Source organism: Mytilus trossulus, chromosome 11 (genome assembly GCF_036588685.1).
Source record: "Mytilus trossulus isolate FHL-02 chromosome 11, PNRI_Mtr1.1.1.hap1, whole genome shotgun sequence".
Lineage (NCBI taxonomy): Eukaryota > Metazoa > Mollusca > Bivalvia > Mytilida > Mytilidae > Mytilus > Mytilus trossulus.
The window spans coordinates 6972041-7032988 of record NC_086383.1 but is presented as its reverse complement, the minus strand read 5'-3'; the positions used below and the strand labels follow the sequence as shown (position 1 = coordinate 7032988).

The 60948-nt window shown below is 32.1% G+C and overlaps 3 protein-coding genes across 3 annotated transcripts; all 3 read left to right on the top strand.

The window, feature by feature from the left end:
* The first annotated feature begins 672 nt into the window (after positions 1-672).
* Positions 673-3709, top strand: LOC134691688 (uncharacterized). Its single transcript, XM_063552250.1, has 2 exons — positions 673-769; positions 2025-3709. The coding sequence occupies exon 2, from the start codon at positions 2114-2116 to the stop codon at positions 3587-3589; it is 1476 nt and encodes a 491-aa protein (XP_063408320.1). The 5' UTR covers positions 673-769; positions 2025-2113; the 3' UTR covers positions 3590-3709.
* A 10249-nt stretch (positions 3710-13958) lies between these two features.
* LOC134689674 (delta-like protein B) lies at positions 13959-17324 on the top strand. The gene is made up of 5 exons (XM_063549639.1): positions 13959-14088; positions 14634-14807; positions 15324-15431; positions 16367-16480; positions 17293-17324. The coding sequence occupies exons 1-5, from the start codon at positions 13959-13961 to the stop codon at positions 17322-17324; spliced, it is 558 nt and encodes a 185-aa protein (XP_063405709.1).
* A 20479-nt stretch (positions 17325-37803) lies between these two features.
* On the top strand, positions 37804-39670 carry LOC134689673 (uncharacterized). Its single transcript, XM_063549638.1, has 2 exons — positions 37804-38536; positions 39045-39670. Exons 1-2 carry the CDS (start codon positions 37804-37806, stop codon positions 39668-39670), a joined length of 1359 nt encoding a protein of 452 aa, XP_063405708.1.
* The last annotated feature ends 21278 nt before the right edge of the window (positions 39671-60948 follow it).

Below are 60948 nucleotides of genomic sequence, written 5' to 3'. Positions count from 1 at the left end.
CTATCTGTTGATTTGTATGTTTACACAGATTTTGCTGATGAATCCAAGTTATGGTCATGCACGTTAACCATAATTATTTATTACATATGCATAAAGTATAGTCCGTACGTATATCTCGGACTCCAGGGTCGAGTTCAATATCGTAGCAGCTACGTAGTGCTACGTAAATTTTGACTATTGAACGTGTAGCTATAGACTAGATATTGATAGCAGCTACGTAGCGGCTACGTAGCTGCTACGATATTGAACCCAACCCAGGAAAGTTTTTTTTCTATATTATAGCCTTATTAATTCTCCCTCAAAATGGTAAAATTTTCCACATTCCTTTATAAGATGGTTATAAAAAGATATTTTTCTTTATCTAACTATTATAAAGAGCTGCTCTCTCACCAATAATAATTTTATCATTTGAAAACAATGGTATTATAGATACTATTGTGAATAAAAAATAATGGAAATCAGACGATAGAATTGAGAATGGAAATGGCGGTCACATACCAAAAGAAATCTCTCACGATCCATTCGAAATATTTGATCTCTGTTACTTAGAATCTTTAATTCATGATTCATGATAAATTTTCTCGATATACCGACTGATTGACAGCCGTGATATTGGTCAGTCGCGGGCCAAATCGATTCAAAATACCTGTACATACCCGGAGATCTATTTATAGACCAGTAAGTTATATTTACTTGTTTGGACATTGTTTTTCAGTTGCTATAGGTTGATTACAACAATTTGTGGTGTTGATAACTTAAAAAATACAAGGTAAATACAAATAATATTCATTCATCATGCCCGTGTATAAAAAAAACTGATTTTAGCTTAATTGTTATTGTAAGATAAATGTGCATTGATCGGTTGACAAAATCTATAGCTGAATAATTATCAATTTAAACAAACATACATATATAAATATATACAAATGGCGAATTCTGTGATTTGATTTGTTATAATGCGTTGTATATCACAGACATGGATTTGTTCTTAAATATATTTTACAATGGTGTTTACGGGTAGATTTTTTATAAAGAAATGCTGCGTGAATGTCAATGAGACTGCAATAAAGACCAAGGAACAAAGATATATATAACCTGATACTACTATAACAGTTATAGTAGTCTCAGATATAACGACGAAACACCACAAGTGACTGTATTGCTGCCTTCAACAATGAGCAACAACCATATAGGGATATAATAAGACAAAATATGAAACAATTTACAAATAAATAATGGATGGAAGTGATTATAAAGAAATTTAAGTTCTAAGAAATTCCCAGCAAATTGAAATGACTGTGAAAGAATAACAATAAGAAGGAAGTGTAAAATCAAATATGATGAATTTTAACATATTTATTATGTCAGGGAAGAAGGCAATAGAAAATAAATAATGTCCATTGTCATGAAATATTGTCTCCTAAGTGGACAGCATTTTACAGCAACAGTTGTGAAATATGGTCAATCTGCAGAACAAATTTTCGTAGTGAATTATATTAAATTGTGTCACGGCCTCCAAGGAAAATAAAACTGAACAGCATCTGTTACTTAATTGAGTTTAAATTATACATGTGTATAACTATATTAAGATATATAGAAATGAAGATAACTTTAGAATGGTTTGAGTGCCAATGAGACAATTTTTATGTCAAGGTAACAATTAATTCAAGTTCGTAATCAAAGTTAAAATGCGTCCAGTAATAACAAGGCAGTGGATATCATTTAATACTTAAATCATATAAAAAAAATACCACGGCGGACACATTGTCCTGTGATAAAAATGTCCACCTAGACAATATTATGGTAGTAAATAATTATAATTTCATTCGTTTCAACGGGCAGTGCATTAGAGTGAAATGAATTTCTCCTGGGTGTTTCATCACACGTAGCATAGAGGGTGTAATGTTTTCAAAATTATTTTCGCGGTATTTTATTGCCCATGTAATCATTCAGCACGACATTGTCAATCTGAGCAGTCGAATTTTTGCATATGTATCTATTTAATTTATCATGATCAATTGCAGGATAGACCCTTGGACAAGAGAAGCGGAAATCAACCTCATATATAGTACACACACTAAAGGAGGTTTATATCAGTCGATTTAATTGGAAAATGTCGTCGAAAAAAACAAAGATCGTTAAACCAGTTGGTTCAGACCTAGATCTCTGTACACAACATCGGGAGAAATATGTCAAATACTGCTCACAACACGAAAGTCCATGTTGTACTAAATGTACCACAGAGAAACACGTGTCTTGTAAAGAAGTCATATCATTGGATGATGCTATTCATGATTTTAAAGGGTCCGTCGCATTCGAAAAGATTGAGAAGGGTATTGCTGCTGCAGCTAAAAATATCAAACAAATCCGGAAAGAAAATGAAACAAGTGTCTCTGTTATTTCTGAGGAGAAAATGAGAATTGAAAGAGAAATTCAGCAAGCTAGAAATAAAATAAATAAACATTTGGATAAAATACAGGACACAATGTCTAAAGAATTACTCGAAGTTACGAATAAAGCAAAGAAAAAGAGCAGTGATTTAAAGGGTGTCATAATTGAAATGGAAAGAAGCATTGTAGAACAACAATCTAAAATTGATAAAGTTAAAAAGGATGCTATAGATCTTCAAAGTTTCTTATCTATGAAGGCAACGGAAGCGGAACTTAATAAAATGGTTAAAACAGTAAATTCTATCATTAATGATGGTGAAGATGGCTTAATAAGTTTCAATTTCAATCTCGATCCCGCCATGGAGAGTTTGGCGCTAAACGCTAACAGTTTCGGTCACGTGACAGTGGAGGTTAAACCTTTTCTCAGTAAAAGCATAGAGGAAATCAGTTTGGATTTACTAAAAACAATAAACACACAAGTCAAACAAACAGAAGGATGTTGTTTACTAGACAACGGAACGTCAGTATTTTCAGACTTTTTGAAGGATCGCGTAACGGTCATTAGTGAGAACGGAGAAGTTGATGTTCAAATCCCGATTAAATCCTCACTTCACGGTCTCGCAGTTATCGATAGTCAAACAATAGCTGTCTCCCCAGGAGGCTCAGCACCACATGTAATAAACATCGTCGACATTAAAGACAAATCGATCAAGAAGACTTTACCAGTTAATTCCGAAGTTGATGGTATGGTATACAGAGAGGATAATTTATTCTTCTGCGCAAGGGGAGACGGCATACAGATGACAAATCTTACAAACGGTGTCACGGCTACAATTTTACAGTGTAACCTAGGCCAGTTTGCTAACATTGCCAACTTTAAAGACAAACTGTATGTCACAGACAGAGATGAGCATACAGTGACATGTTGTGATATAGAAGGGACTGTTCTTTGGACATTCCAGGACACCAACGTCCTTCAGAGGCCATGGGGTATAACAGTTGACAAAGACGGGAACATTTATGTCGTTGATTGGAAAGATAAATTGATGATTTTATCTGCTGATGGTAAAAGGTACAAACAATTACTTTCTGCCAAAGATGGTCTGAAAAGTCCGACAACTGTATTTTATCATAAAAGTACAAATCAGCTGCTAGTAGCAAACGAGAAGAATACTGCTCTGTTGCTCAAATTAGTATAATTCAAGTATTACAAGCTACATGCCCAATCTTGCATAGATTATTCATGAAAAAAAAACCAATGTGTTGTGAGTTAAATGAAATCTATAAGATGGAATTCTGAATTAAAATATGAGAAGATGGATGTTTTATATTATGCTTTAAGTATTTTTAAGAAAAGTGTGTTACCGTATTTTTTTTCTTTACTCGAGTTCCTATATTTCAATAAACAATATACAAATTAATTCTCAATTCTGTCTGTCTCAAAATTTGCAGTCTAAAGCAAATATCTAGACCGATTGTGTACAACTATTTTACAAGCCTAGACGGCTGGCTGTATACAGTTAATCTACTTTTAAATATTGTGGTAAAACAATTTTGTTTTGTCTTTTTGGAACCGAACTTTGCGTATACAAAGTTAGAAACACAGTTATGCATGCATTTGACTTATTGAAATTCTGTAAAATTAGCGACACAGTAACTGCAAATGGACGAGACAAACATTTAATATAATGTATACTATATTATATCACAATACTTACAGATATAATATGATGCATTAAAATTACCATTTTGGAAAGCATATGAACCATCCTAGTCTGGGGTCTACTTTGATTGGAATTTTTTTTATTTGTCCAGAAGAACAGACTAAATTTGCACGACGGTTTGTTTACCGTTTTCGGTAATAACACCCTCTTGAAAAAATCAAAGATCAACCCTTTAGGAAAACTGGAAAAACCGTATAAGAATATGTTTTCATGAGGGTCTGGGTGTTTTTTTCTTCAATTCTGTATTCCGTTTTCACTATTGTTTATACAATGAAATTTTGCCTGTTATATACTTCCTATTTTTATGTTTTTGCAACCGATTTATCTATATTCTGATTATTGTTTTGCCTTTATTCTGCACATTTCACGCATTATTAACAATTCCATAAATCCCATCCACATCCTCATCCATTCATGGTACAGATAACGTCTGCAATTAAAGTTTAAAAGCCATGATTTCTAAAAAATCCGATTGTCTTTTTAAGTTTGCTTTCAATAGCTGGAATTAATCTTTGGAAACGCATTTTCTTGCATCTTATTGTCTACTGAAAATACCATATTCATAGAGATAAAATACAATAAAAAGTGAGAGTATTACGTGTAAAATATACTTGAAAACTGAACATAAATGACCTCAACATCTACCAACACCTGAATCGAATAAGAATAAATATAAACAAAGACATACACAAGTATTTACGATGCAATCAAAATCTATACAGTTCGGTTATCAACAGGATAACTACTCACTTAAGCAAAGAAAAAAACCCACAAAATTTCGAAATCGTGGTCAAAATGTGTTCGCGTATACAGGAAGCTAGCATTGGTAGTTACAGCTGCAATTGCCGCTAAAGAGTTGACAATCTCGATTGATTTTGTTCAATAGTCTATACATGTGAGTGAAAGTATTGATCGATTTTTGCTTGATTTCTTATACATGTTATATGAATCAAGCCTCCAAATACATTACCCGAAACCTTTGAAGTTGATTTATAGGTGGAAAATTAGATAGTTTTTCAATTTAGAGTACACAAGTTCTGTAGGGGACAATTATAACAGTAAACCAGGTCGTTACACAAGCACAGTACTGACATTTCGATGTGTGTTTTAAGATCATGCGCAAGAAGCATTTGCTGCTATTGTAGTAAACAGAACGGAGGAAGATTATTTTGTCAACAACAAAAATGAATTATTAAGTTCACAAAAGACATATTAGTAAAACCAAGTAATGATGCACTTAGACGCATTGTACAACAAACTAATACATATTATGATTATTCACTCAGATATTAAGATCAAAGTTGCTTTATCTCTAGATTTTTAAAACTATTAAAATGTATAGATAACAATTCACCATTGTAAACGTACACGGACATGACTTCCTTGTTACTTCAGTGTCAAAGTTTTTTTTTATTTGGATGTATTTTCTTCTTTTTGGAAGACTACACTGTTTTAGCTGGTAAGATCAAAATGTTAAAAACTTTTACAGCTGATTGCATTGAGTGTGCAAGTAAAGGTAATGTCTTTGGTAATCTTGCTTACTAGCTGAACCGTGAAGTCATATTTGGTTAGGTAAACTATCCTCCATCAAGAGTAGACTAGACCGACAGTTAACAAATCTATCTTGTGTAGTACAAGGCTTCTTCGAAAGGAGGGTAGTATACCGTACATAATAATGTCTACACGGTTCAGATAGCAAGTAAGCTTACTATAGATATTAACGGCAACAGAAGTATACCGCTGTTCGAAATTCATAAATCGATTGCAAAAAAACCAAATCTGGTTTAACAAGTTTATTGGAGCTAAATCTTCCCTTAAGGGGGTTCGCGGGTCTAAATCATTTATATAGGATTTCTCTATATTTTTCTATAAATGAACTTTATATTATAGTTAATAGAAAAATAAAATAAAAAAGTGGGGTCACCGTTCATTTGCACTCATAATCAGCCTTCGAAAGAAGCATACATTTATGTAAAAGTGGTTTTTTTCTGTTGAAGTAATAGGAGAAATAAAGTTAATATCGAAATAAAAAAAGAATTTAATTACAGAAATCGCTCAAATTTTACAATAATTTAGTTTAAGTACAGCTTATATGGAAATGATATTAAAAAATATAGGTCACCGATGAGTTGAAAAAGATATTTCATATTTAAAGCCAAAAAATGGCATTTTCCACCAAAGGGAGATAATTTGGAACTTTTTCAATGATGAATACATTTTAAAAGTCATCTGGGGCCAACACAAATTTATTGTTTTGAATGATTTTTGTTCCATATGATAAAGTAACAACTACAAAAGGTAACAAATAAAACTTGTAATAAAAAACAAATGTTTATTTTTTTTCTGAAAATTTTATACCCTCGAGCCTCCTTAAACTGACACAGTGGTGTATCACTTGAAGTTAAGGTATTTTGCATTTCAGTTTCAAAATAATAAGAATTTCAAAACATTAGTATAGATTGATAGGGTATAAATGATGGAATCAATAGAGAAGAAAAAATATATATTGGTCAATGTGCCTGTTTTCAAGAGAGTACCCATCGAAATTTTTGGCTAGAAAATATTCTCTCTTGCCTTTCATAGCTTTATCAAATTGACAGGTTTAAGTTCTCAAAAACTATTAAAAAAATTATTGAAATGTTTTAAGACTTTTACGGATGGCTTTTCATTATACAAGTGAAGATTAATAAAAAGAAAAATGGGGACCAAAGGGCAAATTTGTTTAAGGCATTCAAAAGGACAAGACCAGAGGATTCCGAAAATTTGACAAAAAATCCAAAACATGACATCCTTAAAATAAACTACTAAAATCCGTTAAAAATGTCTTAACTTATCAGAGGGATAAATAAAACAAGACATCTAACAAAACCAAAGAGTGGACGTTACAGATAAGTTTTACATATACATCCCCATGACATAAAGACACTAGTATAATCTGAGATAACTCGCAGCTACATGTAGTTTAATGCAAATAACAACTAAAAATAATATGCATCTACGATAACAGTAAAACAATTCAAACGAGAAAACTAACGGCTTAATTATTCTACCAAAACATGAACTAAAAACAAATATGTAATACATTAACCACTTAATTACTGGCTTTTGACTTGGGACAAGCACGTTAGAATTTGGCGGTGTAATTAGCGGGATTCCAACCCTCCCCTATCCCGGAACAGTGTTATAACAGTACAACATTAGAAAGATCTATACAAAATCAGTTGAGAAAGGCTTAACTCATCAGATGGATACAAATAGAAATAAATAAAACATTTAACAAAACACAGAGTGGATGTGACCAGGTATATCAATATCAACAACAAAAAGACACTAAGTACAGATCTAAGAGTATAACTGATAGCTAGTTCAAAACCGCTTATAACTAATAAAAAATCATGCATCTTAAAGACGAAATGACCAATCATTACACATCCAACATTCAATGGATTTAGAGTAAAGACGTCATAAAATGTCGGGGAAAAACATTACCTAGTGCGATGCCGAGATACTGATATCTTTCAATCAGTTTAATTGAAGTCTGGAGCTGGCATGTCAGTTAACTGCTAGTAGTCTGTTGTTATTTATGTATTATTGTCATTTTTGTCGAGCCTGCAACTTTTGTTGCAGAAAGCTCGACATAGGGATAGTGATCCGGCGGCGGCGGCGGCGGTGTTAGCTCACTTCTTAAAAGCTTTATATTTTAGAAGGTAGAAGACCTGGATGCTTCATACTTTGTATATAGATGCCTCATGTTACGAACTTTCCGTCAGTCAACTGTCCAATGTCCTTGACCTCATTTTCATGGTTCAGTGACTACTTGAAAAAAAAGTTCAATTTTTTTGTAATGTTAAATTCTCTCTTATTATAAGTAATTGGATAACTATATTTGGTATGTGCGTACCTTGCAAGGTACTCATGCCTGTCAGACCATTTTCACCTGACCCCCACCTCATTTCATGGATCAGTGAACAAGGTTAAGCTTTCGTGGTCAAGTCCATATCTCAGATACTAAAAGCAATAGGTCTGGTATATTCGGTGTATGGAAGGACCGTAAGGTGTACATCTCCAACTGGCAGGTGACATCTGACCTTGACCTCATTTTCATGGTTCAGTGGTTATAGTTAAGTTTTTGTGTTTTGGTCTGTTTTTCTTATACTATATGCAATAGGTCTACTATAATTGGTGTATGGAATGATTGTAAGGTGTACATGTCTAGCTGACAGGTGTCATCTGACCTTGACCTCATTTTCATGGTTCAGTGGTCAAAGTTAAGTTTTTTAGTTTTGATCTATTTTTCTAATACTTTATGCATTAGGTCAACTATATTTGGTGTATGGAAATATTTTATGATTTATATGTCGGTTACGCAGGTTTGATTTGACCTTGACCTCATTTTCACGGTCCATTGCTTAGTTTTAAGTGTTTGTGTTTTGGTCTGTTTTTCTTTATTAATAAAGCAATAAGTCAACTATATTTGTTGTATTGAAGAATTGTTAGCTGTACATGTCTGCCTGGCATGGTTCATCTGACCTTGACCTCATTTTCATGGTTCATTGATCAATGTTTCATTTTCTTGGTTAATGTTGAGTTTATGTGACAGTTGTAATAAAGCTTTATATTTAGGTCTATCAAAATAGTATCAAGGATTAGTAAAGAAGGCGAGACATTTCAGTGTGTGCGCTCTTGTGTTTATTTTCTTTGGTTACATCTTCTGACATCAAACTCGGACTTCTCTTTAATTGAATTTTAGATGTACGTATTGTTATTCATTTACTTTTCTACTTTGGCTAGATGTATAGGGGGAGGGTTGAGGTCTCATAAACATGTTTTACCCCGCCGCATTTTTGCGACTGTCCCAAGTCAGGAGCCTCTGGCTTTTGTTAGTCTTGTATTATTTTAATTTTAGTTTCTTGTGTACAATTTGGAAATTAGTATGGCGTTCATTATGACTGAAGTAGTATATATTTGTTTAGGGGCCAGCTGAAGGACGCCTCCGGGTGCTGGAATTTCTCGCTACATTGAAGACCTGTTGGTGACCTTCTGCTGTTGTTTTTTCTATGGTCGAGTTGTTGTCTCTTTGACACATTCCCCATTTCTATTCTCACATATTATTGACAGATTGTAAATCCATGAATGTGTATATGTATATAGCAATGAACTGATTTCTGATAACAAAATCAATATTAGTACAATGAAAACAATATTCAATGATCTAATAATAGTGTTGAATAGTAACCTTTTAGAATAAGTTTATTCAAAGGATCGATAAGTTTACCAGGATTGTTTTTAAATTTTTGGGCATGGCAAACAACATTTCTTTGAAAATAAAGATGTGCTATCCTGTATTCGTCATGTACAACCAAACTTCAAAACCAAATATTTATAGCTAGAAAAATTAAGTTAAGGTTTTAAGTAATTTGTGGTAACGAAATCCCTGGCTTAATAATTTACCAATTATACATAGATTACGTTTTTAAAATTAAAAAAAATCACAACAGACACGGACAAAGCGATCGAGTTGTGAAATATAAACGCCATAAGATGGTGCCAAAGGTACATCACCATCCATAAAAGGTAAAATCAACGATTGAGAACGAAAAAGAGGCTCTTTTGTGGTAAATCTTAGTATGGAATAAAACCGAAATATCTTAATATAGGAAAGGACAGTTATTATTGTTTGATGTACTTAAAGTTGGTTCCTTTGGGTAATGGTTGATAGTATAGTTAGAACATTCTTAATTATATAACGATAAAAAATATCAGAAAGATAACGCAATAAAATTTTGTTGAATTTATCAATTAAATGCAATTTAGAAGGAGTTTAGTCATAAACTGTAATGTATAACAGTACAGAACCAAGTTCTAATGAAGGAATACAGGTATATCTTATGTATTACATGTATATATGACTGAAATAAAAAAATATATTGCAATTAAATTTTGGTAAGGTACACACTGCTGTCAACATGGAGTCATCAGTTGTTTCATTTCGGTTTCTGGGTTGTTGATACTTGTAAATAAATGTGTAGGACTCTTACGCGATGAAGAAACTAAAACGCGATTGACTGTGCCAAAGTGTAATTGCTTGGTATAAAGTGAAGCGATACGTGATATTACATGGAACACGGTAGAGTACAATTACTCAATCCGCATGAGTTCCGCATGAGACATACTTACCCATTAATCGGAGCATATTACGGTGTCAATTATTATCATAGTCACCCTACAATTTTGGAGTTGGTATGAAGCGGTGATTGCACCCTCGATACACTAACTAATTACACTACACTCCTCCCAAAGCAGTTATAGATGATCATGTTTATATATAAACAAATATTTGTAGACGTTACCTGCTATAATGAATATGATAAAGGTATGACATATAATGGAACAGTCAATGTATCAGTCTACGGAAAATCCTGCAAAAACTGGAAGTTATATCATTCTAATTATACATACTATTACCCTGACCATAACTACTGCAGAAATCCAAGGCCAGATTCTTTTAGATTACCTTGGTGTTACACTGGCGACAACTCTAAATTTGAAATGTGTAACATTTTAATTTGTGGTAAGTGTTTCATGTTTATCATAATATGACTATTTACATATTTCGAAACATTTAACTTGCGAATATCCAGTTATTGATCGCGATCGCATTTACCGATGTTTACACCTTAGTCAAGGAACCCTCTCGATATATACAATTTTGTAGTGCATATTATGTTCCTCATATAGATTGTTTTTTAGATAGGTATTTTGTATAGTAAATAGTTATCAAAGGTACCAGGATTATAATTTACTACGCTAGACGCGCGTTTCGTCTACATAAAACTCATCAGTGACGCTCATATCAAAATATTTATAAAGCCAAACAAGTACAAAGTTGAAGAGCATTGAAAATCCAAAAATTACAAAACGTTGTGCCAAATACAGCTAAGGTAATATATGCCTGAGATAACTGCTGTTGTTGTAAAAATAAACAAACACTTGTATTTCATTTGATACTGTGCTCTCAGTTACACCCTGTAACTCAATCAGCGATTTTTTAGTAGATATCTATTGTTTTTTCTACTATAACGACCAATCGAGGACAATCAATTTAATACAGCTGTTGCCTGAGAGGCAGCATATCGAAGATTTAGCACAAATTAGTTTATTTTTTTATACCTTCTGCAGAAATGAAAAAAAGAAAGGTCCTTCACAATCGTTTAAGTCTTTTAGGAACACAAAATTAATTTAACCTTTTTATATCTTGTGAATGCCAGGCCTCAAAACTTTTAAAATGCACTGCTTATCATGAAATAATTGCATATACGTAGAATCAAATAAGGGTCTGTGTGCTTGTTTCAGAGATATAAGCCATGGGTTAGTGGGAAACTTATTTTAATGGCACTACATGGATTAAAAAAAAATGCCGAACATCGTACAAAAACTCACAGAAAAGAGAACGAAGATCTTTCAACTAGTTAGCAAAAATATGATATCTGATTGAAAGACAATACACTTTTTTTTTGAGATAACTGTTATCCAAGTGTCCATAGTTTGTATCATTGACCCAATAGCTTTGAGTCCTTTCGGACAGAGTATCAACATATTCTTTTGCACCTTTTAAGCATATCTGATCTAATGAAATACAGTGTGCTTTCTCATCACTTGGCGTCCATTGTCCGTCGTCTGTTGTCGTCGTCCGTCGTCTGTCGTCATCGTCCGTCGTCCGCCGTCAATTACTATATTTTCTCCTCGAAAAACTAATGGGCCAAATTTAACCAAACTTGGTTACAATCATCATCGGAGTATCTTTCCTGAAATTTTCAGACGACTCAGATATGCCGTTGCTTGGTTTCTTCCACTAAATTTGTAATTTTTAGAAAATTTTGCAGTTTGGGTGATTTTCTTGAATATTTTTATATATAGAGATAAAGTGTAAACAGCAATAATGTTCAGCAAAGTAGGATCTACAAATAAGTCAATAAACTGGTCAATTGACCTTATAAGGAGTTATTGTTCTTTAAATCGAATTTAACAAAAGTCTTCTCCTGTAACAACTGAGACAAATTTAACTAAAAATGCCAACAATCATCATTAGGATATTTAGTTAAAACATGTGTATGATGGTCCTGCCAACAAACATTGATTTATGACTAGAAATGGAACATAGGGGATAAATGCAGTTTGTGGATTATATTTTTGAAATTAAAACTAAGAGTATAAAATGCATAACTGTTGCATTATTTCATGAATGAATTATATATAAAAAATGATATTAGGTGAACGACACATCCTCCTTGGACCCTTTAGTTCTTATTGCCTTGCATAACTACGACTTAACCGGTAAGCTATTTAATAGTATGTTTCCAGTTTATAGAATTAAGCTGACGATGATTAGCCCTTCAGCAACATGTTTCGAAGTTGGATCCTTTATAAATGAGGAAGTATCTAAGGTGCAATCAGACGAATATCAATTGTTCCTTTTCCACTTATGTACCTTCCGAATATTATCATTTACATCATCGAATCCCCATATAAAATGTAATGACCCCATATATACCGTATTACGTCACTGGCACACTATGTTAAGAGTTTATCTTACCGACTATTTTAACGTGCGAAATTTTGACTAATGACCTATCAAAACTATCAAGTCTTCAATACTGGTAGTATTAAGAAACTATTTCCATTGATCCTACAATTACAACTTTTTAGGGTTAAATGTGTTTTATGAATTTATTTCAATCTTAATCTTCAATTTCTTGAAAACCTTTAAGATTTTTTTCTCAGTACCGTTTTGTTTTTATAAAGGAACGTTACACCACCACTAATAAAATTAATGGTAACAATTTTCTTGCACCAGGTGCGCATTTTGACAATACATGTCTCTTCAGTGATGCTCGTGGCCAAAATATTTGAAATCCAAAGCTTATATAAAAGATGAAGAGCTATAATCCAAAAGGTCCAAAAAGTATAGCCAAATCCGTGAAAGGAATCAGAGCTTTGCATGAGGGAGATATATTCCTTAACTTATAATGTTTTCTAATATTTTATAACAGCAAATTTAAATTACACAAAAAATCCGTATTTTCATGCCAGCACTAACCGTGTATGAAATTAGCCCCGCCTTCCTTTCAAACCTAATATGCAATAAAAAGGGACGTACCACCACTACTGATCGTGTATGAAATAAGTCCCGTCTCCCTACTAACCTAATCTGAAACATACACAGTCTCCAAGCTGACCAATCATATTCCTAAAATGTATAGGAGGTAAAACAAGACTACTTACCGGGTTTGTAATACCATGACCAATACCACGGGTACAACATGTTGAGCAGGGTCAACGTTCCCTTCCGGAGCACCAAAATTTTCCTTCAGTTTTGATGGGGTTCGTGTTGCTTAGTGATGAGTTTTCTATGTTGTGTCTTGTGTACTATAATAATTATTTGTCTGTTTGTCTATATCAATTTTAGCCATAGCACTGTCAGTTTATTTTCGATCTATACATTTGAAGGTTTTCTTGAGGGTTATTCGCTCCTCTTTGATACATGTAGTGGTACCAATGAACAAATTGGAACTTAGATGAAAAGTGTTTTCCAAATAGATGTTTTATAGATATAAGGGATTGACTTATGTTTGAAGTGGGAAGGTATTTAATTATATATTTATATAAGTGATCTTCATAATTTTGAAAAGTGTTCGTCACAGTTTTCTAAAGGGACAGTACAAATCGTTACATTGTAAATTGAACAACATTGATAGATTGCAGAGATTCAAGAAATGACCTTAATTATAACGGAACTATCAGCACATCCATATATGGAGAGACTTGTCTAAGTTGGAGTAGAGCTATGTCGTATCAGACCGAAACTTCAAACTACTGTAGAACTCCCGAAAATGATAATGACAACGCTGGTGGTCCGTGGTGTTATGTAAACGAGACGAGAGGATGGAACAGATGTAATATACCTGTATGTGGAGGTAGGTCAAACATTAAAATATTTAAGTCTTGTATAAGGCAACATAGTGCCTTTTAAACCAACCCCCTGTCATTTTGATTTTTAGGTCATTTGATCCGAACAAATATGATTCGGTGAGCTTGGAATAACGATGTTTGGTGTGTTGGATGGTGGAGTTCACACTATTTAAAAAAGAAAACATGGGAATTTCCAACCTAGAATTAAAAGAAAGGAGGAGGCGCAGATTCTGTTTCGAAATTGAAATATGTTCATATTCAAGTTGAACAATTGATTCACATTATATTTCTTATACATATCCCTCACAAATATTACTAACTCTAATTCACGTATTGTCTTTCATTTTGAACTTCTATATGATAGTAAAGAAAGAGAGAGTCTGAGACAGGTTAAATCCTCCGCTTTTGTACATAAGAAAATTCATGTGCCAAGTCAAGAATAGGACAATAATTGTTAGCGATTCGTTTTATATAGTTGAGCTATTAATATTTCAATTTGATGACGGAGTTTTGCATTTTTGTTAGTTTTAATTGACAAATTTCTTAAAAGGTGCAGTATGTCCTGCTTTGCTTGGTAATTTGGAAACATTAGACAGAAAACACAGATACCAATACGGAGAATCTGTAATACTTTCCTGTAAATTAGGATACAAATTAATTGGAAACAGATATTTAACATGTCTGCCGTCCGGTCAGTGGAATGATACAATCCCCAGATGTGACGGTTGGTATACATAATCAAGATCCATGTACGTTTGATCGAAATCATAATTCATTACCAGAAATACTCTTATTGATTAACACATTTCTCACGTTGTTAGGTTTTCAATCTTTTTTTCAAACAACTATGAAAAAATTTAAATAACAAAAATACAGATCTCCGATGAAATACAAAACAGAAAGTCGCTAATCAAATGGAAAAATGAGACGTTCGACACATCAAACGAATAGATAACAATTGCCATGGTCCCGACTTAGTACATGCATTTTCTTATGTAGAAAATGGTGGATTGAACAGGGTTTTATAGCTAGCTTGATTCCTCACTTGTATGACATTCGCATAAAATTCCGTTATATTGACAACGATGCGTGAACAAAACAAACAAAGAAATCAGAATAGCTTTGTTATTATGTTATTTGATGTATTTAATACATGTACGTTTGATGTACGTTTAATAATATTATGAAATGATTCAAAGTTTTACATTTGATGGTATGTGTTCCAATGATTTTTTTTTAGTTTTATGTTCCAATAATCCCTGTAAAAATGGAGGAACGTGTACTGACGGAGTAAAGGGACACACATGTACCTGTCGAGACAATAACTTTGGTATCAATTGCCAGTATGGTATGTGTTGTTACTTACATCGACATTAATAGTATCTAATTAAAACGTGCGACTGCTTAAAAAAAACCCAGTTCTAGCGATCTTAATCCCATTTACAAATCAGATACGTCATGTTCTCTGATATCGAACTTGACCACAATAGACTAAGTTGGGGCTAAATATACCAGAGGGACAGTCAAACTCATAGACTAATTGTGACAACTTGATTTTTTGTTTATTGAAGGACCTTTGGTCTATTTTTAGAAATATATTGTAAATTGTAAAAATATTCCAATAAGCTCTCGCCGCGGTATAGCCTCTTTTGTGCTCATGAGGCGTATATCAAACACCAACCACTCAATCAATCAAAGTTCTGTTTCGAAAATTAGTCATAACTGATGACTTATGTCCACAGGGGTAATATGGGACACAAATGTCAAAATTTGTATTCTTAAGTCCGTACGACGTCTGTAAAAAGGACACACATTTGCAGTAAAGGTGAACTCAGCAATAATATGCATATGCCGTGAGAGTATGACTGGAACAGCTTAAACAATTGATGACAAATCGATCAGCTGACATACACCATATGCATTTCCCCCATCCACCCAAACAAAAACCCAACAAGTTATTACAGTTGAAAATACAAAAAAGCTAGCTTATACACAACTGTTTTCAAATCACTTAAACGAGCCAACTGCCAACAAAAGCAGTACATTAGTTTTCTTTTATAAAGAATGCACTACTCAACATGGGATACTTTTAGTAATGTTTTCATGGTTGATTGTTGAAATCGACCCCCATATACGAAAAAGGTAAATGCAATTGAAATTATATTCAAATCAATCAAGTACTGACTGTGGATGATCTCAGGTGCTCCGACGATTTATGGTTTTATCAATTTATTCGTAGCTTTACATTTGATGCCGTAAGTGTTTTAATTCAATTTTTTGTAGATATAGTGAAATGTTCCAATAATCCCTGTAAACATGGAGGAACGTGTACTGATGGAGTAAAGGGACACACATGTACCTGTCGAGACAATAACTTTGGTATCAATTGCCAGTATGGTATGTGTTGTTACTTACATCGATATTTATGTTGTGTTGTTTTACAGTATTGAATTTAAAACGATAATCCCTTAGGTTGTTATGTACCCCTTTTACAAATCAGATACGTCATGTGCTATGACATCGAAGTTAAGGATGTTTGCGTGTCATGTTTCAAATTTTTGTCAGATTTTCGAAATCCTCTGACTTTTATCGATTTGAATGCCTTAAAAATGTGCCCATGGACCCCACTCTTTATTTTTATAAATCTTTTACATGTATAATAATAAACTTTTTGTAAAAGTCTTATAAAATCTTATTTATTTTTGAAAAATTTAACAATATCATACTTTCACATGATTGTGGTCATGACCATGATAAAAAAAGTGTTAACATGTGACACACATGTCTAAATTTGTATACTTAAGTCAGTACGGCGACGTCTGTGACAAAATGACAAACATTTGCAGAAAAGGCGAACTTTGGATTTAAAAGGATTTTTAATTCCAGATATCAGCCAATGTCACAATGTAACCTGTTTAAATGGTGGCATATGTAAAGAAGAACCAAATGGAAACCCTTTTTGTATCTGTCTTCGCGGATATTCAGGGAAATTTTGTGCACAAGGTTTGTAAGGCGAATAGTAACCTGTTGACATGTTTATTTGTATGATTGCATTGATGTTAGATACATCTTGTCCATACAAAAAAGCTATTAAGGTTGACCTTAATGTGTTATAAATTTGATGAAATAATCTTACAGTTTATAAGTTATAGTGATTTGTTACAGCTCTCCATGTTATTTGAAATTGAAAATTAACTTTTTTTTAATAGATAAACAAAAATTAAAACCAACAGTTCAATAACAAGCATTTTCTTACGTAGAAAAAAACGTCGGATTAAATCTTGTTTTATTAGTAGCTAATCTTTTATTATAAAATTATCAAATTCTATTACTGCGGATTCATTTTATTCGTGGTAAACCAATTGTCATGGGTTTCTTGGGTCACAGCGAACCACGAATTTTAAACAATGCAACGAAGAATAATCCCGAGAAATGTGTATTGAGTCGGATGTTTATTTCCGGTTCTGTTATGAAGCCCTAGTATAGTGTTGACTAGTGATAAACATTGTAACATCACTCGTGTTTTTTTCATTGTATTTTCACTAAATCTATATTAAATATATTCGAGTATCAATTATAATTTTTTTTTCAAAATTGATTAAAACTGTTCATGGAAAATAACTGCAAGTTGTTAATTACCGTGTCATAGTTTGGCTTACCAGTTATTTAAAATCAATAGGACTAAGTATGAGGATATTGCCCGTAGGTGATATTGTTTATGACAGGAACATTTTTTCATACCTTATACTTATATCACTTTTCATTATATTGTGATTAGGGATATGAGCTTTCAATGATAAAGTTTTGAATGCCTTGTCTTGGTTAATGTATAGAAAGGTATATAATATGAAACTTAGAGCGAGGGCTTGGCCCCGAGCTCTTAGTTTCATATTATATACCTTTCTATACATTATCCAATTAAGCACATATTTACAACTTGAGTAATCCTGTAATTAGTGTATTGACATGTTTTGGCTGACTAGATGTAGCTCATTTACGTAGTTTTGTAAATCTACTCACTATAACATCATTGTAAAAATGGGATTTCAAAAGGCCCTTGACCTTAGAATGAAAAGAAGGAAGTTGCTGATGTAAATATGTTTATTGATTTAAAGCGGTGTTTTACTATACATGTACTTATTTATGGTATGATGACTAAATAAATTGACCAAAAGCAGACAATTCTTAAATTGCAGTGAACTTTACATTCTTGAAAATATTTTTCAATTCCACTTAAAATTAAAACTATATTAAATATGCTTTTGAATGAGTACAAATAGTTTGATCCCCTCCCATATCTTTGGTTGAAATACCTTTAGAAAACGCCTGGATCTGCCCCTGGTATGTACCCATAGGTAGTCTAGTGGATAGTTTACATGCATGAAATTTTTGTCACTGGACATTAGGAAAGCAATGATCGACCAATTTATGACGAATTATGTCAAATTGCTTTATTAATAATTTCCCTTCAAAAGATTCATGGTTGACTCTTTTTGTGTACAAAGTAATTGCATGGAAGATAAAGGGTTACACATTTTAGATTGATTTGTACTTTAATCAATGTATAAAGAACCATAATTGCTACTCTTTATTTTAATAAAAAATACTTTTAATTGTCAAAATTGTTTTTAGATAAGAAAAAAATAATTTGTAGGATGTTAAAAATCTGTTCGAAAACTAATAACAAACTATTTTGTTATATTTGGACCACAGAATTTATTTCAAAATAGCCAGTAGCAATTTTTGTTCTAATATCTTGAATACGATACAATGAAATCTTACCCTTGTGGTCATTCATGCGTAGTTACTTAGTACACGGACAAAGTATGTACTATAAAAATTAGAATGCAAATTCAAGCAATTCGATTGGACGAGAAGTTGTAAGTATGTGCTAAATAAAATTAAGACAAGAATTTATAAATTGTAAAACAGACAAATAATAAGTTGTCTCTGTCCATTATTGTAATCGAGGTTATCAATGAACACTTTAACCTAGAATGACCAAGCGAGGATTTTGACAGTTCAAAACTTTTTCAATGAATTCCTTCTTTTTTGTTTTGTTTTATTATTGATCAAACCAAGGAGGTACATGTAATATGATCTCCTCAATCAAAAATAAATCCACGAACTACGTATCTATTTTTGTTGTTGTGATCAGCGATCCACGAATTTTCGTATACCACGAAACGTCTTTTTTTTCTCTTTCCTCGAAACTTGATACCCACGAAAATAAATGAATCCACAGTATATTGAAAACTATGTTTGAACAAAACGAACAGACATAATAAGTAAAACATTCAAAATAGTGGTACAGCAGTCACTATTGAGTTATTATCTTAATCACTATAAATACAAACAAATGTGAAGCAATGAATCACAAAACGGCATAAAGACAAAGCACATTAGCAAACATGAAAGACAAGAATATATTTCTTTTTTACAATTGAAGAATATAACAATGACGGGATGCATAGTAAAGGTGGAAAATTCATGTGTATTAAGGAAACGCAAAAGGAATTTAGACAAAACACATTAGCAAAATAATAGACAAGGACACACAAATTAGCATAGAATAATAACACATTGCCGGGATATTAAAAGAAAATGGTCACGTCATATGTACAAAAGAAACACAAAAGGCTTCTGTATATATTATGATCTTTTGACCTTATTCAATAACGTAGATATTTCAGAACTAAATGTTTTAACTGCATCTCTAACGACCAAATACTATTATAGGATTGTAAAACGATTATGCATATGTAATATAAACCATGGTGGTGCAGCCATATATATCAGGTAAAACCTTATGTTAAAACAAATATTGACAAAAGAGTAAGCTAAATTTTATTACAAATGAGTTTTTGTGTTGTGCTTACTTTGAAATATAGAACCAACGATCAAGGTAGCTCCACAAATAATTCTCAAAGACAAAATGACAGTCGATGAAGGATCGAGCAATAGCCGTATTCCATGTTTTGCGGAAGGAATTCCTCTTCCAATCATCAAATGGCAGTCTATGACCGTACGTATGGCATATAAAAAGTAAAATCACAAAAATACTGAACATAGAGGAAAATCAATTCGGACAGTCCATAATCGCATGGCAAAATAAAATAACAAAACGCATCAAAAACGAATTGACAAGGACTGTCATATTCCTGACTTGGTACATGCATTTTCAAATGTTGAAAATGGTAGATTAAACCTGGTTCTATAGCGCTAACCCTCTCACTTTAATGACAGTATCATCAAATTCCGTTATATTTACATTGATTCGTTAAATAAACAGACACAATAAATAAAATAGTCAAAATATGGGTACATCACTCATCATCGTTTGACAATTCTTTAAGAATCAATTTAACAGCACACAAAAACATCTACTATCTACGAACGCATTCATTGATTTGAGTGTCTGACTTTTATACGTCACATAAATTTGTCCTTCAATGTGCATACAAACAATTTTAAAATTTACTTAGGCAATGTTATGTTATATATATATATACATTTTCATGGATATATAATCTGTCGATATTACCAATGCTATTTCAACTGATCGGGCGGAGCTTACGTTTTAATTTGCATAAGGACAGTCTATTTGCAGATGTGTGTGATAAGGATGATTGCCGTTATAATTATAACTGATTTCTAATCACCTATCAGTGTCATCAAAGGAATTTACAAAAGAAGTACTGGACACTTCATTGATGAGCTTATTCTAAAACACCTATCCATAGATGGACTGGTTTATTATGAGCGAACCGGTTAAACTCCGCCCAGTCAAGTGAAATACATTGAGTAATACCTGTTACTTGGCATTGCACACGGTCATGTTCTACTCTGGCTGTTTATGACGTCTTTACACTAAATCCATTGTATGTTGGATGTGTACGGATTGAGTGTTAAGTCTTAGAGGCATAATTTTCTATTAGTTGTTAGTGGCTTTGGACTAGCTGTCAGATAAATGCGAGTACTCTCAGATCTATTCATTGTGTCTTTTAGTGTCGGGATGTATAAGTACCCTGTCACGTCTACTTGTATTTTTTGTCTATCTGATGAGTTAAGCCTTTTTCAACTGATTTTTATAGTTCGTTCTTATGTTGTTCTGTTATACCACTGTCCCAGGTTAGGGGAAGGGTTTGGATCCCGCTAACATGTTTAACCTCGCCACATTATTTATGTATGTGTCTGTCCCAAGTCAGGAGCCTGTAATTCAGTGGTTGTCGTTTGTCTATGTGTTACATATTTGTTTTTCGTTCATTTTTTTACATAAATGAGGCCGTTAGTTTTCTCGTTTGAATTGTTTTACATTGTCTTATCGGGGCCTTTTATAGCTGACTATGCGGTATGGGCTTTGCTCATTGTTGAAGGCCGTACGCTGACCTATAGTTTTTAATGTTTGTGTCATTTTTGTTTTTTGTGGATATTTGTCTCATTGGCAATCAAGTATGTATGAATAAATTTCAGAAATAGACAGAGATTTAAACTAGTCCAAAAAATATTAATTGAATTTATAAGAATTGAAACATAGGTAATTCCACTATGCGATTGAATGATTTTGACATTTAATAAATTAAATGCAATTGCTGGTTTAAATTATAAAAAAAATAAAGCATTCGTTATTCACCATCCCCCAACAATTATACAATTTGCATTAATAAATGTACGCAACCTATTATGAGTTCACTTTATTATTATATGACTAATAACGCAAAATATGAATAGTGTATCAAAACAGACAAGATTTATAATGATAAAATGAAGAAAATGTATCATAATCATGCTGATCTACAATGTCTAAAGTTGTTAATTTATATATTCTATTTATTGAAGCAATAGTAATGGTCGTTACTTAGCATTTTTATTATAATAAAACATAACTTGATAACCTTTGGAAATCTGAACTAAATTGAGTCAAAGTTTTTACTGTGAAAATCAGATGTTTTACCATGAGCTCATTTAGCAGGATTTATAATATTATGTGGAAGTAAAATAAATCAATTGTTTATGTATTATTCTTATTTCACAAATTTCCGTATTAGTCGTCAATAGACAATTTACTTATCTAAGACAATACCACTAATACTATTGAGAGTTCTCTAACAGTAGACGGTAAATTCATATCGATATATTTTCTTTTTTTTCTTCAAGAAAACAACTTTGCCCTCTAATGCGAGACAGTTATTAGATTTTTTAGTTTTTGAAAATGTTACCATAACCGATAGTGGAATGTTTATATGTACTGCAAGGAATGAAATTGGAACGGATGTTCAAGTTATACGTTTGATAGTAAAAGGTAATACTTTCTAATAATTTAATCAAAAGCTAATATTATAACTATGGCAATAAATACTATTATAACAAACAAAGTAGAGGTGATCGAAAATGCATCTGACATATTTGAATACTTTTTATTATCTTTGATTGTGTTCATGTAAATGTATAAAATTTCTCTGCCAAACATGCTCACATTTAATTTTATTGTATGCCATATTCCAATATTAAATTACGGGGGGTGCGGTATCAACGTCGACGAAAAAGGTATAAATCAACCACGTGTAAAGAAACAGCCGTCATCACTGGTGCATTGTTGCTTGCTCTTCGCCCAGTTGCAACTATTACGGAGATAGTCGAACGTAAAAACAAAAAAATACTGAAATTTACACTTAAAGTCCCTTATCAAATGATATATCAAAAACTAAAACACATTAAACGAATCAACAAAAACTGTCATATTGCTGAATTGGTACAGACATTTTCATATGTAGAAAATGGTGTAGGACGAGAATAAGTAATAAAAAGACGCATATGGTAGCCCGATCGGACTGATATCAAATATTTTAGACTGTCTCTTTACATGCTTTATAAGAAGGTTTGTTAAAAATTGACGGAAACATAGCCTTGAATCATGTCACATGCAGACTCAATAATTGTTGGAAATATTTAAACCTGCATTTAGAAAGGCTTTCTGTCTTCAGTGGCATATGATTTATAATCCAAATATTAACCTTGACATGACAATTTTCATATAGAAGGAGGATTTCATTAGAAACAGCTCCATTAGGAGTCATGTTTTGACAGAAATTGTTTTACTCATATATATAATACGAATGAACAACAACTGTAATTTATAATTACGAACTTTCCTCCCTATTTTAAGGAAACATTTCTATAACTCCTGATTAAACTACGGATTACCACCATTCCATATCAACCACTTTGAATTTTAGTTACGTAAGATGTTTGTAAATGAATTGACGACACAAAATAGATAAGCTTAGTATTGTGTAATTTTGTTACAGCCAAACCAGGTATACTTCACTCGGGTCCAGTCATTCACGCACTATCTACAGTAAAGGTTGACTACTACACTGATGCAAAACTGGTCTGCAATGTTACAGGATTCCCTACGCCAACTGTTACGTGGAAGCATGGCAATGTAAATATACTCAAATACACTTTCTGACTTATTGTAATAATTTAAAAAGGTTGAAAAAAAACCCGCCTCTAATTTTAAAACAAGGAGACAGTGATGCGTATAAGTAGTTATCAAAGGTACCAGTATTATAATTAAGTACGCCAGACGCGCGTTTCTTCTACATAAGACTCATCAGTGACGCTCGGATGAACACAGTTGTAAAGCCAAACTAGTACAAATTTGAAGAGCATTATAAGTGTAAGCTTCGACATAGATGTATGTAATTTAAATAAAATGACAGTCCTGTTAAATTACTAGTATCTAGTATTTTAAAAATATTGAATGAAGGGGGCTCACGTTGTATAATTTTTTTTTCTAATATAGGATTTCGCTAAAATGTTTATTTTATGAATAAACTTGATCCTATACCTAATAAAAAAATATAGAGTCACTGTTCATTTAAGCTCACAATCTGACTTCGAAAGAAGCATGCATTTTTGTTCAGGTACTTTTTTTTCTGTTGAAATAATAGGAGAAAAAAAGGTAATATTATTATTATTTCAACAGAAAAAAAGTACCTAAACAAAAATGCATGCTTCTTTTTTTATATTTTTTATACCCTCGAGCCTCCTTAATTTATGTCCACATACACTTTCTTTATTCCCACTTCTATAATTTTATTGTCTTTATATATGTTATTATAGTCATAGGAATTGGAAACTGTTTATTATTGCATAATAGAGCTTTTTTAGATTTTGAAGAACGGTACGAACGAACGTAAAGGGAGCACGTATTTTCTAAAACGGTCTCGTTTTCGAATTTCTCTTTTTAGTTCACCATTAAACCATGGTTTATCAGAACTACGTATAGTGACTAATTTAGTGTAAATGCACTCCTTCGCGATATTTAAGAATGTTTCAGGAAATATTCCAGATAGTTCGTCCACATCTTTATTATCAGGAAGCAGTGCATTCCAGTCAACGTCCTCCATATTTTCAGAGAACTTAACTTTGTCAAATTTCTCTTTTATACGAACGTGTAATAGTTGTTTGACACTCGAGAAAAATTATTGGCGCATCATGGTCACTTATATTAGTAGGCGTTGGTAAAACATCCGAGATAAAGTACGACAAAGTGTCACTTAAAATAATTGGATCAAATGACATTCATTTTGGTAATTTCTCATTTTGAAAAAAAATGATAATTTCAAAAATTGGCAGTGCATAAAAACTGACAAAATAAGAACAATATCTATCAATTGAACAAGTGAAAAACAACCGCTATACTTGTCTTTGTAAAAGCATTTTTCTGAGAGAAAAAAATGATGGGTTAAAACTGGTAAGAAATAGATAAAAGTTCGTCCGAAATAGATGTGTCTGCAGGTGCAATTTAGGTAAACTGTCCCCAACCTGCATGATAAACATACAAATATACAAATGAATTTGAATAACCGAAACGAGATAAAATTATGTACAATTGGAATCGGCATATTGATGATCAAGAAGTAAAGATATAATTAGTGAAGCATAGATAATCAAAAGAAAATTTTAGCATATCATATATTTCAGAAACTGTTGCATACTTCTGGAAACTTAATGGTTGTGCAGAATGTTACCAATACAACAGCAGGACAGTACACGTGTATTGCAACGAACGATGTAGGAACAAGTCAAGTTAACATATTCCTTGAGGTCACCTACGGTATTAGTCTATTTAAGAAATTAATATCGCACTATTGATATACACCAATGGTAATCAAGTATACTTATGGTTTGCTATAATTTAGACATATTTGTCGGAATTTGTTTTATGTTTCATTTGTTATAGTGTTTCCATGTAATGTAATTATACTTTCCCATCCCAAATGTTAAGGAATGAACTAAAGATAGTCATACACCATACGGTCTATGGTTTTAAAGTATGTATGTTTTGCTATGACAATGTATGATGTTAGCTTTGTTTGTATTGGGTAGTCATGCACTTCAAATTTTACATTAAATTTCCGATACTTAAGATTAATAAAGTTATTTTTGAATAGAGGTCATTTCCTAAGTGTATGTTTTATAGATTGTTTTCAAGTTTCTACTACTCTTTTTCGTTTTTTTGTTGATTGTTTTTTTTTTATATCTTTACAAGCACTTGCTACGTAAATGTACTTAATTAAAATTATAACCTTCGTCAGAGGCTCTAAATCGTTTTTTTTGTGATTTAGACATTGGATATTCAGTGCAATGATTTTGACTTTAAATAAAAAAAAATATATCTTTTTATATGTTAATCTGACATGCATTTGTGTATTTTATCAAACAAGTTTATCTCAAAACATATATCCTTATATTTGCTATAAACAGATAAATCTTTTTTAATTACATAAAGGCAATAGATAGATATGATTTTGTGTTGTACTTGCACATCATGATAGCAGTAAACTTAAATATACAGTTTCTTATACTCTTTGTGTATCTATGTCGTTACTAAAAAATTGCAATTAAAGACGATAAAGGGCCTTTTGTCTCATTGCAATTATACCTCATCTCCCTTATTTCATGTGTAGCGCTTTCTTGTTTTCCAATTCATTAAATGATCAACAACTATGTTGTTCTTATCTAATCAAATGGTTTTCACATTCATTTTGAATACATCTGGTATTGGTTTCTTTGTTTGAAAAACAAAATAACAATGTTTGAATATCGCAGTTTCATTAATAATATAACATATTATATTAAGTATCGATATCGATCTAAATATTGTTTGTTTTATCATTGTTTTTAGATACGCCTAAAATTTTAATTCACCCGAGGACAGCCTTCGTTATGATTGGACAATCTCATAATTTTACATGTTTTGCAACTGGTCATCCCAAACCATCACTTACATGGTCTTATAAAACGGTAAGTTAACTTGTCATTATACGTTATCGTTTTGTTTTGTTAGATGCTGCTGTTGTTGTTGTCAATTGCACCTACCAAAATTAGGTTTACAAATTCGAAGTCCCTATATGAGATTATAGATACCTTTGAATTTTCCAGTTAAGGTGGTAGCAAACACCTTCACTAAAATTAATTTGGCTCTTATAATTTCCTTTAATTTTGACAAAGTATTTACTATGACCATTTGACAAAAGTATAAAAATTCCAAAACATTTTAACCAACCATTTCATCGGAAATTTACACTGGTTATATAGCATTTTGACAAACATTTATTTTGATCATTGAGAAGCTTAATGTTCCCTTAACACATAACGTAATTAAAGCGTTCAGCTGATTTTAAAGTGATATCTTCCTGCAGTGTTAGGTATCACATTAAAGAACTGCAAACATATGGAGAACAGATAATTATAGACTATCGTTGGTCATCTCAACGAGTTTGATATTGTCGCTTCAGCAAGTGAGGCGAAAATGAGAAAAGTAATCGAGATGAGATGACCCGTGATAATATAGTTCAGCTTTTTAACCTATGACGACAGTGTTTATTTAGTGTCAATTTCATTGACAACCGCACTTTTGACCTTAGTTTCTAGCGAAATGGTTTCATATCACTCTACTGTGACGAGAAAAGAAAGCATCAGTCCGTAAGATCAAATGAAAATTTCGTCAAATAGCGATAAGGTAGGATATTTACACTTTAAAGTTTGTGTTTCCCGTGTTCATCTCAAATATATAAGTCCTTTTGTCTTCCTTATTTGTTTTATTCTTGTATCAAACATCATAATATTCCTATTAACACATTTGGTAAATGAGCTATTTTGGCCGGTTTTACTATACCTGGTTCGTAGTCAAAGCCAGGTAGTCGACTCACAGGACTGGCATTTAATATCATTGATACAAAATTTTCTTGTACATTATCCATTTTTATATCATGTTTAGATCCTTCGTAATAAAATTAACGGTACCAATTTTCTTGCACCAGATTGAATTTCGACAATACATGTCTCTTCAATGATGCTCGTGGCAAAAATATTTGAAATCCAAAGCTTATATACAAGATGAAGAGCTATAATCCAAAAGTTCCAAAAAGTATAACATGAAGGATTTACTACCATTAACTTAAAAATAATTCAACGAACAAAACAGGTTTTCGCGACAAACCAGTCTGTGAAAGCGAAATTATTAAAACTGTCGTGAAAATTCAGAATTTATTTACCTATTTGAAAATAGAATTTGTAACAATGTTACGTATTTGATTAGCGATATACAACTGTTGCATTTATTATGTTTGTATGTAATGACATTGTAACGAATATGACCATTGACAAAATCAAACTTTTATCTTAGTTTGCACAGGAGTCCACGATATTGCCTTCTCATCAACTTATTCAAGGAGGACAAGTACTTACTCTTTTTGCACTCAAAACATTTGAATCAGGAACCCTAACGTGTGCGGCAGAGAATGCTTTTGGAGTTGATAGAGCTTCTGTTACAGTGATATTCAAAAATCGTACGTATTAACAAAAAAAAAAAAAAACCAATTATCAACAAACAAAAGGTTACATAGTTGAGTAAAAAGAGATAATAATATAATTGATATTTAATATTGAGATAATGAATATTTTCAAACAACTTATAAATTCAATCAACATATATTTAAAAATTAAGACTTTTCTTAAAGATGCTGTTTAGTTTAACAAAGGAGGTCCTTAAAAAACAGATTTTATTTGAAAAGAGGGACGAAAGATACCAAAGGAACAGTCAAACTCATAAATCTCAAATAAACTGACAACGCCACGGCTAAAAATGAAAATAATTATCAGGCACTGTAATTAATAAGGCCTTGGCTACGAAAACCGAAACAAAATAATAATAAGAAATGATTATTGTTACTAACGAGACTTATATGTTTCCGTATGTATGGAGTCACATCAAATGAATATTACCAAACATTGACTGAACTATCAAAGTGATAATATACGAAGACAATTTTTATATCTCTATAACACGTAAACAACATCATTACCTATGATTTAAACTTCAAGACCAATGTGTAGTAGTTGTTTAGTTGATACGGTATATTTATCAACAAGGTATATTTATCGTCAGTTGAAATATGCTTCCTGTCCGTAAATTCATTTTGGCAATTAGTCTCGGAAGGTTCAATATTTCTTTCTTGTAGCTACTTTTTTAAAATTTTGAATGGTTATTGTTGCTAGTGTCTTACTATTCAAATTGAGATAACAGTTTTAAACGTGTTATAGAAATAAAAAATATAAGGACTGGTGTTAGTTAGCTATATTTCAATATTAAGCTAATATGTTTTAAAAGTGATCACTAGAAAAATATGTCAAACCAACATTAAATAACAAAAACTCTGATGAAAGTAAAAAGTAAACTACAAAATTGAAAACTAAAACACATCAAACGAATGGATAACGACTGTCATATTCTAGACTTTGTACAGGCATATTCGTATGCAGAAAATGGTGAAGTAAATCTGGTTTTATAGCTTGTATGAACGTTGCATTAAGTTCCATGGTATTGACAACGATATGTGAACAAAGCAAACAAACAAGATAGATAAAATTGTCAAATGGGGTACAGTGGTCAACATTGTGTTATCATCTTAACAACTGTACAAACACACAGGCACTATAGGAAACCAAATATACCCAAAAAAAAACAAACGTGCATATTGCCTCAGTACATTATGAAACAGTTCTTTCATAAGGAATGCCGACAATGTTTTGTACAAGTCTACATACAAATTCGACAAATATATTTGCCAATAAAACACTCCAGCATACTGATCCTCTGTGTATCTCAAAGACAAAATTGAAAAATCAAAAGTTTCAATTTAACTATTTTAGAGAAAGATTGATATTTAAAAAAAATCTAGTTGTTTTTTGTAGTATTTTAGAATCCATATATGTTTATCATTGCTTCGCGGATGAACAGTTTTACAGTATTTGTGATAACCCTCTTTTATGCGAACATAGATTTTCGTCATACATGTAGCTGAGCCTGCAATGTAAAGATGATTGCACGGAATTTTGTGAAGATTAGGTATACAATACAAACAATTTTCTTATTTTAAAGTATTTCTTGGAATAAATAACTGTAAGAATGCAAAACATCATTCGAGATACATAAATATAGCATGCATAGTCAAACGAAACTGTAAGAAAAGCTGCATTCTACAAAATACAATTGTAGTGTGACAAGATGTTTAGGTATAACAAATTAAAGAAACCTCCATGTTATGCAACGGTTTTAAAGCTATGCATCCTTTTATAATTTTGATTAACATTATTAGTTATGTAATGCACATTACTTTTTCAGCTGACACTACAGGTTTTGGCTAACCAAGACTAAAACAGGATGATTTGCAAAGAATTCTTATAATATGAAATATATGCAATAAAAATATTTTTATTCGATTTCAATATATTGTTTCTATATCTGATTGTAAAAATCACCAAGAATAAAGAAGAACAAAACACACGTATACTATAGCAATGAGTTCTAGAGGCTTGATTGAAAAAAGATCAGAATCGTTTGTTAATTGCAATTTGTAATTAACTTTTTTAAATTTTCGTAAAATGATACTATAACAGACTCTCACAACTATCTGTTATTTCTAATGTTTTTTTAACATAAGCAGATGTGTTATAATTTTTTAAAAGAAGTTTGAAATGCAAGTAAATAGATATATCTAAGATATAATTATCATATAACACCACTTTTATGGAATTTTGAACCTCAAGTCTCTTCAGTTTTGTATTTGTTTGGCTTTATAACTATTTTGATATGAGCGTCAGTGATGAGTCTTAAGAAGTGTCACGGTTCTTGTCTATCCCTTATTCATGTATTTGGTTTAAATGTTATATTTGTTATTCTTGTGGGATTTTGTCTGATGCTCGGTCCGTTTCTGTGTGTGTTACATTTAGTGTCGTTGTTCTCCTCTTATCTTTAATGCGTTTTCTTCGGTTTTAGTTTGTTACCCCGATTTTGTTTTTTTGTCCATGGATTTATGAGTTTTGAACAGCAGTATACTACTGTTGCCTTTACTTATGTAGACGAAACGCGCGTCTGGCGTACTAAATTATAATCCTGGTACCTTTGATAACTATCTACACCACTGGGTCGATGACATTTCGGTGTTGACATGTATATAAATTATGTGGTCATTTTTTAAAATTAATTTCCTGTTTACAAAACGTAGAATTTTTCGAAAAAAGAGGAATTTTCTTTTACCCCGAAATAGATTAATGTAGCCGTATTTGGCACAACCTTTTGGGAATGTTGGACCCTCAATGCTCTTCAACTTTGTACTTGTTTGGCTTTTTAACTATATTGATATGAGCGTCACTGATGAGTCTTATTTAGACGAAACGCACGTCTGGCGTACTAAATTATAATCCTGGTACCTTTGATAACTTTTTACACCACTGGGTCGATGCCACTGCTAGTTGACGTTTCTTCCACGAGGGTATCACCAGACCAGTAGTCAGCACTTTGGTGTTGACATGAATATCAAGTATGTGGTAATTTTCATAAATTTCCTGTTTACAAAACTTTGAATTTTTCAAAAAAAGTGGAATTTTCTTAAACCCCGAAATAGATTACCATAGCCGTATTTGGCACAACTTTTTTTTTTAAATTTTGGATCCTCAGTGCTCTTCAACTGTGTACTGATATGGCTCTATTACTATTTTTATATGAGCGTCAATGATGAGTCTTATTTAGACGAAACGCGCGTCTGGCGTACTAAATTATAATCCTGGTACCTTTGATAACTATGTACGACATAAACTCATATATGCCCACCTTACTCTAAATTTGATACTTGTCTAGCTGTGTTCACATAACATTATTTGATTTCAAACATCTGTGTAGTGTGCATTGGTACCCATGTCTGGATGTAGAGTACATGACATGATCTTTGATTCTTCTATTTACAAAGATTTGAATAATTTACATATGCGATAAAAGAAAATTATGATATTATATTGGTGTTTTGTTTCTTTTGTTGTTGAGTATATACTTAAGTTTGATAGAGAAAATATATTGGTAACATTTGAAATTGATTATTTTGTGACCGAGTATATAGAATTGATATTGAATGCAATTCTTGCAATACGGAATTATTATGAGTTTATTATACTATGCAATAGTATAGAGATACATAAATAGACTAATATTACAGAAACCACAAAATAAAGAATGAATTATTATCATTTGTTCCGTTGATGTGTTATAACATTATTTTTGAAGATGGGGAGTGGTCTCAGTGTACACAATCATCTCTAAAAGTGCAGTGTCGTGTGCTTGTTTTTTGCGATTCCCTCATAGTTCATTGGTTTCTGTTTTTGTCTGTGTCTGTTCTACTGGTGGACGTTTCGCCCGAAAGAGTATAACCATCCCAGTAGTCTGCACTTCGATGTTGACATAATTATCAATTATATAGTCATTTTTATAAATAAACTGTTTGCATGTTTGCAAGTATTAATTACTCGAAAACTAACCTTAGCCGTTTTTGGCCCAACCTTTTGGAATTTTGGGACACCTCTTCAACTTTATACTTATTTGGCTTTCTAAGTAGTTTGAACTGAGCGTTAATGATGAGTCTTATTTAGACGAAACGCACGTCTGGCGTATAAAATTATAATCCAGGTACATTTGTTTGTCATAATTTGTTTCGGAAAATCCGATTGTTAATTCTCGATTGAATAGTTACATGTTTTCTCATGTCAGAGCCCTTTATAGCTGACTATACGGAATGGGTTTAGCTCATTGATAAAAACCATACGATAACCTATAATTGTTTACAGAGGGGGGGCAAAGGAATTAGCTGTTATGCTGTTATGGGGCATTTTAGTTCTTTGTTATCTGTTATTCTGAAAATATATTTGCTGTTAGCTGTTATTGGCTAATTCTTTGGTAGCTGTTATTGGGCTTTTAGATTTTTTGTTATCTGTTATTGTGATAATGCATGTGCTGTTAACTGTTATTGAAAATTGAAATGTTAGCATTTTTTTGACAGCCAAATTTCCGGTAGAAATTGAAGATCATTTATTTGACATTGGGGTCTACCACTACTAATATGTTGGTCCCGTATTCGGAGAAAGATTCCATTAACAAATACCCATCATAGAAGTGAGGTCCAGGACAATTCCAGTATATATCTTATGATTATCCTTTGTAATATATTCCATTTATTTGAACATTTATTTAGAAGTATCTTATTATTTTCTATGAGGATAATGTTCCTTGTTTCCCGTACGAACATATTGAATTAGAGCATGTTTTAATACGACAAAAAGGAAAACATATAGCTAGGAATATCTGCAAGGATCTCAATTAAGCACTAGGTCCTTACAACCAGTTAACTTTTTATATTATATGGTTCATAGACTCAGCTCTTTGAAAAGCAGAACCAAATACATTGTACAATGAAAATTCGCACCATGTACTGGGTTCCGAAGCTGCACATAACTCATTACAAACAAAGATTTATTTCGTCTTTAAGCCATTGCCCCCTACTAAACTATGTATTCTACTTACTAGTAGACTTGGTACAAAAAAATGTTTAAATAAGGCCTTTGAAAATAGTTGAATCACTTACTTTTGGAGTGTCAAAATTGGTTCGAGGTACTTGATAAATTGCATGCTTGACATGCTTATGATTGGTGCTTTTGATTTTTCTACCCTATTTACAACTTTGTCTCATAGACTTATTCAGAAAAAAATCACAAACCATTAAATAGGCATTTAAAAAAGCCAGAATGTGAATATATATATATTCAAACTATTTTAGGTAATTTTTCAGTACCAAAAAACACAAGAACTATGTCAATTGGAGCTACTTTGATACCATAGCTGCCTTTGATTTTTTTTTACTAGATATCATATTTGTCTCTTTGACATATTCCTCATTTCCATTTCATTACACACTATTTAATGTGTGAGTTTCTATAAATGTTCGTTCGGCCGTCTGTTACACTTCAGGTTAAAGTTTTTGGTCAGGGTAGTTTTTGATGAAGTTGAAGTCCAATCAACTTGAAACTTAGTATACATGTTCCCTTTGATAAGATCATTCTAAGTTGAATGCCAAATTAGAGAGTTTCTTCAAATTTCACGGTCCAGTAAACATAGAAAATTAAAGTGCGAGTGGGGCATCCGTGTACTGTGGACACATTCTTGTTCTATAAATTTTAGATTCTTAGTTTCTGAGTAATAGGGTTTTATTTAATAAAAATGGTGCTTTTTCTTAAGTTTTCTGATAATATCTCAAAAAACCTTTCACAAATTTGCGAGGAATTTTGGAGAATTGTTTTTATCTATTGACGTGAGCTCCCTTTCAATTTTTATGAATTTAAGATTTTATATTTCTGAGTTAAGGGGTTATTTTCTAGTTTTCGGACATAGACACAAAAACCTTTTCAGCAGTTCGCATGAAACTTTGCTGAATTATTTATATCTATTGTTTTTATTAATTTTCGATTTTATGTCATTCAGTTAGGGGTTTATTCACTAAGAAAGATAGTATTTTCAAGTTTTCGGACAATAACTCAAAAATTTTTTCAGCAGTTGTCATGATACTTTGATGTATTGTTTATTTACATTAATTATATTGACTGAAGCTCCCTTTCAGTTTTTGTAAATATCTGATATGGCATTGAGAAGTAATCTAATATTTCAAAAAGGCGACGGGCGTAGCATGCGCTCATGGCTTAGCTGTTTATTTGTTATATAATACTTTTTTCAGCATGTATGTTTGTTCAGACGGACGGACAGACGGAAAAACAGACGAACGAATGGACGAACGGACGCACAGACCAGAAAACATTATGCCCCTCTACTATCGTAGGTGGGGCATACAATTGATAGGGAGCTCACGTCAATAGACATATTAATTTCCAAAAGTTTTATGTAAATGTTTTAAAGAGTGTTAGAGTTAATGTCCGACATGTTGACGACGAACGAACAAGAATTTACCAAATACATATCTAGATACATAATTCTAAAAACTATGTTCATAGAAAATGGAATTCGTTACAAAATTTATACCTGTAATAAGAAATACTGGATTTATCAAGGACCCAACTTATTTTAATATTTCATTTACTGTTATCTGTTTTTGTCCATTTTGATTCCTTGTTATCTGTTATAAGCCAAATCAATTTGCTGTTTTGATGTAATTGGGAGCCCCCTTGCCCCCTCTTTACATCCCCGCCACTTGGACTATGCTAAATAGTTGTCTCATTTGCATGCATACATAGTCCAGCTCTCAACGTTACTATAGGCGCCTGAACATTGTCGATGACACTTCTCAGAAATGTATCACAAAAAAAGGCCAAAATATCCTAAGTCAGATCTATTATTTCAATCAAAACTTCAAAACTCGATTCAACCAAGGGTTATGCCAGGTAATGGTATAAACTAGAAGATATTTTCCTGAATTGGTAATTGCAGACACGAATTTGAAATAAACATACTAAGAAGTTCCATGCATGCGCATGCGACATCAATTTTAAACATCACTAATTGATGCTTCCCACCTGGGTCGCATACAAACCAGTATATTGAACACGATGTGTGATCAAAGCACACAGACAGATATACAGATGACGAGTATAACAAACGGTTTCACTTCTACAATTCTATAGTGTAACTTATGCCAGTTTGCTAACATTGCCAACTTTAAAGATTAACTTAACGTCACAGACAGAAATGAGCACGCAGTGATAATGAAAGGTACTGTTCTTTGGACATTCCAAGATACCAAAGTTCTTCAGAGGCTATGGGGTATAACAGTAGACAAGTAGTTAATTGGAAAGATAAATTGATGGTTTTATCTACTGATGGTAAACAGTACAAACATTTACTTTCTGTCAAAGATGGTCTGAAAAGTCCGACAACTGTATTTTACCATACTATGCTCTACTGTACACACTAATCTAAACTATCAATAACATATTTCAAAATTATTTAAATGTCACTTTAATATCTGTATTTGATATTGATTGTTTAGTTTATATAAAGGTAATGAATTAACGACACATGTTTTATATTTTGATCTTGATTTTTCACAGACAGTATATAATATGGTGGTTATACAAGAATAGCAAATGAAGAGGTTTGCCAATGTAGGTTATCATTTTTTTCTTGTAAAGTCCCGCGAAGCAAGACATTCATGATTGGAGATGTAAGAAGGTCCAGTGCATTGAATAAATTATCAATTATCAATTTTCAATGTTAAGTTTTCTGCTTACGATGTTCATGTTAGTTTGGTGAATGTGTTGGGCTTTTTGAGGAAAATATATGAACTATCAAACGGTCGTCCCCTATCGATGTTTTACCGATGAAGAATAAGTTGAGGTTTCTTTCCGTTTAGAACATTCTATTCGATTCGACGGATTCTCCATTTCCATTCTCAATTTTATACTTCAATAGAAACGATCGACGCCTTTGTTTTATATTTCAAGTAACAAAGAGCTATTTCATAGCTATATTTTTTTTTGCTAGCTGATTGTTGCTTTTTGGTAGTTAACGAGTTTTTGTATATAAGAGAAGGAAATAGAAAGTAAAATAATACCAGGGTTTTTAGGATAGAACATTAACTCAGATTTTCTATATCCAAAGTATACCAGTTGAAAAGTGGGGACTGGCTTTAGTCAAACTGAAATAGTCACATCTTTGCTACAAATTATCACAGTTTCATGAATAGGGAAACTTAGTTATATAACTTATACTATCGTCAGAAGTGTAGTACACTGGCAATTCTGTTGTATAAATACTCGACTTTCCAATGTCTGTCGTTGCTATTTTGGACTCAGTTTTGGCTCTTTTGTTTCGACCTTAAGAGGTTACTCTACACTATACACCCAAAATACATGTAGTTTAAATTAATTGGTTTTCTTGGTTTTTTCTAATTAGTACACTAGTCCTAGCTAAACATCTTGTAAACATTTCAAAAGATTTGAATTTGGCATCTTTTACATGTTAATATCGGCCAATCTTGGAAGTTAAAATCATATGGGTATATGGGTATATATATGTAAATATTTTATAACATAATGCTAAGTTGACAATAGCATAGTTTATAGTGAAAACTGCGACAAATTTTCATTCACTGATACCCTTTACTTGTAAGTTTTTATTCTGGATTTAAATTCTTGTCCGAAATAAAAAAGAGAGTCTCAGATCCAGCCCCAAAAAAGAACGTTGATTAGTTATGTGTTTAAAAATTATGTTTGTTTTTAAATGTGATGTTTATTTTTTTTAAACTTACCATTCGTAGTGCTATATCAGTCTGTTATTCTAGCAAAAATTACTCGAGCAGGCCATGCCTAGTTTTCCATTGACGATGACCTGAGATATTTGGTTTGTTAATTCAATTCAATTAAACTCAAAATTTTATTTAAAGTTGATATTTAGTAAATAAACACATTATTCCACTAGCTCTAGATCTAATGGGCTTTTCAATCAACCATACAACAATTTAGTCTTAGATTCATAAATTTTTGATCAGATGTTAGTGGCTTTGAACTAGCTGTCGGTTAACTGCGAGTACTCTCAGATGTATTCCTAGTGTTTTGTTGTTGTTGGGATGAACAAATAACCGGCCATGTCCAGTTGTATTTTTGTCCATCTGATGAGTTAAGCCTTTTCAACTGATTTTTATAGGTCGTTGTTATGTTGTACTGTTATACCACTGTCCCAGATTAGGGGGCGGGATTGGGATCCCGCTAACATGTTTAACCCGCCACTTTATGTATGTATGTGCCTGTCCCAAGCCAGGTTGTCGTTTGTTCATACATAACATATATGTTTTTCGTTCATTTTTTATTATTGAATAAGGTCGTTAGTTTTCTAGTTTGAATTGTTTTACATTGATATTTCGGGGCCTTTTTAAAGCTGACTATGTGTGTTGGTGGTTTGTCCACAGGATTGTGCATGCGTCTAGTGTGGTTAGAACCATAGCTTCTCTATCACCGCTGGCTAGCCTGCTTTTGCAGGTGAAAAGAAAGCCGAGTACATAGCCTCTGCATTATTCAAGACGTCTACAATGTCTCCTCGCGACAACACACGGTAACTAGGAGCTAGCATCCTAAGCATTATTGTAGAGGATCTCGGAGCAGCAAGGGCACCAGAGATGCAGTGTGTAGGACCACCGGCGTGTGGACATGCCCTAGCACTCATCAACTTTGCCCCAGCTATGGGTAAATAGTTGGTCAGATGAAGATCATAGCTCTGTTAAAGCAGTTCATCTAAGAGAAGGAAAACTCGATATAAAACCAATGGCAGGATGAGAGTCATAAGCTTTGGCTAGTGACGCATCTAGAGGAAGGAAACCTTGATGAATAAATCCCTGGCCCTCCTGGTAAGGGGGTTGTGCGCTGGGCTATCTACTCAGCCACGGAAAGAAACTTATGCTACAGAAACAGAAACAAGGGAAAATCAATTAGTTCGGTGTAGACAGATAGAAACCTATGCAGGAATGCAGCCTATGACGAGCGACAAGACTCTGAGAAACTCTATTCTGTCTCCTAAACAAACGTTAAAATTTGGTTGTTGGAATGTTAGAACTATGAACGAAACAAGCAGAACTGATCAAACAATTAAGGAAATGAAGAGATTCAAGCTTGATATATTGGGTGTTAGTGAATGCAGATGGACTGATTCAGGAAAATATAAACACAATTCAGGTACAGAAATTTATTATTCAGGACGTACAGATGGTAGACACCAGGAAGGCGTAGCTATTCTATTGAGTAAGAGTGCAAGCAACTCTGTTGCAGAATGGATAGCAATAAATGAAAGAATAACAAAAATACGAATGAAGACCAGTTATGGACACATGACCGTTATCCAATGCTATGCCCCAACAAATGATTATACAGATAACGAGAAAGAGATTTATTATGATAAATTAAATCAAATCATAATGGATACACCAAAGCATGATGTACCTACCATCATTGGAGATTTTAATGCAAAAGTAGGTTCAACTAATATAGGTTCAGAAGAAGTGATGGGAAAACATGTGCTTGGAGAAATTAACAACAATGGTGAAAGATTAGTGGAGATGTGTACTATGAACAATCTGATAATTGGGGGAACAATCTTTGAACATAAAAACATACATAAAGCCAGATGGGTGTCTCCAAATGGGAAAGTGAAAAACCAAATCGATCCCATACTGATTAATAAGAAATGGAGGTCATCATAATTAGATGTGAAAGTGAAAAGAGGTGCAGATGTATACAGCGATCATCACCTAGTCATTGGAAAGATCAGACTAAAATTAAGAAAAAATAAATGCAAAACACCAAGCAAGATCATAGACTTTGGAAAACTTAAACAACCTGAAATACAACAAAACTTCAATATAGAACTGAAGAACAGATTTGAGGTTTTACAACTTGAAGAAAATGAGATTGACATAAACTCTAAATGGCAACATATGAGTGAAATTTATTTAAAAACAAGTGGAAACATCTAAGGTTACAAGAATAAAGAAAGAAAGGAATGGATATCTGAAAAAACCTGGGCTCTAATTATGGAAAGAAAACTGTTAAAATCAAAAACCAACTCAAGCAACAGGAGAACAACAAGAGAGATCAAAAGATCTATACAATAGTAAGGAAAAAGAAGTGAAAAAGAATGCTAAGGCAGACAAAAAGGCATACATAGATAAGATTGCAAAAGAGGCTAAAAATGCATCTAAAGTTGGAGATATGAGAAAGCTATATAACATTACAAAACAGCTTAGTGGCAGAGTAAATACCAACAGTACTCACATCAAAGATAAAGATGGTCAGACAATATGCAAATTTGAGAAACAACTGGAAAGATGGAAAGAGCATTTTGAAGAGGTGTTGAATAGGCCTGAACCAAAAATCTCAGTTGACAGATCAGAGGAAGCTCCACCACCAATAGAAATAGAAATGGGACCCATTACAGATGATGAGATCAAAGCAGCCATTAAAAAACTTAAAAACAACAAAGCTCCTATGGTAGATGGCATACCAGCAGAAGTACTAAAATCAGACATAAATCTCAACGTGAACATACTACGTGATTTGCTGCATGAAATATGGGAAAAAGAAATACTACCTACCCAGTGGAAAGATGGTACATTATGTATCATCATAAAACTACCAAAGAAAAGTAACCTTACAGATTGTAACAACTGGCGTGGAATTACTATCAGTGCCTGGTAAGATACTTTGTAGAATAATTTTAGAACGAATCAAAGACAAAATCGATTCCATTCTACGGGAAGAACAAAGTGGATTTAGAACAAACCGTGCATGTATAGATAACATCTTCATACTGAGAAATATTATAGAACATGCACTAGAATGGAGGTCACCAAGATATATAAATTATGTGGATTTCGGAAAAGCCTTTGATAGCGTCCATAGAGAGTCACTCTGGTACATCATGAGTATGTATGGAATTCCACAAAAAATAATTAACATCATTATGGAAATGTATGATGGTTTTAGATGTGCAGTCAGACATGATGGAAAACTATCAGATTGTTTTTTAATAACATCTGGAGTAAGACAGGGATGCATAAAATCTCCTTTTCTCTTTATATTGGTGGTTGACTGGGTAACGAAGAAGACAACAACTGAAAATCATGGTATACAGTGGGGACTAACAACATTTTTGGAGGACATGGACTTTGCTGATGATATCAGCCTCTTTTCTCATACACATGAACACATGCAGAAAAAGACAGATAAAGTAACATCAGAGGCAGCAAAAGTAGGACTGAAGATAAATGCAAAGAAAACTAAGGTGATGAAGATAGGTACAAAGAACAATAAAGCAATAACAGTGAATGGAAAAGAACTGGAACAAGTAAACTCATTTAATTATCTTGGTAGAAGAGAAAATGCAAAAGGAAATATTGAAGAAGAAGTTAACATCCGTATTGGCAAAGTAGTTTCTGCATTCAAAATCCTGAATAACATATGGAAAACAACAAAATATCCAGAAAGACAAATATCATATTGTATGTGACCAATGTAAGATCAGTTCTGTTGTACGGTTCAGAAACATGGAGAACAACCAAAAAAGTAGAAAGTCGAATTAGAGGAATCGAAGGACGCTGTTTGAGACGAATAATTAACATCAGATGGCCAAGTGTAATTTCAAACAGTGAACTATTAGAAAGAACAGGTGTGAAGAATATAGTGAATGAGATCATGAGAAGGCGGTGGAAATATATTGGACATATACTGCGAATGGACAACAACCGGCATGTGAAAAAGGTATTGACATGGACACCACAAGGGACAAGAAAGCCTGAAAGCCCGAAAGGTACATGGAGGAGAGATATAGCAGCAGAGATAAAAAGACATGGATACACCTGGAATCAAATAGAAAGAATCGCAAAAGATAGAACGAGTTGGAGGTCCCTTGTTGATGCCTTATGTGTTCAAGAACATGAAGAGGATTAAGGTAAGGAATGCGGTTTGGGCTTGCTCATTGTTGAAGTCTGTGCGATGATTTATAGTTGTAAATTTCTGTGTCAATTTGGTCTCTTGTGGAGAGTTGCCTCATTAGCAACCATACCACATCTTCTTTTTTTTAAAAAACACTATAGACACACATTATGACATATCAATAATTCTGTGCATACAAAATACTCCAAAGAGGGACAAAAGGTAAACTGACAACGCCATGGCTAAAAATGAAAAAGACACACAGACAAACAAAAGTACACATGACACAACACAGAAAACGAAATAATAAGCAACACGAACCCCACAAAAAACTAGGGGGGATCTCATGTGCTCAGGAAGGGTAAGCAAATCCTGCTCCACATGTGGCACTCGTTTTATTGTTCATGTTATAACAAATCCAATAAATAGTCTAATTCGGTGGCTCACATTCATGAAAGGGAAGGGAATTGTAGTTACGACATAAGGAACATGTCTGATATCATTTGTGAAACTGTTATTCCTTAACGGTCAACCAATTCGTGATGGGGTCTGTAAAATTTACAAAGGGATGATTTCAACTATCATTTGGAACTCTTGGTATAATAGCATCTTTGTGAGCAGCAACCATCTAACATGATCATGATAGATAATGCAAGCACGCGAATATCATTACAATTGGGAGATATACACCCTGTATGCATGTGCTGCTGGAATGTTGCTACTTAAATATGGAAAGTTCACAATCGTAAAGCTGAATTCATCTCTTTTGTCGTAAAGTTTTGTTTTTTACCGACCCTAATTGTGAATTTCTAGATGTATGTTTAGATATAAATTATCTGTTATCAATACTTACAAAATACATGTTGTTACTAAAAACGTTTAAAAAAGCATAGTTTCTAGGAAGGCGAAGTGTACATACAAAAATGAACTTTAGTCTCAGATGCATGATTTTTTTGATTAGTTGTAAGCGGCTTTGAACTAGATGTCAGTAACTGCGAGTACTCTCAGATATGTACTTTACTGTTGTTTTTTTTTTAATTCAATATTTGTGTCTAGTAAATGTTTTTCCGAGTAAATACTTGTGGTACTGGGTAAATTCAATAATTAACTCGACAACCAAAGCTTAAGCGGTTTGACATCATTATAAATTACTTATATACCCTAAATCGGAAATGAAATTATAAAATAAACTGATAACACATGATTTCATTATATGTTTTGAATCTATACGAATTTGACCAGAATAACTGCTCATTTAGTTTGCGTGTTGTAATTTAAGATATACGATATCAATTTTTAATTTGTATGTTGTTTGTTTTAAAATTACCGAACCTAACACTGAACACATGAACTGTTTCCTGGATAAATTAAAGGTATAACGAAAATAGTCACCCAATAAATTTAATGAATGAATTGGTTGTAGTATTTTGCTAGTGGTGTGTTAGTGCACATGCGTAAATGATAAAGTTAACTATGTTGACACTTAATTTTATTCTATGCTTGTTTTAAATTTTGTATATGTTATTTTAATGTTCATCGCCATGTATCCATGTTGAAGTCTTGTTTACCCAAAACCACTCATGCGAACTGCAAAAGAAGATATTTCATTTAGATGTTTTAGATTATTGTAGGTGTGCGAAATTTTGATTGTTATATAATTTTAACATGGTCTCGAGAATCATATTCAAAACGGAGCAACACTTTAAGGGTAACATTGCCGTGTTCAAAAGCTACCGTTGTGTAGATAATTGTAAATCAAAATATGTAACAAAATATCGCCTCATAACTGACTATAGACCTTTGTCACTATTTTTTATGATATATTTTTTCAGACTTAACGGTTTTTAATGCGTTTAAACTTCACAATTAATGTGACCTTGAATGTGGTTTTTTTCTTGCCCCACTGATCAGCATCAAGTAAAAACCAAAATATGTATGGTACCTTTGATGTTGTTTTTTTATCGTTTGCATTTACGCATAGAAAACAAATACAAAATAAGTCGTTTTTCTTATATGATTTGCACACTGTATGTTGAGCGAGATCTGCCTACCCTTCTGGAACACCAGATATCAGCTTCGGTTTTTAGTGTAATTTGTGATGCTCTCAGTTTTCTATATATTCTTTTTGGTCCTTTCTTTTCGTGCATGTAGTAGTCAGTATATTGTTAACTCATGGGTTTGACTTTCAACTTGATTAGTGTTTTCTTGTCTACTGATTACGCTCACGATATTATTTTGTGCTGTACATGTGTTCCTCCGATTTTGGGCTTAGCAATAAACTAGGGATCAATAATACTGCAGTTGATATTAAAACCATAGACGTTCCTTATTTTTCCGACCATGATTTTTTGACGGATTGTTGATTTGCTTATGAACGCAGTGCATCTAGTTTCATATAAATCCCTCGATTTAATTTGATATGTATCTGATTTATAGATTTGTCTGATTTGCATTTATCTTTCTCTCAATAAAGAAATGCAATTGAGATTGACGAATAATGACACTAATTCATAATACATACGATTTCTAAATATGACTGCCACCGATATTTTCTCATCTCCAAATTCATTCAAAGCTGTACAAGTTAAGGTTCCCGATTCAAGTGTTTTGAGTGCCACAAGAGTTAGTACTTGACCATTGTCGTGTAACTGATGAGAAGGCATTGTTATGGACTCGTCTGTAAACTAAGATAAAAACACACACACACAATGATTTTAAAAAAACAGTGGAGTTTTTGAATTTACGTATTAAGCACATATTATTGGATCTGTTACCGCATTATTATGACAAGTTTCGCTATTAGTTCAACAACGCGTACCTGCAGGAGAGCAAGAGAAACACATTCAAGAATACCATGACAACCTTTCATTTTTATCCAACGACTTATAGCGTGTTCTTTTTTATTTTTATTTTTCTAAAATGGTTTTGTATAAAGATATTTGTCTGTGTTATATTGCATGTATTGAGTTTGGTCATATCTGACATTCTCTCACTTATGAATTTACTACTGTTATATATCCAATGTTATCGTCAAATCTTTACACTACGCATGTTTAGAATTTACCAACCTTTAATTTATTATTTGTGGTATTAAATAAAAAGAAAACACTAGTATCATCGCAACTCTGCAAACTTGAAAACATCAAGTGAATTTGGTTATTCGATTTACGTGTTTTTTTATAATGCATTTTTTAGTTTTATGTGACTGTCACACTGTTTAACTAGCTATACATCAGATTTAATCTACCATTTAATACATAAGAAATGCCTATACCAAGTCAGAATAGTTAAAGTTGGTATGCATTCGTTTGTTGTGTTTGGGCTTTTGATTTTTGATTTTATTACGGATTTACTGTTTTTGAATTTTTCTTGGAGTTCAATATTTTTTTATTTCATATTTTCCAATTTTGCTATCATTTTAACTATTCCAATAAATTGGGGCGGGGGGGGGGGGGGGGGGGGGGGGGGGGGGGGCAGACAATATGCATATGGGTTGTGGTCCTTTTTATATTACTTGGTGGTAGACGTTGACTGACTGAAAGTTACCATTGCTATTTTTTTGTTGTTGCAGAAGGCATGTTTTCGGTACCGACATGTTCAATTTATTAGTTGATGGTTTGTAAATAATTCTTAGGATTCAGGTTTAAAGAGTATTATGAACTTAATGTAACTTCAAAGTTGATACGTCATTCCTTTTAATATATGTTTGAAGCATACAAACGCGTAAGGTACTATATAATCCTAAAATAACAATACAACAAATTACTGAGCACGACAAATACACTTACTGACTTGAAAGACCATGTTATGGACGGTTTAGGGTGGCCAGATGCAATACATGTGAAATTGTGTGACTGTCCAACCATTGTGACAGCGGTTTTTGGAGGTATTACTATCGTGGGTGTATCTAATAAAAAAACGAAAAAAACTAAATGCAGTACTTCGTTTTAAAATCAGTATTTACAAACGCTACAAAACTAATGAATATTATATCACCCGAAATAAATTAAATTTAAATATTACGCTAAACAAAACATTTTGTTTTTAACATTTGCATATCGAACATTAAACTATAGTTTTAAGAGGTCAGGATGATTGCACTGATACAATTAATGAAAACACAGATAAACGAATATTTATAAATACAAACAAAATATCTTATCCATGTGTAAAGTGCCCTCTTAATCTTTAATACACCAGAGCTTGAATAAGAAAACATAATTATTTTTTAATAGATATCAATGAAATAATTTAAAAAATATAGGTTTGCGAATCTTTTTTATGATATAAGTTTTTTAAGCATATACCGTAAGTGACCGCAAGTAATATTTTCACTTGATTGGTTCCAGCGTCGTTACTAGCGATACAAGTGTAATACCCTGCTGTTGTATTAGTCACATTCTGCACGGTAAGCATGTTTCCACGTTCATTCAATAAATTCTAAAACATATAATTGTATAGTCCGTTTGTATATATGTAGGACTCAAATCAATGGTGGGTTTCAAATATATGGCAGATTCCTAATCTATAGCAAATGCGACGTCATGTCATCCCAAATCTATGGCAGATTTTTTACAATCCTAATCTATGGCAAGTTTTGTAATTTTATGATCTATGGCGGATTTATTTTCACGGTTTCCAAATCTATTGCAAATGTTGTGCAAATGGAAAATAATGCAGTACCTATACGACCAATGAATTGTCTAAAATATTCGGAAATGTTTGGCAATGGGATCATGTCTATAAATATTTGTGAAATAAACATTCCATAATGGTCAACCAAATTGTGATGGCAAAAATGAAACGTAAATGATGAATTCATATACCTTAAATAGTTATCAATAGGTACCAGCTGGATTATAATTTAGTATGCCAGACGCGCGTTTCGTCTACATAAGACTCATCAGTGACGCTCATATCAAAATATTTATAAAGCCAAAACAAGTACAAAGTTGAAGAGCATTGAGGACCATACTGACTTCAAGGTTGAAATGATGTACCCCGTAAAAATAAACATTTCATAATCTTTGCATGGTACCTGTTTAACATATGCATTAAACCAATAATTCTAATGCAACATCGTTTGTAACGTTCATTTTCATTGGATAATGTCACTTTCTTACATGGCATCAATTGACAATTGATGCTATGAGACGTACGCACAAGCGCAGACGGTTTATGCCAGATTTTAAATAAATGTTTTAACGTTGTTTTCTGTCAGTTTCATTAGAATGGAGATAACAATATTGTATTTTAAGCTCCGACGGCATCAATTTGGGATTTGATGGTCGCAAATACCCGTTTACTGTCTCCGCTAACGCGTTGCCAGTAAACTTAATATGCGACCATCAAATCCCCATTTGATGCCGTCGGAGCTTGAAATACAATACAGTTATCTCCTAAGTCTAGTTAGTCCCTTAACAAACAAGGTAGTTTTTTTTCTCTATAAAACAAAAATGATAAATTAAAAGAACAGTTTCAATTTTGAAATAATTTTTATTTCTTCGTTTATGCATCTTTTTTTTATTTTTAAATAACGATTTAAATCAAATTGATATCCGGTTATTTTATCTTTCACTTTATAAACTTTGCCAGACAGTAATATTTTTTCTATTATTCCTTTCTCTAAAAAACGTTGAAAAAAGCGGTGCCGATGTTCATCGCGGGCTTTGGTCAGTACAGCACATTTCTTCCGGATCATAGGTCAAGTCTTCCTTTCAACTATTCGCAAATTGGTGTCAAGGGAAATGTCTATATCTGGAAAAGTGTTCAAATCTATGGGTTCCACCAACGTTTGCAGTGGCGACGAAGTAATATGGCGTTATTCAATTGTGACGCAATTCAAATATCTGCTATGGGTTTGGGGAAAACAAAAATATGCCATATATTTGAGTTGTTATGCGCTTTTGAACATCACATTTGTCATAGATTAGGAATATGCCATAGATTTGGAACCCGCCATATATTTGAGTCCTGCATATATATGTTTATAATGATTTGCATATCTACAAATAATTAAATGGGTTTGGTTCGAGAGAATTTATTAATTTGATTTATATTTTAGATATACCGAAGTAACTTTCGTAAACTGCAAGTTCACTGTGGTTGACTTGCTCGTAGTAATAATGCAAGATATACTGATATTGTTAAAACAATAACAAAAAACTGGTATTATTACATTGGTAGCAATAAATTACATTGATTTCCTAGTTAAATAAAAACCGATAATTTCACATGTGATATAAACGTGGTTATTTCACTCTCTGACTCTAAATTCCAAAACAATTATAATCCCGGAAAATATTATAATTGTTGCTCGTCAAAGAACTAAAAATCTAAAGCCAAGGGTGTTACTATAATATTGGTATCATACTGTCTTAACGTAGACGCTAGGTTGCTATACTTTAATATAATATCAATTGCATTTCGTAGTAATTTTGGCATTCTTTTGAAATAGTGCAATCTTGTAAGTAACTGTTCTGAAATATTAATTTAAATTGATTTAAATCCTAGCATACATTCAACCTATACATACATTTTTATATTTCCATGACACCGAAGGTGTTGGAAATCCAGTGACGTTGCATAACAGTTTTGCATCAGTATAGTAGTTGACTTTGACGGTAGATAAAGCTCGAATCACAGGTGCTATGTGGAGTTTGGGAGCTTTTGCTATAAAATAGGTTTGATTTTTATGTATAGGTAAATAAGTCAGGATTAGGATCATTATTCATCAGAATTTGAAATATATAGAGACATTGTTAATGTTTGTATTTTTCATAAACAAAGTTGTAACGAAATTACATGCGATTACATTACAAGTAAGGCGTTTCGGTATCTATAAAACAAGGTTAAAATCAAACATGTTCTACCGTATGCAATGCTGTACAAATTCAGGGATATGAAAGTGTTTTTCCCCGTTCGATTGAAGTATAATGAGCTTTTGATTTATACATTTGGTAAAGAACATTTCATCTTAATTATTCCAAAGTATTCATTATTGTTGTCTTGTTGATCATGCTCAAACTAGTACATGCCGACGATACATTTCTCTAGGTAGATCAAATAAGATGATGTGCCTTTGAAAACATTATAATACAAGTCTTATATGTAAAATAGAATTGAATTAAACGGTATATACGTTAAAACATATTAAAAATCTCATAAAAAGATAATAACGCAACACTTGCGTTTTAAACAGTATTTCGCTTGACACAATTTTTCCTTTTTTTTGCTTAAGCTCTTAAAATATTTACCTTTAATTATGACATGCACAACTTGAATATCAGTTCCCATTTCATTCTTTGCCATACACATATACAACCCATTATCATCCATTGAAACTTGTTCAAACAATAAAAAATGGGAAACCTGCTTTACGTTAGCGGGCATTGATGTTGTCTAAAAAAAAAAATGAAAACCATGTCACTTTTTTTCTATTTCCTCTATACTTAATGAATTCCAAATTAATCAATTCTACCATATTGTATATATTTATAAAAAAACACCATTTGTTATAAGTCGATGTATGACTATGAAACTGTCATTAAAGTGAGAGAGTAAGCGCTATAGAACAGGTTTAATCCACCATTTTCTTCATTTGAAAATGCCTGTACCAAGTCAAGCATATGACCGTTCTTGTCTATTCGTTTTGTTATTTGATTTTGCCATGTGATTATGGACTTTTCGAATTGATTTTCCACTAAGTTCAGTATTTTTGTGATTTTACTTTATACTACTATTTGATTTGGAAATGTTTCTTCATAAAAGAATAACTTTTTGGCATACTAGTATATGTTTTTAATATTTCGGTAAATTCAAATGAACAATGCAATTGACATATTCACATTACAAAAACTGATATATGATTACGTCAATCGAGTTCCATTCGATCACTGGTACAGGTAGTCCTTCCGCAAAACAAGGCAAATAAAACTCAAGTGTTCCTTCATCAATAGTTATTCTCTTCGTTAGGATAATCTTTGGAGCTATCTTTTTGGCTGTTAATAAAAGAAAATGTTCAGGCAATGCAAATATTCAATAAATATAGTACTAAAATTGTACAATGAATCAGAAGATGAAACGTTTTGCATTATCAAACATTACCTTGCTGGTAAATTTATACAATTATTATAGTTGTATATTTGTATGCACTATTAAACAGATATATCATGTTAAGGAGGGGTATTTGCGAAAAATATCAGTGGAGAGAAAGGTAAATTTCCAGAGCCGTAAGTCGAGGGAAATTCATTCTCAAGACTGATATTTTTTTCGCAAATACCCCTAAAGAACACGCTATATCTGTTTAATTACATCCAATGTTTACGTTTAAAAACGCAATGATGATCGTGATGTTACCAGCGTCCGGTCCGATAGAGTATTTTTTGGCAAATACCATGACAGAGAGGGTAAAAAATACCCCGGCGGCGTTAAAAAAGAAACGTTATTCATTTGATAACAGTAAAATGGTGAAAAATACACTGGCTATCAACCAATCAAAACCTAGGATTCTTACATTAGGTGTAAGTATATATTAAAGATTGCTGGAAGTACACATAATAAATTGATCGCTGGGAATTCATGAGTATTGAGTTTTCAATGATTTTTTAAAACTGGAATCAAACATAAAAATAGTATTAAATAAACCATTTGAATTCCCACTCCGTTAGTACATTAAAAATTACAATACAAGTGCATAAATGATACGTTCGAATAAGCTCAAACGAATTTGTAATGAAAACAATAGAATTATAGTACAACGTATTGATTTGGGCTCAAGGTAGCGCGCAAAGGGTTTTCTCTAAACACTATTCTAACATGACGTCCTTCAAACGCTTTGAGTACACACCCGTGGTAAAATTTGAATATATTGCATGGATTGTTCCGATCGTACTCCCACGTCATATGCTTTTTTATGAATGAGTTTGCGACGTCATAAAACGATGACGTTAGAATATGAGCATTTTACGGGAAAATACACGCTTGTATTACCGAAAATCATCACAACATGGAAACGTGAACAGACGATGCTAAAATGTGTTATAAGCCATATTTGTTTAAACATTTAAGACATACAAGTAAATTATCATTTAAACTAATTCAAAACTATTTATATACGTTATTTCAAATAGTTTAAGCATGTCACTAATTCAGTTTTCTCCGTTCTTTTACGCCAATTTAAAAGTGGGTTTATTTCTGGGAATGGCAAATATTTGCCTGCACCTAGAGCGCTTCGATCCAAAAGAATTGCCGTATTTGACCTATTAGAATTGAAATAATTCATGGGGGCTTGAATGTATCTAGATTTTACCACGGGTTGTCCCTTTATGCCGATATTTTACCCCTCGCTATCGCTCAGGGTAAAATATTTGTCATAAAGGGCCAACCCGTGGTAAAATCACGATATATTCAAGCCCCCATGAATTATTTCTTAATTAGACCATGAAACTATTCCAGAACTGACCAAAAGAACCACTGACCAAATAATTAATGAACACCGAAAAATAATATAATCTAGGTCTGCTGTCTATATAAGTCTATGTTAATAGAAATGGATAGGTTTCAAGTTTCAATACTTTATTTCAACATTTTGCTAAGGCAGAATGTTCATTCAAAAATTCAATATATTACTCAATTTGACAAACATTAAAATGCTAGATTGACTGTACCAGAGCTATTTGATGAGCTATCTTAAGTAAAATATTTAGTTTTTCTCCAAATGCACAGATACTGAGATCACAATACACATATATACATGTAAATATATAAGGTACAGTTTGCTAAGGTGTTTGGTCACTAAAAGGGGTAATTTTGAATAACATTTATACTGGAGACATTACCAGTAACGTATATTTGAGGTCTTTAAAAATAATGAAAGTCCAAAATAGAGGACAAGGGTACTAGAAACTTACTAGTAACGGGTCACAAAATAACCAATAAGCAAACTGTACAGGTTATTATAACTATACTAATAATAAAGGTGTATCTGAGTATTTCCCTAAGTGTTTAGAATCTAAACACATACGATGTAATGTTTAACCAGTTTACACTGTCAATCTTCTATGTATAGAAAATTTAAATAATGTTCTTTTTCAGAATGGTGAATAGAATGAATTTTGATAGAATTCTAATATATATTTTTAATTATTAAACACCTTGTTAATAAAGTTAACCTTATATGATCAGAAATGCAGCTAGAGCATACTAGCTTATGTTTATTACTACAAAATACGTTTATTCATTATGCTACAATAATAATGCACTATACTAGAAACTTTACTAGTATTAAATCTGTGCCTAAATTCATGAAAACCTTCTGGTTACAGATTTATTCAAATTAATGATAAAGGCTTTTTTCTCATAAAGAGACATTCTTAAAAATACTAAAGTCTTGAGATCTTACAGAATGAGAATGGTAAACTCAGATACCCTTTTACTTAGATAAATAATGATCTTTCTGACTCTGAATCTTTATTTATTTGTTCTAAAGTTTAAATTTTACAGGACTCTGTTAAACAACTTTCCTAAAAGTTTTTATTACTTTTCTAAATAATTGTTCATTGCCGTGAATGTGAATTTAAACAGTTTTATAATTTCCAAATAGAATATCTAAATTTAGTAAAGCATTGTTATTAATGCACTTTTCATTTAAAAGTTCCAAAAAGGAATAAAATAACGTTTCCTATAAGAGATAAACGTTAACGTTAAATATTTTCTATTTAAAATAACTGGTCTTACTTTTCATTGGAATAAATTTGACAGAGTCTTTCCTTATGTCAAAATGGGAAAAGTGACATAGAAGTAGCGTTTTCGGGCCCTTTTTATACTACCCGCGCCGCACATTTCACCCCTATTAGGTCAACTGTGCATTTGCAGATCGATAACCAATCAAATCATCTGCACAAGTACACCGTTGACCTTACGAGAGTTCAAATGTGCGCTACTGTGCTACAGTGCTTCTGACACAGCAGAATCGAAGATTTGATTATTAAAACATATTTTAAAATAAGTTTCACATATATATTCTTGTATGTACATAAAAATGGTATATTGTACAAAGTAATAAAAGAATGAAAATAAAGAATTTTAGTTTTCCCAGCCAATCGAATCGCAGACCGTACTTGTTAACAATGGCGGATTGCGAGGATGGCAGAAGTTGCAGTGACACGATGTTTGACAGATTAAGCCTTAATTTACAACTTCTCACTGAATTTATATGAATTCAGAAAGTCAATTCGACTTCAGGAAAAATACTTGTGTAAGTAATTTTAGCTGACTTGGCCCAATTCTTACTAAAAGTCCGTGTGAATGAACGTCTTCTGCAACTTTTACAACGAGGGAAAATCTCAAAATATATAGACGGCCTGAAAAACATATTTCAGGTAAAACCACATCAATATTCTAAAAGCATACCCTGACTACTATAGTTATACACAGTTATTATACCCAGAAAGTCTTAGAAGCAATATGTGAGAACCTCAAGCTATAAATAGAAATTGTTGAACATGTTCAAAACATAAACAAAAAAATGTCAACAATGAAACTTCAGAAACATTACAGAATCTCATATGTAAACAATTATATGATTTTTATAAGGCTAATTTAGTTTTGGCCAGCTGTCTAGACCACAGTATATAACTCTTGTCATAAAACAGCATTACACCTCCAAATAAAATACTCTTTGTTGTTTACAAAAACAAAAGAGGGGGAGCGGTGTTCTTTCCAAAAATAAAGAGGGTGGGTGTAACTTGCTACAGTATATTGGTATTTTGTTTAAAGCATGTAATGCATATATTTTTTTTCAAAATAGTATGATGGATTACTTGAATTACATGAGTAGATCTGGTTTTATCACACTATATGTCATGCCATTGCCACTTTGGTTTATTTCATTTACGTGTAAAACACTGATAAATCAATAGTATTTTAAATGCACCATATTTATTAAGTTATTGTTTTGTTTTTTTAAAACAGATCAAAATAAAATTATAAGATATGTTTATACAAACCTCCACATTTAGGAATTGTATCATTCCATTGACCAGACAGGAGACATGTTAAATACTTTTGTCCAATCAATTTATACCCTGGCTTACACGTAAGAATGACTGATTCTCCATATTGATATCTTGACTTTCTATCTAATGTTTCTATGTTATCCACGGTGATTTTTGGGCATTCTGCACCTTTTTAAACAATAAAGACAAAACAGAGGATATAATTGTTTTTAATATTGTGATCAAACTAAACCTTCCAAGAAACAAATTTTGACTTTAATATATTTCTATTTGTTTAGATCGTCGAAATGTATGCCTCAAATATCTTTAAGAAAGAAAGAAACCACAACATAATTCCCCGATTATAAATATGTATAATCAAAAAGCAAGAAGTCTACGCAAAAGAATGTGAGGACACGAATATAACAAAATCAAATAAATATTACAACACATTCACCATGTTGATAAACTCTAGGCGTAAGAGTTGTGCTAATATTTTGCTATCACAATGTAAGGGTCATTCGTCGGATTTTTTTTATATTCCTTATAGTTTTGCTATAAAGAAGACATTTCATGTTGTGTATTTATATTTTCATACTATTCACAATGTTATCATAATGGGGATCCCCTTTTTTAACGGATCATTGATTACTGAAGCTATTCAGAATGAAAAAAAAAAAATTCGTCAGATAAAATGTGCTTTACACAGTTGAGTATGTGGACTCATTGAAATCAAAGACGAAACAATCGTAATGACATTAATCAAATCCAAGAATGAACACAATTTAATTATTTTTCACAACATAATTAAATATTTGCTTGTTTCAATATCATTAAGGAGTCCAAACATATGCACGTCAAATATATTTATTAGATAATATCACTTAAGGTGGTATGGGTGTCTTCCTCCATCTTAGATTGTAAAGTACACAGAAACAAAGGTCAAGATTTTCCATCAACTAAGCAAAATTTGATGCAGGAATGCAGATACTCAATGTGAATTTTCATTTATAAGAACCAATTTATAAGAATATAACTTATAAATATAAATATTTTTGCAAATTTTAACTATTTTTGGTTGTTTTTAGTTTTAAAAAAAATGGAATTTTAAGGGGAGGTAACTCTAAAACAGTGCATTTTCTGAAGGATTCTACATAGAATTTTCCTATTTTGTATTTTAGCCGGAAAAAACATACGGTGACCTTATCTTTTCTTTTGATATTCTCAAAGCAGTATCAGAAAGCTATCTTTTCCTGACCTATTTTACAATTCTCTCATTTTGTTTAGTTTCTAATCAGAAAATGGCGTTTTTTTCCTGTATAATCCATACAAAATGTGTCATTTTGTTCCGTTCTGTAGCTTGAGAAAATGCGCGGTGACCAATCATTTTTATTATATTTTTTGACATATATCAATAGATACTACGTTTTGGCAAAGTATGAGCAAATTCTATAATTTTTATTTTAGACTCCCATACCACCTTAGATAGATGGGGTGTCTAAATTATTAGCCATAGAATTGTTTAATAATTTGAAAAAAATGTAGTTTATATGATGCTTTAAAAAAAAAAGAAAAAAGCAAAAAAGAATGGGTAACCGGTTCTTGTTTTCACGCTTCACGGTGTTCAAAATTAACATATGAGAAGATAGCTTTAATAGTAGGCTTTCAGTTAAGAAAGAGAAAAAATAAATGGGGTAACCGCATCAGTTTTCTTGCTGCATTATAAAATAGGTAAATTCCTAACACATTCTACTGTAAAAGTACTTTAATATGAATTATTTGCCCCTACATTTGCGTTGCCTCCCCTTATGTGGCAAAGTTGGAAAAATTTCATTTAACCAAAGTTTTCTTTCTTTTTTTGTAAAATACAACCATAAATCTGACAAAAAAATGTCATTTTCTACATTGAAATGAAAGTTCTATCACCTAAATTACCTACTACTGTCAATGTTTTCACATTCTATTAAAGCTCTAGACTTTTTTTTTTGTATTTTCACATCCAAGATGTAGAAAGACACCCTATTTACCTTAAAATGACTATTCATACTATTTCTAATTGTTGATATAACATTACTTTTAATTGTCAAACATACTCTTCTATTGAACTTCTTTAGAAAAATTGAGAAAACATTGACGTTGTTTTGTCTTTTGTTCAGATATGAAATAGGCTTAAGTTGGTAAATTGAAAAACCAATAACTGTTTAAAAATACTATTTGTTAAAGTCGAAATATTCTTCGTTCGAAATTTATATCGAAATACCAAGTGTCTTAGTTTTATCTTAAAAGTTATTTTACTGTTCTTTATAACTTCATTCATTTTATTCTAAAAATGTTTTAAATAAAGACACAGTATAAAGAAGTGATTATAATCTTCCTCTTGTGAACACAAATTACAAAAAACAATTTCACTTGCATAAAAGTTTCTTTGTAGGTAGAATATGTTGTAGTAATTTCCATCGCAAATTCTAAGTTTATTATCTTTTAAGGGGCTCCTGGGTATAAATCATTTTTTTTTCTAATAACGGATTTGCTTTATTTTTTTATAAATAAACTTGATCATATACTCAAAAGAAAAATGAAATAAAAAATCTGCCTCCGGAAGAAGCATACATTTTTGTTAATGTCCTTTTTTCTGTTGAGCTAATAGGAGAAATAGAGGTAATATCAAAATAAAAAAAACACCTAATTACAGCAATCGCTTAAATTTTACAATTATTTAGTTTATGTACAGCTCATTTGAAAACAATAATAAAAAATATAGGTCACCGATGAGATAAAAAAGAAATTTTGAATTTAATGCCAAAAAATGGCATTTTTGCACCATAGGGAGATAATTTGGAGCTTTTTTGATGATATAAACATTTTAAAAGTCATCTAGGGCCAAACCGAATTGTTAGTTTGGGTTAATTTTTGTACCATATCATAAGGAAATAACTATTAGTGTAATAAATAAAATTTGTAATGAAAAAATAAAGGTTTAATTTTTTGCTTTAATTTTTGTACCCACGAGCCACCTTAAGTACATTTTTATGAATTTTTTTGATGTAACACGTCATCTATATCAAACATACGCATCCATTTTAAGGGTCCAAAAGCTGGTTTAATTTTTCTTTTTATCAAAGACTTGTATAAAATAGTTATCAAAAGTACCAGGATTATAATTTTATACGCCAGACGCGCGTTTCGTCTACATAAGACTCATCAGTGACGCTCAGATCAAAATAGTTAAAAAGCCAAACAAATACAAAGTTGAAGAGCATTGAGGACCCAAAATTCCAAAAAGTTGTTCATAAAAGTTTGTTTGATAGTGATTTTGATTTTATCGGTATACCATCGAATATAAATCGGCTTCTTTTTATATTGACGGTACTTTTTAAAGAACTTCCTGATTTTAAGATTGCTGCCCAGTCTTTGGGTACTGATTTCTTTACTAAAAGTATCTCAGCTATCCAATTTGATTTATTTTTTTGTTTATTTAAAATGATGTCTTGGGAAATACAGCCTTTTTCATCTCTGCTATCATTTACACAAATAAGATCGCTTTTAATCCAATTTTTAGATATAGATATAGCTTTATTTACAAATTTGATAAATTTATTGTTTTATAAAATTTGTTTTCTTATATCTGTAAATGTTTCTGTTTTCTTTTCTTTAGACCACCACCAGTTAATTTCCAACATTTAATGATATCTTTATGAAAATCTGGAATGTTTTCAAGGCTTTTGTCTGGTTTATCCCTACTGTTTGTTTGATCCAAAATTATAAAAAAGTGCTGAGATATGATTTTCCAAACTCCTTCACAATCATTTACTTGTCTTTTTACCCACATCCCTAATATGAAGAACATGTTTATCTTATTATTCGATAACAAACTGTATATACTCAAACATTAAGGGTAACTAGACGATCTTTTTGCAGTTTGGAAAACGTGAAAAGAATATTATTCAAAACTTTAGTGCAAGGATATTTATTTTCCTGTCGTTCTAGCCTACTCCGAATTTTTTGAAAGTAAAATGAAATTTAAATAATGCTAGTTTGATTTATTTTTACGTGCCATTAACCTTTACATGTATGTTTATCGACATTTTGATTCGTGCGACGTTTAACGGTTTTGTTGTTTAAACAGCAATAAGTGTCATAGTAACTTACCTCCACATACAGGTACGTTACAGCTATTCCAACCATCTTTAACAAAACACCACGGACCACCAGCGTTGTTTCTATCATTCTGTGGAGTTCTACAGTAATTATCAGTTTCTGTTTTGTATATATGTGATTCCCTCCATCTTAGACATGTATTCCCGTTTCTTGTGACGTTGATTAAACCGTTGTATTTTAAATCAGTTGTCGCATTTCTACAATCTGGGGTATTAAAAAAAAAGTAACTGTCTAAATGAAGAAACAACAAACGCTCAATACCATGCGCAAATACAAAATTTCAATTTTGGTATTTTTGATGAGTTTATATGATTTACAACTATCATGACTACTTTGTATCATTTGATGCTGCTTTTGTTCATGTACTCAGAAATAATTGGTTCATCCAAATAAAATAGGTTCGTATAAATGATATCGGCAAACACTTTGTTTTATAAAGTGGCATTTTAACCATTTCAGACGTTGTTAAACTCAAATTTCAAATAATTCAATTTCAAATGATGTGTTATACTTATGTAGTTCTTGTTCGAAATTGTTCACGTTTTGGATAAGAATTAAAATTGTAAAAAATTTCTGCCTTGAACATCACTGAAAATATATTGATTGTCGTAATGCGCATCTGATGCAGTGAATTTGGTAACATTGACGTTATCTGACAGACAAAAAAGTCAATAGGCAAGAAACAATAAGGCAATATTTCTACATGTGAATTTAATGTTTGAATATTATTGACTGGTGTATTCTTTACATGGATACTCGATTTTGCCTGTATTTCTATTATGAAATCTTCCAAAGAATCATTTATAAAAAAGATGTTGTGGTATGATTGCCAATGATACAACTGTTCAAAAGAGACCAAAATGACACAGACATTAACAACTAAAGGTCACGGCAAGGCATTCAACAATGAGCAAAGCTCATATCGCATAGTCAACTGTGAATATAAGATAATGTAAAACAATTCAAACGAGAAAAATTAACGGCCTTATTTATATAATAAATAGTAAACATAGTAAACTTTAAATAAAGATCATCAATGATATAATGCAGTCATATTCATATGCTGAATTACATGTAGAAGTTTATAGTAAGATTTTGTTAAGAACTGAACAATAAAACATGTAAGATTCGGTTTAACACTACAAACAAACAAACTAATATTCAAAACAGAAAGTCGTTAATCAGAATAAAATGGTAAAATAAAAAGTAAAAAAAACCCATCAAAATAGTAACCCAGGAATCACAGATGAAGACAAGCGAGACAGATTTCACACAGAAGCTTCTAATAACGATACAGACTACGTAGCATTATCTTGTTGGTTCCACTATGATTCCACAATAAATACTGACAAACATAATGAACTCTACTGAAGTCTTAAATCAAATGGCAAAATAAAAAGATATCTAAATAAAAGTCACACATACCACAAACAGGAATATTGCATTTTCCAGTAGCATAATTTAGTCCTGTATAACACCAGGGTTGATTGAAAGTGTCTGTCCTAGGATTTCTACAGAAGTTATGGTCTGGATAATAGCTTGTATATTGCGAATTAGTTGTTTTCCAGTTTTTACAATGTTTTCCATCCACTGTTGAATTGACTATGCCGGTGTAGGCTAAACCTTTGTCATATTTATTGTAACAGGTTACATCTACAAATATTTTATAAAACAGATACATATTCAGAAAATATTCAGAAAATGTTCATGTTCTTTTTAGAAAATCTGCTCAGTTCAGATTTTCTGACTCTGTGTAATTGGGACATGTGTTGTATGTTTTATTGTAAAGTTTTATCTAGTGAATCATTTAAACTGATATTTTTTTGAGTAAATCTATTAAAAAAAAGAAATGTTATGTACTGATATAGTTGGTTAAAAAAGCATGACTTTTAATTGGTCAGTATAATTGCTCTTCTGTTACCCTGTTTTTTGTTTCTGTATATTATAACCTTGATGTTTATATTTATAATTTCATTAAGCTTGTCCATCTTCATGGATACAGATGTTTTTGTTTTTTGTTCATTTCAGAGAGTTATTTCTTTTATTTTTTCCCCATATTTAGTATTTACTCACTAAATAGACGCAATGAATATACACGCTCTTGTTTTGCTATTCTAATGAAACTGTTTTAGTTTTTAATGAACTTGGTAAGACTGCATTCGTTCTTTGCAAGCTCTCCATTCAATTATAGACAAAGGTTTATCATCAGACGAATGGCGAATCAAATAATAAACCTAGTACCTTTAATAACTATTTTTACCACTGGGTCGAAGCCACTGCTGGTGGAAGTGGTGATTCAAAAGTTATCGATTCATTGGTAATTTTTATATATTTTTATTATTTGAAAAACTAAGGATGTTCTTTTCCAATCATTGATTACCTCAGCCCTCAGTGCTGTCAATTAAAAAGAAAGTAGCTCGAAAGCAATTAAGCTCAGACGGTTACTAAACAATAAAAAAGAGGAATATTCATCATTAGGTACACACTTTTAGTGTTTATCGCGCTTAAGTGCATTCAACAGAAAATTATCTAATTATTCCTTAATCACATGGGATAATTATATGATAATTTGAAATCCTCCCAGCACAAGTAAAGAATTGACATTCCATTTCTTGCTACTTTCAAGGAAACACTTAGACTAAAGAAGAGAAGAGAAATATACCAGAGGGAATTCAAACTAATAAATAAATAAAAAAAGACTGACACCGTCATGGCTAAAAAAACCAAAAAAAAAAACCAACAATAGACAAACAAACAAACAATTGTACACAAAACACAACATAGAACAACAATCACTTAGCAACACGAACCCTACCCATCCTGTCGGGTGAACTCAGGTAATCCGGAAGGATGAGCAGATCCAGTTCCACATGTGCCAAACAATGTTTTGCTCATGTTAGTACACACTGGTTAATAAGTATAATTTGGTAGGTCGCATTCGTGAAAAGGGAACGGGATTGTGGTAACGACGAAAGAAACATATCCGCTATCCGGATGATTTAACTTCACCTTTTGAAGATCTGGGTTAAATAGCTTCCTTGTGCGGAGCAACCCTTTATCAAGGACATCATTAGAGTGAATACAAGCCAGGGAATATCGTATCAATTCGGAGATATATACTCTGTATGCAGGCGCTGCTAAAATGTTCCTAGATAATGACAAAGAGCGTTTAAAATGAAACAGTTAATTCATTCATACGAACATATCAGGATTTGGTAGACAATATTTCAGAGAGCAATGATTCACAGTAGAAAGAAAGTTAATAGACATCTTTTAAATTTAGTGAAATATCTTGCCGACCCATGAACATTTGTAGACCAGTTTAAGTTTGACTGATACAATTTTTATTTTATATTATTGCTTCAGTTTCAGCTGAATGTTAAAATACCAAATACCCTCGAATAGATTTATGTAATATTTTGAATCTTACCAAATATGTTTTCTGCCACTTCTGAAAAAAAAAACCAAAATTATAGAATTGGATATATTGCTACATAGAAGTCATTAACACAATCGAAATTGAATGTGTTAGCTGATATATATATAACTCGTCTAAACATCAACCTAACAATGTTATATCTGTAAATTTGCTCGGCTGCAGTGCAGGCGATTTGGTGTCACGATAATTTTTGGTTCTTCCCTCGCCGGGATTCGAACCCATGCTACTGTGATATCGTGACACCAAATCTCCTGCACTGCAGCCGTCCCGCTAGACTACACGACCACCTGGGCTCTCCAATAAAGAGCTTTCGCTGGCCATGTGTTACCTTTCCACGTCAGTGTTAATCTAGCGGCGTACTACAGTACATGATATATAAGGCATGAAGATGTATATGATATATATACATTGCTAATAACGTAATAAGTAGATGATGAAACAAAAAATAT

What these genes read in the sequence shown, in the direction of transcription:
- LOC134691688 (XM_063552250.1), top strand. Translation starts at nt 2,114, where the DNA reads ATGTCGTCGAAAAAAACAAAGATCGTTAAACCAGTTGGTTCAGACCTA.
- LOC134689674 (XM_063549639.1), top strand. Translation starts at nt 13,959, where the DNA reads ATGTCGTATCAGACCGAAACTTCAAACTACTGTAGAACTCCCGAAAAT. An exon ending in TACAATCCCCAGATGTGACG is followed by an intron (nt 14,808 to 15,323) that starts GTTGGTATACAT and finishes ATTTTTTTTTAG; the next exon opens with TTTTATGTTCCAATAATCCC. An exon ending in TGGTATCAATTGCCAGTATG is followed by an intron (nt 16,481 to 17,292) that starts GTATGTGTTGTT and finishes TTTTTTTAATAG; the next exon opens with ATAAACAAAAATTAAAACCA.
- LOC134689673 (XM_063549638.1), top strand. Translation starts at nt 37,804, where the DNA reads ATGAATAAATCCCTGGCCCTCCTGGTAAGGGGGTTGTGCGCTGGGCTA. An exon ending in TGAAAGATTAGTGGAGATGT is followed by an intron (nt 38,537 to 39,044) that starts GTACTATGAACA and finishes AACCAACTCAAG; the next exon opens with CAACAGGAGAACAACAAGAG.